Source organism: Triticum aestivum, chromosome 1B, assembly GCF_018294505.1.
Source record: "Triticum aestivum cultivar Chinese Spring chromosome 1B, IWGSC CS RefSeq v2.1, whole genome shotgun sequence".
Taxonomy (NCBI): domain Eukaryota; kingdom Viridiplantae; phylum Streptophyta; class Magnoliopsida; order Poales; family Poaceae; genus Triticum; species Triticum aestivum.
Window position 1 is genome coordinate 274,334,473 of NC_057795.1, and position 72,089 is coordinate 274,406,561.

A 72,089-nucleotide genomic window follows, 5' to 3' on the forward strand; every position below is an offset into this window, starting at 1 on the left:
ACGTAAGCGTACGTGTAAGGTTGGTCCGGGCCGCTTCATCCCACGATGCCGCCGAATCAAGATAAGACTAGTAACGGCAAGCATATTGAACAATATCGACGCCCACAACTACTTTGTGTTCTACTCGTGCAAAGAATCTACGCAATAGACCTAGCTCATGATGCCACTGTCGAGGAACGTAGCAGAAATTCAAAATTTTCCTACGTAACACCAAGATCTATCTATGGAGAGACCAGCAACGAGTAGAAAGGGGAGTGCATCTACATACCCTTGTAGATCGCTAAGCGGAAGCATTCAAGTGAACGGGGTTGATGGAGTCGTACTCGTCGTGATTCAGATCACCGATGATCCTAGTGCCGAACGCACGGCACCTCCGCGTTCAACACACGTACAGCCCGGTGACGTTGTCTCCCACGCCTTGATCCAGCAAGGAGAGAGGGAGAGGTTGAGGAAGACTCCATCCAGCAGCAGCACAACGGCGTGGTGGTGATGGAGGAGCGTGGCAATCCTGCAGGGCTTCGCCAAGCACCTACGGGAGAGGAGGAGGTGTCACGGGAGGGAGGGAGGCGCCAAGGGCTCAGGTATGGATGCCCTCCCTCCCCTCCACTATATATAGGGGCAGGGGAGAGGGGGGAGGCGCAGCCTTGCCCCCTCCTCCAAGGAAGGGGTGCGGCTAAGAGGGGGGGAGGAGTCCATCCTCCCCAAGGCACTTCGGAGGTGCCTTCCCCCTTTAGGACTCTCCCCTTTTTCCTATATCTTGGCGCATGGGCCTCTAGGGGCTGGTGCCCTTGGCCCATGTAGGCCAAGGCGCACCCCCTACAGCCCATGTGGCCCCCCGGGGCAGGTGGCCCCACCCGGTGGGCCCCCGGGACCCTTCCGGTGGTCCCGGTACAATAGCGATGACCCCGAAACTTGTCCCGATGGCCGAAACAGGACTTCCTATATATAAATCTTTACCTCCGGACCATTCCGGAACTCCTCGTGACGTCCGGGATCTCATCCGGGACTCCGAACAACATTCGGTAACCACATACAAACTTCCTTTATAACCCTAGCGTCATCGAACCTTAAGTGTGTAGACCCTACGGGTTCGGGAGACATGTAGTCATGACCGAGATGTTCTCCGGTCAATAACCAACAGCGGGATCTGGATACCCATGTTGGCTCCCACATGTTCCACGATGATCTCATCGGATGAACCACGATGTCAAGGACTCAATCGATCCCGTATACAATTCCCTTTGTCTAGCGGTATGGTACTTGCCCGAGATTCGATCGTCGGTATACCGATACCTTGTTCAATCTCGTTACCGGCAAGTCTCTTTACTCGTTCCGTAACACATCATCACGTGATCAACCCCTTGGTCACATTGTGCACATTATGATGATGTCCTACCGAGTGGGCCCAGAGATACCTCTCCGTTTACACGGAGTGACAAAATCCCAATCTCGATTCGTGCCAACCCAACAGACACTTTCAGAGATACCCGTAGTGTACCTTTATAGCCACCCAGTTACGTTGTGACGTTTGGCACACCCAAAGCACTCCTACGGTATCCGGGAGTTGCACAATCTCATGGTCTAAGGAAATGATACTTGACATTAGAAAAGCTTTAGCATACGAACTACATGATCTTGTGCTAGGCTTAGGATTGGGTCTTGTCCATCACATCATTCTCCTAATGTTGTGATCCCGTTATCAACGACATCCAATGTCCATGGTCAGGAAACCGTAACCATCTATTGATTAACGAGCTAGTCAACTAGAGGCTTACTAGGGACATGGTGTTGTCTATGTATCCACACATGTATCTGAGTTTCCTATCAATACAATTCTAGCATGGATAATAAACGATTATCATGAACAAGGAAATATAATAATAATCAATTTATTATTGCCTCTAGGGCATATTTCCAACAGTAAGGTTGCTTGCTAATAAGACATTTGTAATAGGTAGTTGAAGTTTTTGATATTCTCCCCTATTTGATCTATAGCAGTTTGCTCAGAGAGCAGAATACATCAACTTTTGTAGCTTTCATCGTAGCAATATTCCTGTGGGAAATGAAGAAACAAGTTAACTGCTATATCATGGGACCTTATCAGTATGTGTACATAAATTGATTCACACATATAATATACCTTAGTTTTCCAGCATAGTTGGAGATCGAACCGTTATCTTTGCCTGTCGCGTGTACAGCGGCATGTAATGACGTCCTGTATACATATAGTCTGATTCGCATCCACGTGGCGTTATGTAGATGGTAATATAATCTGGGATATCAATCACGCTGTCAACCCAGCCGAAACAGTCATATCTATGTGTATTTATGAAGCGCTGTCCAGGCAAACCATTCTCTTCAACCAAGACAAATGGGCTCAACAGCTGGCCTGCTATCTCGTGTTGGAGGATTCCAGCTGGAAGTTCACTTATACTTACACGAATAAACCGGGTAAGTTAATTTGCTGGCCACCATAAGAAGAACACCAAGGAATAGCCTTGAAGATGTGACCGCCTAGCTCATTGTGTCCCCTTGCCAGAACAGTTGATCTGAATGCTGCAAATGTAGCATACTGAACATCTCCTTGATAGTATACAAGGAAAGCATCAGAGCTAATCGGCTTCACCATGACGTATCTTGACGCTGGTATATACAGAATGACCGCAGAAAATATTTCCTTTGTGTCTATAGGTTCAACACCATCTTCTCGTTTGAGGATTATAGAATGTGATAGCTCCTGGAGTCTATCGGGGTCGACCTCCGTGTCGTGAAGAAAACAGTGTGGGGTAGAAGCATCGACAGTGATGTCCCGAGCATCTGGCACAGGTGGTAATGGCTCAATGGGCCTCATTATCTTGCTGAAAGAGTTGTTAAGCACACTAATAAGCACAGTGAACGTGTCCAGGTGGATTCCTACTGATGTGTTTGCTCGATCCCTAAACCTACGTCTGATCTTGATATTCATCTGCAACGACACATTTCTGGCGCGTCTGTCCAACAGATGCACCGGAATGTGAGAAGATCGTTGTAGGTGATTGTGTCAGGGTAAAGTTCAGAGACGACACAATATGGATGCAGCATAAAATCCACTGTCTTGAATGTCCAAAGGTGTAGTGGGAGGTTTGTTATTTCAACTAAAACCTGGGATCCGGCATGGTTATCATTGAAATCATAGGCTGGTGTGCCACAAAATGTTGAGTTTTCATCTGCACAGAGAGTCGTAAAGTATATATTACCCAGGTTAAGCCTCTATTCGGACTGAAGAAACTCGACTGCTTGTTTGTTCTCCTGCTTGTTTGGGATGCTAATTAAGAACTTCTGGTCAGGAGTATCAGTAGTAACAATTTCATCACATTCAAGCTGAAAAGCTTAAGCCAATGCATTATCAAAGTGCCTTCGTGCAGTTCTACTATCAGGAGAGAAAAAATCTAGAAATGGTAGTGTGTCCGGATCTCTGGGCATTTTGTTTCACCATAAGAAAGAAAAGCTCTTGTAATATTTCTTCTGGAACAGACAGATGAGGAAAAAATACCTAGCAAGATTATAAAATAGTTTAGGCTATCCGCTAGCTTAGGCACTAAGAAAGGACGACTAGATCTAAGAATACAGGGGCAGCGGCTCAGCTTAGAGGAACATGGAAAGAATGGAATCTACCTTGAACTGGAACGGTAGTATAGGATGTAGCTTCATCGGTTGAAGAAGACGCCATAAGCCCAGGGCACCAAGATGTAGCGTGGGAAGAAACCCTAGAAATGGATGCGCGGAGAGTGTGACGGCGGGATTGGTGGGGTGGAGTAAGAGAGCGTGCAGGTTATGTGGGACATCACATAGGCCAGTTCTCAGCCACACAACCTGTTTGGATATGAGGCATGGCCAAGAACGGGCCTACTGGGCCGAAGTAAAAACAGGAATGGGCCAGAGCCTTAAAGGCTATGAAAAAAGGAGGAGATGACCAGAGTCTAAAACAGAGGGGAGACAAAATCATCTATGAAAAGAAGAAATCATCTGCAGACTATGGGGCAGCATATCACGTATAAAAAGGCAAATCACAATCGAACAACACACACATAATAGGATAGAGTTCACTTGATTATATAGAGGAGTTTTTTGTTTTGCCGTGCTTTGACACTGCTACTTGAGCAGCCAAAGACTTTTTAGCACACAGATATATAAATAGAGGAGTTTTAGACATGCTTCATGAGAAGCATACAACTACACCAAGGTCTATGCAAGAAGCATACACGGCAACGGACTCTGCTTGTAGCTGGTCAAAGAGCATTATGATGGAGCGTTGTCGAGAGCAAAGCTAGATGCATAAACCGCCATCTTTCTCCTTCGATCTTGCCGAGGAGAAGCTAATGTACATAAGATAGATAACCTACAGCAGAATGCAAAGTTTCAGAAACCAGTTCCAAGTATGAGAATGGCAAAATAAGTCCAAGAATAGTAGTATATAGGGAAATTGTGTTGTACCTATAGATATTTTAAGGTTTGATAGACAAGGCAAAGGAGTCACTGCTTCTTTGTTTTCTTCCCTCCTGCAGCTGCTTTTCCAGCAACAGGGTTCCTTTATTTCAAGTTGTGTTAGTGAAAAATAAATAAGCGGAATGCTATATACAGGTTTGGAAACCAGCTATATTAGTGGAACGTAAGAAGCAGTACCTCTTGTTTTTCTGAAGTGGACTCCTATCATCTTTTGCATTAGTAGCACCAGAAGGATCTTCAGTCTTTTCATCATCATTCTCCTGGAGCACCCAACATATACATAAGCTTGATAATAGAGAGACATAGCATATTGATATTGGATGGTTGTTAGGCTATACAATAGTAAGATTTTGCGTTGACACCTGTGTATCAGAGCATGATTATGCTGCTCATTTACTAAACGTACATGCGTGCATTTATAGTATTATGCGTTAGTTAGCACATGTGTGTTAATAGGTATCTCAGGCGGAGCAGAGAAATATTTACCGCGGCTATTTCATCACACTGCTTTGGAGGATCCTCTGCCAGAGGGAGCTTCTTGTCATTGCCGATAAACAAAGCACGCCTGGTCCTGCTGGGTGGGCATGATGATTTGCTAGAAAATAAAATGCGATCATAAGAGCAAGCAAGCATTAGAAAATACTACAGTAGTCCTTTCTAAAGAAGCATACCCTGGAGCTACAGATGAAAGGAGACCAACACTGAGCTTTGAAGTTGGTGTCTGCGCCTGAGTGTAAAAAAAGGGATTGAGAAGAACTGAATTAGTTTTCGGGATCTTGATTGAATAAATCGAGTGAGAGATGGTAGACTAAGAAAACAACACACCACGCCTGTAGGTGATGGAAAAGTTATAGCAGGGCTCCCTGAGGAGCTGCCAGGCTGGGCTTGATTGATGCTTGGGGTACTGGGTGTAAACATCTCAGAAGGTACTGGACTGTAAGTCAGGGAAGCAAAGGATGATGCTCCAGATGATCCAGGGACACAGTCAAAGGTAGATGAGCTTAACTCAGGCTTGTAGGTTTCCATAATTTTCGCAACTTGAAATGATAATTGTGTGCTTGTGGTTGCAAAGCTTCTCTTTGCAATGGACACAAGAAGTTTATACTTCTACCCAATAATCTGGGTAACCTCTAGTGGAGCAATCCTATCAACCATTGGTACACGAGCTATATCTTTTATGGTTGGAAGTCCTGGGTTTCTAAACTTCAGTAAATTGAGGAGTGGTTTTCCAACAGCTGCTTTTCCAACTTTATCAAACATGGTGAACTCAGCCTCACCCACGTCATCACTCACAAATATCGAAATACAGTACCTGCGCATGGCACGAATAAAATGAGGATTGTAGTAAAGGACCAATAAAATATAGAAGAGGCATGTCTAAGTAAATCAGGCAGGAATCCTAAGGAAACAAACAAGACAAAACAAAAGAAACAGGAGACAAAGGTCTAGGAAGGCACATACGTCTCCTGTGCTGCTATGGATGAGCAGTTAGGATTGGCGCATCGGTAGTTCGATGCGACTATTGTAGAGGTCTTGTTGAAGGAGAAGCAAGAGAAGAACCACCAGCGCTGATCAGGATTGAGCCTCTGGACAGTAACGGTACATATGAATCGTTTTTCCTGTCGAAGTAACATAACTTGTAGTTGAGCATATGACCAGGAAAAGTAGGAACAACATATAGAGGAAAAGACAGCAATGATACCTCATTTTCATAAGGGTACATGCGGAGGAGCTCTGACACGGTCTTTTCAACTGGATCAGCGTAGATACGGCTAGTAAATGCACCCTCGATCAAAGCAGCATCATTATCAATGGGTTTGAAATTAGCCCCCAAACTATTTTAATACGCAACAGGGGAGATAGTTAGCAGTGTGACAAAGAAAACAACACTATCTTCATATTCATGGTTAAAGCAAGAGAAGCCAATTAGAAGGCATATAGAAATCACCTGTTGCGGAAGTCATTTATCACTGGGAGATCCTCGTCAATGTACCAACGGCAAGCAGAACTACCACTAAGTCCTTGAACACCTGCATAGTTATTGAACAATATAGAGGGGTAAGAGACTGCATTGAACATAGGACGAAAAGGTTGTACAATATAGAATGCATAGATGTATAAGATGCAACAGGTTGACCACCTTGATTTATTTTAGGTAGTGTTCCTACGAAAATTGCAATCATAGCTTCCTTTTCGTCTCTTGCCCTCACTGCTTCTTCTTCAAATTCAACCGCTCGATCACCCCAGAGGACCAACTTTAGCTCCTTTCCCCTATAGGTTTCATATGATGAATAGATCAGTAAAGAAACGAACGAGTAGGTGACCTAGAATTGGGGATGCATAACAATAAGCAAATGACACTTACTGTAAGTCAGTTAGGATTATTGTCCTTGTGTTTGATGGCTCTGGCTGATGCATTGATTGGATAGTGACCACATCAGAAACAGTAGTTATTCTTCCAATGACATCTTCAAAACCATAGAATTTGCAAGAGCATCAGACTCCAGATATTTAACAAGTGGTTTTTAGTGTACTTAGGCGTGCACTGACACAACTTACCAAGGAAACGAGGCGGTGGCCCACATGGCCTGGGGATGTCCTGAAATGGGATCAAATTGTAGGTGCAGAATGGGTAATCTGCTTCCAAGCCCGGGCGTAAAACAACATTGCTAAACCAGGTGAACTGAATCATGAAGTGACTCTCAACAGGTCTATAAGTTGTCTTTGCTTCAACTCAGTTGAAGGTGCTCATCATGTAGACCTTTCCTTCCTCCAGCTCATCCTTCAGTTCTTCTGCTCGCTGAGGAGGTATCTGCCCATACATATGGTTGCCCTGCCAACAAAAACAACAATCAGAAAGGTATGCTAGGATAAATATGGACAGTTGGCGTTGAGCTAGCTATGTAAAGACAAACCTGGCTATGAAGAACAACTAAGTCCATGTGCTGGATGGGGCCATTATCAGTCCCGCCACGATAAAACCACAGGCGCGAGACAAGGACAGAGACAACCCACTTCCTACTGTTGTGTATCTCAGAGAGCATCTGATGCGCCATTTGAAAACACAAAGATAGTTTTGCTTAGGAAGGTAAAAATACACAAAGAAGCAGCATATTAGGTTTTGCAATATGATAGCATACCTAATCGAAGTCAAGTGAACAGACATATTAAGCGAACTACCAAAAGACCTTTAACACGTACATAGATGCACAGAAAAGAACAGTAGATGCTATCTTAGGTAATGAGCAGCAATAGATAAAACAACACTTACAGCCTCAAATTTTATTGAAAAGGGAGCAGACAATCGAAATACTTTACCAAATTAGGAAGCATACAATAATATACGCTAAGAGGCAGCAAGTAGCAGTGAGACCAAAAGCAGCTCGCAAAATAAAGCACGACGTAAGTACTATTCCAAAGACTGAAAGATCTCAGAGAAAACTATGTTTCTAGTATGAGATCCAAGTGTGCCATCTTCGTTATCGATAAGTATTTTCAAGCTTTTCTTGGAAGTCACACGTGAAACCGCCACGTAAAGCTGGCCATGAGTGAAAACAGGGATTTTCAGGTATAATCCAACAGCTAAGAGAGTCTGTCCCTTGCTCTTATTGATAGTCATGGCATAACAAACCCTGACTGGAAACTGGCGTAGATGTAAAGTAAATGGCCATTTAGGATCCTTGGCAGTGAGGCAAATCCTTGGAATGTATACAACATCCCCATATTAGAACCAGTCATGATAATAGCCTCAATGACTTTCTCACCAAGTTTAGAGACAACAAGACGAGTACCATTACAAAGACCAGTTGCCTGACTCAAATTTCTAAGGAGCATAATCGGCACGCCTTTTTTCAATAGCAACTTGTGTTGTGGGAAATTGTTAATTTTAATTGTATTGAGGTACTCAATAGGATAAAACACATCCATATTACGCATTGAGTCAGCAGCATTTCCTATAGAATCATAGCTTAAGTACTCCCTCTCAGCAGAAGGCATTAAGGCTTACACATGGTCATTAACTTCTTGAGCTAGATCATTTGTTGTTGTTAGCCCTTTGGCACAAGTATTTTTTATTAGAACAATTTTTAGCAAAGTTTGTATATACAGCATTAACAATAGCGCCTATTCTATTATCCTCAGAATGGATCAACATATCATCAGGAATTGTTACCCAACTTGGCTCACACTCCCCTTGCCTAGTAACACAAGGCGTTGTACCATCACCAATACTCAAGATCCAACCAGCGAAAGAAGCTATTCAGCTTGTAAAACAGGATCTGTTGTTTGCACAGCCAAACGCATGTTCACATTAAGATGTAGAACTTCTATAAAACTCCATAGAGGTGAATTTGTTATAGCAGCATTTATAACCTGTGAACGAGTCCCACCCTCAATGACTGGTAAAATCTGTCTCAAATCGCCACCCAGAACCATAACTTTACCACCAAAAGGCATGTCATCTATAGAAGCATCGTCGGCAGACAGAATATCACGTAAGCTACGATACAAAGCCTCAAAACATCTACGATGCATCATTAAAGCCTCATCCCATATTATTAGGGAGGCTGATTCGATCATCTCTGCTAATTTGCTAGATCTTTTTATATCACATGTTCCATTGTCATCTAAACTGGTTGGTATTTTAAACCTAGAATGAGCAGTCCTACCTCCAGGCAAAAGAAGTGCTGCAACCCCAGAAGATGCAACTGTGAGAACAATCCTTTCTTTACCTCTAAGATAAGAAATTATGGAACTCCAAAGAAAAGTTTTCCCAGTTCCACCATATCCAGAAACAAAGAAAAAGCCAGGTTTTCCAGACACAACTCTGTCGATAATATTCTTATAAGCTAGGAGTTGATCTGGATTTAATTGGTTGTACATGGTTTCTGCCTTTAGTAGTTCACTTTTAGGATCAGCAGATAGTTCATCAGTTATCATGTCATTGTCATCAGAGTTATCATCATATGTGGTCTTTAATGGCAGCCTGTGGTCTAGAATATTAGAACCATTTTTACTAAATAAAAATGTCAACTTATCAAGCAAGATGTCTCTTAGCTCATTAGGAGGTACAACATGATTGTCATCATGAAAAGAGCGCTTGATATTGTACTTAATATCCTCAGCTAAGTGTGACCAATATTTTTCAAAGAAAGCATTTTCATCATTAACACCACAATGAACAACGATTGTAACAAAAATCCTGCGCAACTGATCTCCCATACCCCAGGTTAAAGCCTCATCAAACGCACTATACCATTCAAGATCCTCTCCAAGCAAGCCCCTAGCAGCACATGCCTCCTTAAAGGTTTCATACACAATCCCATTATAAGTTCTAACATCCATATAAGACATAGCACCTTTAACAACCATCAAGAGCATTCTAAGATAGAAAAGTTCTCCAGTTGTAGGGTGAACAGAATAAATTCTACCAATCCTATAACTCGAAGTCTTAGGAATCCATTGTTTTTTGCTTCCTAGCCAAGTCCATTTGGTTGGGAAGTCACAATAAGTAAGATACCTAGCATTTGCATGGCATCTATTAGCTACAAACCACTCGGTTAATATTGTTCTCTGTAGCCACTCATCGTCGGCAACTGACTTCAGGTTTGCTTTAACATTGAAACGCACCATGTGTTTATTTAACAAATGAATAGGCAATCTTTCAACAAAAGGCATCTTACTGTGTATATCAAAGCCATATATCCTCCAGCAACCATCTATATCACATATGTAACGGCATTGTCTATATTCCATGATCTCATCAATCTCAATATCATGCTTGTTTTTGATGCTTTCAAACAAAGTTTTTGAAAAAGCAGGACCCTTTGTAACATACTTATAAAGATACTTGATAACATGGGTTTTATTGCACCACTCAACGTCAATATGCGCTTGGTATTTTTTTAGTATGAGCAGATTATAAGGAACAACATGCCTGTTATCAAGCCTGACCTTTTTTTAAATATAAAACGGCCGTTGTCTGGGCGACTATACACAGGGAATCCACTATCATCTAGAGAGGTCTCGAGCTGAAATGACCTAGGAATTTTTTTCGAACACAATCCATTTTTCATGCAAGGACATTTAACACCATCTTCCCTGCAAGGTCCATGCATGATGTGTTCAGAAACAAGAACGTATCCAAGAGGATCCACAACAGGATCAGGGATGGAAGCCAATATAAAAGAGTCAATTAAAGCAGGACTAACCTCTCATTTTTTCCTATCAAGCCAGATCAGGATATGGGCATGAGGAAGCCCTCTTTTCTGGAACTCCACAGTGTGTAGTACTGTGAACAATGGGATAAAAAACAATCACGAGAAGAGGTGGAAAAGAATAGAAGAAAAGAGATGAGAGGAATCGCAAAGCACGTTTTACCTGCTACGACAGGACCAAAGGCCTCCCCACTCTTAATATCATGAATATAGTCATTGAGCTTCATGTGATAAACCCTGACCGGAAGATCCGCCCTGTCTGAAGGCCTCTGGCCAGGCTCAGAACACAGGGCTTCTGTTATTTCAGGCCACTTGGGATTACAGGTAAAGGTGGTGAAAAGGTCTGGTGGGCCAAAGACACGTGAAATAGCTACTGCGTCCTGGAAGTTCTCAATCATATAACGCCGGCCACCGAAAAAAGAGGATGGAAGTATATTTTTTTTGCCAACAGAACTTGCATCTATCTGCCCTTTTCCAACAGCATCAGTGACTCCTTGCAAGTTCTCTGCTCTAAGATCATTATTAGCCTTCATGATGAAATGCAGCCTCCACTCATCTATGCAAGCGCGTGCATCTACAATGGCCTGTGAGGAAAGCAAACCACAACAAAGGTATGGATTATGCTACTCTGGTCTATAGTGGAGACAATAGGAATAATAGTCCGGCATAGTGAGACTGGTTCTTTTGCTAGTATCTAAAGGATTTGAACCAATATATTTAAGCCCGAGCTGAAACCCACGTTCTGCATAGGGGAAGAGAAGATGATACTGCAAAGGCATATATGAAGTTTGCAAAGAAGATATTTGCTGCAGATTGTAATCTCTACCATGTATTATTATGTCATGACAAGAAGCCTCCACCGTGAACTCACCAAACATTAAAGATGCTAACTCATCGGTTGTAGGGAGGCTAAACTATGGGCCATCAGATTCTCCAGGGGCAACTAAACGAATGGCTATCTCGGCATGCTTATTGGCTGCTAGTATTTCTCTAGCTGATCTAAACGTTTTGACATAAGAATTGTGCGTATCAAGCATATGCATCAAGCCTTCAACAATAGATTCATCTAAACCACCATCATTCTTTTCACCCTTTTCTAAAGCCTGAATCCTGTTTTCCACCTCATTCTGGGTATCATATATAGAGAGTTCGGCATACTTAGGGGTATTTCCTTCCTTAGGCATAAGAGATCCCATTCGATGACAAACCTGCCCGTCTATTTTGTATATATTTGTACCATTACCAGCATTTACAGAATGATCAACAGTAGTTCCCATGGAAGTAAATGCAAAGAAGCAGTTGTACTGGCGAATTTTTTTATAAACTCTCTGCTACGCGAGGGACCATTGTATCTCAGCAACTCAGAGAGAAACAAGGGTGGCTTTTTAAAAGGTGTAATATACACCTTACCACCCTTACAACATTTGTTGTAAACCACCCGCCTTAGCGTAATAGCGGATTCCGATCTCACCCTCTCCTCGAACCAGAAGACTGCACCACAGTTGGTACATTTGTAGTCTGGTCCACCGTAGAAAGATCTCTTTCGGTACCCAGCTGCAAATTTGTCTTGGCTCAGTAACAATGGTAAATCAGCAATACATCATACAATAGTTTCTAGGCATATCGGCACTCAGCATACCTTTCAGCATCTCAGACTCCTCAGCCGTGAATCCAACCCAGTCAACACTTAAGGGTGATCCAATGGCAGTCCCCTTCCCCCTAAGTCTATCAACAACCACCCTGCATCTCTTTCTATTATGGGACGTAATTTCTGGACTAAGAACGGGGAAGAAACCATCATCTAAAAAAACAAAGGGCCTGTTACAGGTACGAAGAGGAATCGAGAGAGTGCAGGAGGCACACCTATAAAGGAAAAGGACTTATTTTAAAAGAACACCCCATACATTTTCTTTTAGGTAGGCCGGAGGATATGTAGGGCAACTTTGAGTCACAGAAAGACAGCCTTCGTCGAACAACACGGCGCGGAGGTGGCTGACTGGTGCTTGAACTGGCCTTACGATGAACAGAACGGCACTGAGGCATGACTCACAAGAACGACATGAAGAACAGAACAACCATAACACACTGCAACAGAAGCGTAACACAAAGAAAGGCAATCTAATCAGGCACATTAAACATCAGAAAGGCATACACCTAGACCTAGGAACAGGATTCAAAAGACAAGCCTCTATAAAGGGCATGGAACAATTTTTTTTAAATGAAAGGGAGAGGCATCCCAAAAGTAAACTGTAAGCCTTTTTTAAAATACATAAGCAGAAGTAAAAATCCATCAAACAAATCCGAGCGGATAAAAAAACAAGAGAGAGAGAGAGAGAGAGCAAGTCCATGAAACACCTTCCCAACAGCCAATGGGAAACTATAAGCCCAAACAAACAAGATTCTTTAAAGTTCGTGGCCCAAGAAACACCTTCCCAAAAGCCCATGAAGAACCAGAAGCCCAAAAGGAACAGGGTCCTCTAAAGCCCGTGCTAGTTTTTTCTCTATAAGAGAAGGGGGTGGTCCAAAGACCAGGGACCCAGCCGAGGAAGAATCAATAAACAAGTAACATATTTATTATTTGAGCACGTGGGAAGAACATTGAATTCGAAGAAGAAGGCTATTCTTTTCAGTCTTGCAAAACGCAGAAAGAAGACACTGTAAGAGCCATATAGAAAGCCCGAGGACTTTATTGCATCAGAGAAATAGACCAATTCAGTACAAAGCAGGCACGCAGGCCCAAATAGGAAGCCCAGAAAAGATAGCTAAAGAGAATGAAGAGAGGAAAGCATCTGAGAGCACAGCAGACCCCAGTCAAACTGGACCAGAACAGGGCCAACATCTGGATTTATCTCCGTCTCTGCAGATGTACGCCGCAAGCGCAACAGTTCTCTCTCCAAGTGACAAACACGCCAAATGGCAGAGACTGCAACCATTATGGAAGAACGAAGGGAGCTCCTATAGGCCATCATACAGTCATAATTATAGTCTCGAACCACAAACCCATACAGACGCTGCAAAAAACTTATGGCTTGGAGGGCAGCTTGTTCATAAGCATGGACAAAACCACACCAGGCTGAGCTCCAAAAAAATTCTCGTCGAGGAACCGGAGAAGAACTATCCCCTGGAAGCTCTAATTCTACCCCAGCAAGAACGGACCCATCCTCCGTGACCTCACACAGATACAAAAGCGCCGGCAAAGAACACCGAGCCACCACGGCTTCCAAAACGGGTATAACTGTTGAAATAAGAGTACACATCCTGCTCACACGCAACGAAATTATAAAAAAACTGAAAAATAACACGACCCCCGGAGCAGATCCGGAATAGCGAGATCATAAGTACATCAACAACCATGATAACATGCACAGACAAGTAAATACATCTGAACCCACCGGTAGCTGACATGCAATGGAAAAGGAGAGCAAACCTTGAGGAGGAGGAGCATGTCACAGATTCAGAAACAGATCAGCTTTTCCAACCTACAAAATAAGACAGAACCATTAGAACACATCAAGTCACAGAGCACATATATATTCCATCAAAGGCACCAAACAAGTGCAGAGCCACACAATGGCACCAGAACAATTCTTCTTTTAACCAAAGGAAACAACATCACTTAGCATGACAAAACACCATCTACTACATCTATAGCAGCATTTAATCACTGAGCAATCAAACTATAGACACGCAGGAAGCGAAGGAACATCAATCAACCTCAACCACCATGTTTTTTCAAGCAAAGTAAAATCACAAGAAGTATAAACCTTCAGGGCCACTGCAGAGGCAGCAGCCAAACAAGACGGACTAAGCACGACATCTTCTCAGACCTAGTCTTTCGGGCTATACAATCTAGAAATAGAGACAGATAGACAAAAGAGAAGCACATTACCAGAATGACGAAGCACAGCCGGAAGAGCAGCTAACAAGCGAATGTGGACGAACAGCCGACCAACCTGAAGACAACCTAAAACACAAACCATACGCATATTAGCCGCCGACGAACAGCATGAAGCATGCACATGCACAAATGACGGAACGCGAAAATGGTAAAGCAGAGCACACGGTAGCAGGCAACCATCGTATCGAGCAGCACTCAACCATTTCAACAAACACCTCAAAGGCATATGTCCATATAGAGGCAGAAGAGACAAGCACTAACCTGGACAGCAAGAACGTAATGGCGCACGCTCCCACGCAAGAGCCAACGGGAAAATCGGCAGCAAACTGCACACCAATGGAGCAAAGACAAGCAAAGTAGGTCAGCAAACAGGATAAAGAACGGCAGAAACGAACAGGGAAAGGATAAGAAGATGAACCTCAACCAACACCACCCATGGAGGAACGCACGGCCATGGCGAGAACCGCAACGTAAGCTGGCCGAACCGGATGAAGGCAGTCGAACAAGAGAGGACGCGGCGGCCTGGAATCATGGACGAAAGCGAGCGAACGAAGCGGCATGGAGGAAATGAGGGATAGAAGGAGGAAAGGGGAAAACCGGAGAGAAAAGCCCCCCCGGCCACCGCAATGGCAGGGGCAATTCTCACAGAGCCGCATGCGAACCCACCACACATGCATCAACACGCGGCCTGCCTGCCGGGCCCAGGGGTTCTAGAGCCCACTGTCATAGGCACCCGCCAGAATGCGCACCGCCGACGCACACGCCGGTCACGCGGGGCGTCACGCGAACCCACGCTGCACCGCACGCACGTCCATTGGCCCCGCCCATGCGTAGGAAACAGTAACATGCCACCAGCGAGGCCACGCTCAAGTATACGTAGTAATAAATCAACGAGCAACATACCAGTGGGCCCGTCCCACCGCCTGTCCCACAGTCAGCAGCACACGGCAGAGCGCACGAACGCCCGAGCGAGTCCAGCGGAACCACCAACCCGAGCAGAGCCACCACCCATCCCGCCCAGCCGCGCACAGATCGGAGACGGGTCAAAGGAAACGCACGGAAGCACCCAAGCCCAGTGACGCGCGGGACCAGCAAACGCGGGACCCAAGCAGCAGCGACCAAGGACAGCGCAGAAGATGGTGATCGATGACCTGGGGATTGAAAAAGCGCCAGTACAGCCCGGAAACGACGCGGCATGGCGCTGCCGTTCGACGGGGCGAGCGAGACGAGACCACTCGCCCACTCCGCTCGCCCACTCTCCATGCGCCGGGCCGGCCGAATAATGATGTCAGCAGGCGAAACGGGCAACGCGAACACGGGCAAAAGACACTAGGAAGCTGACGGGCGGGACCATGCGTCAGCGAGGCCCACCTGCAGCCGTAGCACCAGCCAGCGAGAAGGCAACAGAAGAGTACACAGCGCAGCGACATGGGTTTCTCGCGCGCACACGGCGCGGCACGAGCGGCTGCCTCGCGCCCCCGCACCACGAAAAGAAACACCCAGCCGTTTCGATCCAACTGGCCACAGTGCCGGCCCACACGTCATCCCTCGCCACGATCCACCGCTCGGTAAAAACGACTGCGCTGAATTCCAGCGACGATCGGACGGCCAAGGCGCGAAAAAAGACCTGGTCAACCCCGATCGAACGTCCAACGAAGGATGCCATCGGGGGTGCATTCTGGGAGCGAGTTGGCTAGCTTCTGTTTTGTTTTAAATATGTTTGGTTTGTTGCATCCGATCAGATTTGGATTTGAAGTCGGTAAAGACGTGGACTCGCAAATTAGAGCTCCCTTTAATGGTAAGTATAGATTTGTCTTGCTTGTCGGATCACACCAGCGCCGGATCACATGCCCGACCACAACAAAAAAAGCAAGTATGCTTAAGTTTTTACATATCCGATCACAAAAAAATATCAGTCCGGCAACAGTGCAAACAATTCTACCCTGCTGGACCGGTAAACTGGGCCTCCACGCTCATGCTCAAGGTGTCGTCGTCGCCGCGTATGAAGCCTCGGCCTCCGCCGCTTGCTCCTACTCCTTGTTCGCCCTGGCCGGAACCTCCACCACGTCCGCGACAAGCACGCCCTCCGCCGACCTTTCGCTTGAGCTTCTCCTTCTTTGTGGTCTTCGCTTTGATGCGGCGATTTTGCCGCGTCACCGAGTTGATATTCCGCGCGAGGGTGATGTTGGGATCTACCTGCACCTCCACCACCTCCAACTTGGGCATGCTATGGTACGGTTTCATACGTCAACGGCGGGGGAAAGGAAGAGTGGGAGAAAAGGGCAAAAATTGGGTGGAGAGTGGCTCTATGGAGGGAGAGTGGGAATTTGGCGCGGAAACAGGGCGAGCAGCTATAAAAGCACGGGTTCTGCCTTTCTTTTGGATGGGCCATGGGTATAAGAGTCTGACGTGTGACATGTCCGGACTCTCGCAAAACCGTCCCACATTTGGTTCCGGTTTATGAAAAAAACGTTGTTCAAACCGCTTGGCGGGCCGGTACAGACGCGCATTAAATGACACAACGTGTCCGGACCGCGGACGGTTTGATGGTTCGTGTGGGAGATGCCCTTATTTCTTGGCGTGTGAATCGGACGAGACTAGATACTCGAAAGTCGACCAATCCGGTCCTGTTTGCAGGATCATGTTCACCCCGACTCGCATTGCCGATGTCTGTCTGTCTGCATGGGGTACACCGACGTGGTCGAGGCCAGTCTAGGTGACAACGGACGCGAGCGAACGCCACGAGACAAGGACCCTGCAACGGACGAGCAAACAAGGCACGGCGCGAATCGAAACGCGCGGCGCGGTAGCTGGCTGCTACGCGGTCGCCGTCCGCCGGGCGCGGCTCCTGCAGGCACCAGGCGGACACAGCGCCGCGACGGCCGACGCCCCAACCACGCCGTAACAGCGAGATGCCATCCTCTCTGTGCGCAAACAGCCGACTCTTTTTCGTAAAGGTTTCTTGCTGCGTTGGGTGGGCGGGTGCCGCGCCGGTCTCAGTCCCACCGGATCCGATCATTCTTCTCTTGTCTGTCGGTGCGCAACTTCCTAGCAACAGACCGTCGCCATTCCTCTAGATGCTGGGTAAATCGTGATTGGCATATGCTAGTTGGCATGTCATTTTGGTTAAGACTTGAAAGATCCGGTTGTTGCATGCAGCAGGCGTTGTGTGAATGTATGTACGTATGTAGTATGATGGACTAGCTTGCAACATGTGCATCTCCTCCTGAAGATATACTCCTCCCCGGCCCGAATGAAATCGTATGTCTAGCTGGCTACACACAAAAGAAAACACCTGGGCGATCAAATGATGAGCGCAAAGATACAAAAGGAGGTGGATAGATTGCCGGGACACGCATGAGACGGAGAACATGGAGTCCGGAATCGTGCGTGTCGCTTTTGGCAAGAGCTAGACAGAAAATAATAATGTTTGAAGCTTCTTCTTTTCTGGGCCCTGCTTGGCTTTCCTTCTCAAATCATGGCCAGCCAGCATGGACCAGAGACGTTTGATGGCATGGCGACAACACTGCACACGGGTACGTAGGCGGCTGGCTACCTTTTTCTTTTGAAATGGAGGTATACCCCGGCCTCTGCATCATGATGATGCATGCGGCCCTTTTATTAAAAATTCAGAAAGTATCATCATAAAGGTCTTATAGCTCGCAAACAGAGCAAAGTCAAAGCACAAAGATCTGGGAAAAAAAGGGCCTAAAAGAAAACAACCGATACGGTGATAATAAGGACAAGCTCTCTAGCCCTCTATTCTGTTATGCGACCGCCATCCGAACCGGTTGAATATAGCCCGAGTTACCATCTTCCATTGGTTGCACCCAGTAACCAAAGGCTCCCTGGAGTCCATAGGAGTGAGTAAGGACCACGTACGGATCCAAGCTGTAGCTCTGAAGATAACCTGTAAAAAAGTTAAGTTGTGTTGTCTGTTAAAAATCATATCATTTCTGCAGTTCCATATAGCCTATAGTACCGCACATATTCCAATCCGAATACGAGCTGTCGTGATCTGTTCAACCCCAGCTAACCACGTCCCAAACAAAGGCGCAATATCTACGGGGGGGTTAATATTAAAAGCTATATGGATCGTTCTCCAAAGTAACTTGGCAAGTGGGCATTCAATGAATAAATGTTGTATTGTCTCATCTTGAGCACAAAAACAACACCGCGAGTTGCCTACCCATCGCCTCTTAAGAAGGTTATCCTTTGTGAGTATTACTTGCTTGTGGACAAACCACATGAAAATTTTAATCCGCAAAGGAACTTTAATCTTCCATATATGAAGTGACCTTGAGAGGGGGCCAGAATTAATCAAATCCGTATAAAAGGATTTCACCGTAAACATCCCATTTTTAGTTAACTTCCATTGTGTAGAGTCTGGCACGTCGGAGAGTTGAACTTCAATCAATCTCCGAACCAAGTGCATCCAGGCTGTCCATCTCGCACCCACTAACGCACGTCTAAACTGGATATTCAAGGGAATAGTTTGAAGGAGGATACCTACGTAATCTTCCTTATATTGCACAATATTGTAAAGGGTAGGATATTGTAAGGCCAAAGGTGTCTCTCCTAACCATGTATCCTCCCAAAATCGAGTTGACATCCCGTTGCCAACCAAGAATTTGACCCTACGAAAGAACAGATCCTTCGTTCTCATAAGTCCCTTCCAGAACGGTGAATCAGTTGGTCGGATGGTAGCCTGGGCTAGCGTTTTCGAGTGCAAATACTTATTGCGCAGGATTTGAGACCACATGTCCTCCGGCTCTGTCCCTAACCTGTACAACCATTTGCTCAGTAAACATTTATTCTTAGTTTCCAAGTTCTCAATACCGAGACCCCCTTGGTCTTTAGGTCGACAAAGGATATCCCATCGCGCGAGACGGTATTTCCTCTTGGCCTCATCAGACTGCCAAAAGAATCGAGATCTAAAGAAATCAAGTCGCTTTCGGACCCTTTTTGGAATTTCGAAGAACGAAAGTAAAAACATGGGCATACTAGTTAGTACTGAGTTGATCAGAACTAATCGACCCCCATATGACATCAACTTGCCCTTCCAGCAGCTGAGTTTTTTTCAATTCGTTCTTCAATACATTTCCATTCTTTGTTAGATAATTTACGGTGATGAATCGGAACACCCAAGTAACTGAATGGTAAAGCACCTAATTCGCATCCAAACAATTGTGTGTAAGTATGTTCCTCGTCTTTGGCCTTCCCAAAATAGAACACCTCGCTCTTATGGAAATTGATCTTTAAGCTAGATAATTGTTCGAATAGACAGAGGATGAGTTTCATATTACGTGCCTTAGCCATGTCATGTTCCATGAAAAGAATAGTGGCATCAGCATATTGTAGAATGGACACTCCTCCATCAACTAGATGAGGAACTAGACCCTCTACCTGACCATGTTGTTTGGCCCTGCCAATAATGACGGCCAACATATCTGCCACAATATTGAACAGCAGGGGTGACATGGAATCCCCTTGTCTCAGCCCCTTATGCGTCTGGAAATAGTGACCAATGTCATCGTTCACCTTAATTCCGACACTACCCTTCTGGACTTGAGTATCCACCTGGTGCCTCCAGGTTTCACTAAAACCCTTCATGCGCATTGCCTGCTGAAGAAAAGGCCATTTTACTTTATCATAAGCCTTCTCGAAATCCACTTTTAAGATAACCCCATCTAGTTTCTTCGAGTGAATCTCATGAAGAGTTTCATGTAAGACAACTACTCCTTCGAGTATGTGTCGTCCCGGCATGAATGCTGTCTGACAAGGTTGAACCACTGAATGAGCAATTTGTGTCAATCTATTGGTTCCAACCTTTGTGAAGATTTTAAAACTCACATTCAGCAGGCAAATGGGTCGAAATTGTTCTATCCGGACCGCCTCATTCTTCTTTGGTAATAACGTTATCGTACCAAAATTTAGGTGAAACAACTCCAAATGGCCATCGAAAAAATCATGAAACATAGGCATAAGATCATCTTTAATGATATGCCAACATTTCTTATAGAATTCAGCTGGAAACCCATCTGGTCCCGGTGCTTTATTCGGCTTCATTTGAGTTATGGCCAAATGAACTTCTTTTTCAGTAAACGGTGCAGAGAGAACATCGTTCTCCGCTGCCTGTAATTGAGGTATATCATCAATCACAGACTCATCAAGAGACACCGTGGAAGTATTAGGAGGTCCGAACAGACTTTTATAATAGTTGGAGATATACGTTTTCAAATTTTCATGCCCCACTATTGTTCCCTCGTCCTGTTCAAGCTGTATGATTTTCTTCTTCCTGTGTTTACCATTTGCAACCATATGGAAGAACTGTGTGTTGTCGTCCCCTTGGACAACCTTAAGCGTTTTCGCACGCAACGCCCACTTGAGCTCCTCCTCTCTCAGGAGAGCACGTAGGGCTTGCTCAGCCTCGGACTTGGTTCGATGTTCATTAACTGAAAGAAGAGTGGTTTCAGCCTTTACATCGAGTGCCTCAATTAGTTGTGTTAGACGTTCTTTTTTTTGCTTATAAATCCCACTCTCATTCCTGGCCCATCCTATCAGAAATTGTCGGAGATGTCTAATCTTGTTTTGCCATCTCTCAATATGTGTCCTTCCTGTAACCGGCCTGGCCCATTCACGTGCAATCATCTCCATAAATCCTTCTCGCTCAAACCAGCTTTGCTCGAAAGAGAAGGTATTTTTGTTTGCAACATGGGTAGCCTCTCCCGAATCTAGAAAGAGTGGTGTATGATCCGAGATCGCTTTTTGCATCGCATGAACCGTCACCAACGGATATTTTTGTTCCCACTCCACACTAGCAAGTACCCTGTCCAGCTTTTCATAAGTCGGAACAGGTAACGAGTTGGCCCATGTGAACTGTCTACCGGTGAGCTCAATTTCTCTCAAATTGAGGCTCTCGATAATCATGTTAAACATCATAGACCACCGTCCATCGAAATTGTCATTATTCTTTTCTTCTCTTCTCCGGATTACGTTAAAATCCCCCCCCCCCCCGACTAGTAGTGGCAGATTTTCATCTCCACAAATCCGCACTAAATCGGCAAGAAAATCATGTTTAAATTCAGGTTGTGCTGCCCCGTATACCGCAACTAGCGACCATCGGAACCCATCCAATTTTGATCTCACCCTGAATTTAACTGAAAAATCTCCCTGCACCACATTAAGCACCTCTAGCGTTTCACACCGTACTACTAGTAAAATCCCGCCCGATCTTCCTCTAGGTGGTAAAATGTGCCAATCAAAATCGATACCACTGGAAAGGGTTCGAAGGAATTGGGATGTGAAATTATCTCGTCCAGTTTCCAAAAGTGCAACAAAATCTAAGTGATGTTTTAATGTTGTCTCTGCTAAGAATCTTTGTTTAGCCAAGTCTGCTAGACCTCTGCTATTCCAAAAGAGTCCTTTCATAAGTCATCATGGAATTTTTTTTTCTTAAGTTTAACTCTAGCACTTCTGCGTACCGCCGAATTGGGATAAATTTTCTGCTTCCAGGGTCGTTTGGGCTTCTCCCCAACACCCTCCGGAACGATATTATTATCCATAACAGACACTGCCTCCTCTGTCAAGAAAGGCTCTACTGTATCTGTGTTCTCAACTTCCTCCTCATCTTCAGTCTCGACACTAGGCAAGAGATTATTGCAGATATTGGCAAGATCATTAATACCTAAATTATTCATGTCATTGTCATTCATAGGTTGGATAGAGGCAAGATTACGAATGATCTCAGAAGCTCTCTCCGCTTCCATGTCTAAAAGATCATTAACGGAATTGACGACCTCGGTTTCATTTGATCCCAAAGAAATGCCTAAGTCATTTGCCTTATCAACTAACTCTTTCTCAGAGAAGTGTAAAATTGAACAACTTATATCAAATGACGTACCTGCAGTAGTCTCGGCATGACGAAGCATGGCAGCCCTCTTTGCCCGCGCTAGCTGAAAGTCATCCGTATCCGGCTGTCCCTGGATCCGGTTGCTGACACGCCTGCCAGCCGTCACCGGATCTGTAATCCCACCAAAAGCGATGAGCTCCTCCGTGGTCCTCTCGCGCGGGGTGCGGTCAGGACTCCCACGCCCTTCCGGTGTCGTCGGTGAAGGAGGAAAGGGCGTGGTGGAGTGAACTGCCGGTGTGGGTGACGAGGGGAAAGAGGACAGTGGAGCCGCCTGCTCACAGATCCCGTCCCCCTTATCACCCGTGGAAGTCGTCGTACCTTGGCCACCCTGCTCGGTGCCAACCTGCAGAGGGGTTACAACACGGGGCTCCTACCCGCATCTCACCCCCAACTCGGCCGGAGGCGTAGAAGTGGAAAACGCGCCATAGATCTCCTACCCAGGCGCCCCTCCCGCCGGCGAAAGGTCAGGCAGTGGTGTCTGGGTGTGGTAGACCTCCTGTCCAGGGTCTCCCAAACCTGCGGCCATCCCAACAGCAGCCACCATCGCACCGGGAGTAGGCTCCGTGGTCGTCACATTGCCGACTAGACGCGGCACTGGTGGCAGCTCAAGCTCCGTCGGGTCGTCTATCTCGACCCTAGTGCTCCATAACCGGCTAGGAGCGGAGCTCGATACAAAAGAACCGAAGCGAAGCGTGTTCATCGGAGTGGTGGACGTAGGCGCCTCTTTGGTAGAACTGTCTACCTTATCAGACTGCGTAACAGGCCCCTTGTCCGACTTCGGCATAGTGTCATCGGGCCCCTTCTCCTGGTCCCCGGGTGCACCGCCCCCCTCAGTAGTATCCATGTCCTGCGTCTCATCTCCAGCCTCGGAAACTGCAGTATCCTCAATCTCAAGCTCTAAGAGATAAGTGACACCAGCATGTGTCCATCTGACAACATCTGGTATATGCTCAACGCTCACAACACTGACCAAAAGCCTTGCAGTGTTATGTGCGCGAGTGAAAGGCATGTCCACCTTTTCTGTCTTACCAATCAAACCACCCAAACTCCAAGCAATCAGAAAATGTTTTACATATTTAGGTGGCACGCCATAGAAACGAACCCACACCTTCTCCAAAGGTGTACCCTCAAGTCCTCCTGCTTCCACTCGTCGAAAGCGATAACAGTGTTTGTGCTCGTAACTCTGCATAGACCCCACTTAAGAACATGCATCTGATCCTCTTTAGTGGGAAAGTCAACCTTGTAAGACTGACCTTCTAACTGCTCCAGGTGCCACTGATAATTACCCGGCACTAGCTCACGTAGTTGTCTGACGATCTGCGCCTCGGTCAACTGACCATTAGTAACTCTGATAACTGCCGGGAAGGAACTCTCAATCATCTGTGGTAGAGGATCCACCTCCGGGGTCTCAAAGAACATCAATTCCTTACAGTAGACCCCAAAGATATTAATGCCAGGCTTAGGGCCGGAAAGTAGAGGGCATTCCCCGGTCACATGCTGGGAACGGAGGTAGTAATCACAAAGCTCATTCGTACACTCTGCCACAAAATGACCCGGTTCACCACATCTATAACAGGGCAACTTTTTCTTTTTAATTGCCCATTTAGAGAGCTTTTCGCCCTCCTCTTTCTCCGACCCTTTATCAAACGCACCATCCTTAGGCTTAATACCTCATGTAGTCACCGGAACTTTCACTGCTGCGAGAGCCTGAACCGTGTCTAGTGCCACCGCGGGTAACGTGGATGTGCCACCCACCCCCTCAGCTGCATGCTCAAGCTCCTCCTCGAAAGGCATCTCCGAAGTAGGCGGTGGTGGCAGTGGGTAATGACGAGGCGGTGGAGGTCGTCTCCCTCTCCCACCGCGACGATAGCCACCTCGGAATCAATCCTTGGGTGCGGCTACACCTTCCACAAAATTACCCGGTGGACCTTGAAAATGTCCCGTGTTATCAGGATTGTACCGGTTATACCCACGGCCGCCACCGGATGAAGATCCACGGTGCAGCCCCTCACCATAAGCATCATAGCCGTCATCTCCCCACTGACCGTATCGGCTGTAGTTCTGAGAATCCCTGCTGTAGCCAGTGTATCCATCACGTCCTTGCCCGCCACGACCCCTTCCTAGGGCCAGCGCCTTGGCTGCCGGTGGCTGCGCCACTTCGTCCGACTGGTGCATGTTGTTCTTGGGTACAACGACCCCCTGTCGCTCAGAAAGCTGGGTACCTCGAGCAGTCCCGGCGCGAGGCTGTACCTCTGCTGTCACCGGTCCCGTTGCCATCTGCCTTGGAGGAAGTGCAAGACCCCGTCCACCACCACCGCCCTGGGCTGGACGTCCGACGCAGTAGTGGTATTGGTTTGGCCAGACGTGGTGCCGCGGCCAACACCAGCAGCAACGGCGGCATTCGGTGTTGCACGGGCGGCCGCGCCCGGCGCGTTAGAACCGGTCGGCGGAGCGCCATGACCAGCTCCGCCAGAAGCCGGGGCGGCAGCGGTGGTAGGTGGCCAGCGCTTGGACGGCGGCAAACCGCGACCAGCCATGCCGGCGACAGATGAGATCCTCCTCGCCCGTCCTGTTCCCAACGAAGGAAATCCCGGACTCCAAGCCCTAGACACAATCGATGGATGGACTGTCAAGGATAATTCATGCACGTACGTCCGCACTGGGCTGCGCGAGGCTTGGGCCTCTGGTTGGGCCTCGCCCGCACCATGAGAACCCACGACCGTCGCCACACCCAAAACCATATCCAGCTCAGGCCCACAGCCCAATACTGCATTCAAACGAGCCCGTCTGGCCGCTCGAATAGTATTCGCCGATCTCACCACCGGCGATCTTAGCAGCGGCAGCGGACGGCAAAGGTTGCCTTTCTTCTTCTTCCGCGTGACAAGAGTCCAATTATCCGGCAAAAAATCAGACAAAGTTACAGGTTCTCTCATCACCTTAGGAATCGGGCCGATCCACGGCTTCATAACTGACTTCGAATTTGAAATTTTTGAACGACGCCGATCGCTTGCGCTCTTGGTTGCCGGCAATGGATGAACATCCGGTGAGGCCAAAGGCACTCCGGTGACCGTGGTGGCGGTGGGAATGTGGCAGTCTACCTGATCTTCGTTGTCACTCTCCAAGAGTGCCCAAAAACCTCCACCCGGTCGTGCATGTACCTCTGGTTCCGTCAGATCAATCATCGCCGGTGTCTTTGTTCGCAAATCCAGCTGCACACACTCGCCAACAACGACGTCATAAACATCAAGTTTGAAATTCAATCCTACCTCAATCATGTCGCCTGCCGGTAGATAGTCGCCGGCGAGGATATCGTTCTCCAGATCTAGAAGAACCAACCACCGCGAGTGCGGTGTGAATCGAAGCCTTCCGTCGATCCAGACGCCCGGATCCGTCTCGTCGGAGAAAAGCGCCTGCCATTGTGACCATCTTCCCTCTCCAAGCCCAATCGCGCCGTGCGGCTGATCTCTCCGCGCGCCGTCCGATCTTGTCGACCCTCCGTCTCCTCCCAAAGGCACCGCCGCTAGGATGCTTGGAGATCGCGGATAGGCCAGATGCGACTCCCCTGTGATTCCATCCGGCGAGGATGGAGGGAACGGCGGTGGTATTCCGGCCGCCTCGGGCGGCCTTGTCTCCGCCTCGCTCTCTCTCATTACAGCCTGTATAGAAGACTATGCTATATGCCTGTATAGGCTGGCTACCTATTGCCGCTCAGAACTTTGCAAGAAGGATGAGCCATCTATGGCATGCACGCCCCAAATGATTGGGGCACGTATTCTTCCATATGCAAACACGGATTACCAATTGCAGTAGTAGTGCTTTGCTTGATCCACTGAGCCAATCCTGTCATTATAGCGCCACGGCTCCCCTAAGAGCATCTACAGCCGGGCGCTCCAAACCGGCCTCAAACGGCTGGACGGCCCATCCGGTCACTGACCGATCACGAAAGTCTGACTCAGACGGGCGCTCCTCAAACGAACCTCAAATGCTCGGGCTGACCGGCACCCCTTATATCTGGCGTCAATATATGACACCCGGACGCGGCCAGGCGCGGCCGCCACGTCGGATTGACGGCGGGGTCTCACACAGAAAAATCGGGAAACCCGGCGGTCCGAAGCTCGCCTCCTCCAACAGACCGATATCACCATGTGGCGCCGCACCGGTGGGCCGCATAGTGTCTAGCCCGGCTATTTAAGTTGACCGGCGCCACCGAAACCTTGCCGTTCACATTTTCCTCCGCCTTTTCGCCGTCGCCGCCATTTTTCACTCCCCCGTCCGCCTAGTAGCCATGCCCCCACGTCGCCGGGTGAGGAGCCACCCATTTCTAACGCCGGAGCGCCGGCTCGAGCTCCTTGAGCAGATCCGAGCAATGCGTGAAGCCCGGTTCACCGCAGGGCTACCTTCGGATGTAGTGGATCCGGAGGACGAGTTGGAGGAGGAGGAGGACGAGGAGGAGGAGGATGACCCGGAGGAGGATGTGGGGGACACTGGCGACGCGGATCCGCAGGTGGAGCAGCAGGCCATCCTCGGTTCCCTCCGCTCGAAGTCGGCTGCGGATGCCACACGCCGTCGCCTGCAGGAGATGAAGGTCGCGGAGGAGGTGGAGATGCTTGCCTACATGGATGAGGTCGAGCAGGAAGAAGATGAGTCGAGTCCTCCTACCCGCCCGTCCAACCGGCGCCCGGCACCGTTGTCGTGGACATCTCCCACGACGAAGATTGATTAGGATAGTACGTAGGATTTCCTTTGCGTGCTTTGTATGGATATAGAAATAAAAATATGAATATTTAAAAATAAAGTGGTTAATTTAAGGTGTGATAGGTCATTATACGCGGACGATTTCGGTCGCGTCCGTGGCCGTTTGAATGGCCAGATTTGCAAAGTACGGCAGTGGATGCGCTAAGAAGGTGTATAACGCCCTACATGACCGTTGCCAAGTGCGCGCCGACGTGTAATCACGACGCTGTGCATGATTGCTTTGTCTTCGTGCCATGCATGTATCACAGTCTGAGTTAGTGTTTGTAATGATCCGATCCGATTATATATATCGTGTAGTACTAGTCGTAGCACTCTCCATAAGTATATGATTGGGGGATTTGAAAGCTATGGCTTAACCACGGCGACCATGGATAAAGTGCTTAGCTAGCTCGCATTACAAAATAGATTAGCAGGTGCTGCTATCCATACACGCGAGACGCCGCTCTCCAGACCATGATGTACCATCCATTGGTCCATTTCTCCCTCCTCTCATCAGGGAGATGATGCGATGCTCCATCTCTCTATCTTTTTCTTTTAGCTTCTTTTTTCCTTGATCACCGACATCGATCAGCTCCAATCACAACATGCGAAGAAAATTGTTTTTCTGTTAAAAAAATGCAGAATGTGGCAGTTTCATGTAAGGTACTTGTGGCGTTGGGAGGCCGAACCTCGTGTGTTAGAAGCCTTCCATGGAGCATGGTGTCCGTTCAACTACAGTTCCGAGGCAAATCCTAAGTGAAGAAAAATGTAGAGTTTCAAGTGTTAAGTGATAGAGCATCATAAAAGAATTTGACCAAAGCCTAATTTGGACTTATTGCTCTTGAGATTGTGCTCCTCTAGACGGTTAGGAAGAGTTTTCAAAGTATGAAACCGCCAGAAAACAGTTTGTACCCTTTATCGGAAAAAAAGAAAACAGTTTGTACCGGTCCAGAGATCACCACAAGATCTAACCCAAAGAAATATTCATCTCGATGCACAAGCTCATGAACTTATATGTGACTCCCTCACGAAAGACCAATTTGGTCGCATCAGTGTTTTGAAGACTGCAAAACAAATATGAGATATACTGGAGAAAGTCAATGAAGGAGTTTCTACACAAAAAGAGACTCCGCTTGGTATTCCTTGAAGATGACTCAATCGCTTCAAGAAAAATAAAGGTAAATGAATTCAAGCCACTTATTCAAGATTGATGACTATCACTAATGAGCTCCAAGGTCTCGGTGATGTTGATGTCACTAAGCCTGAAGTTGTAAAAAAATGTTAAGGTCTCTAGATGATTCCCTTGAGACTCTGAGAACGTTGGCACAGAGGACCGCCACTCATTCTGATGTTCTGGAGAGACTCCACACTCGCAAGTTGCAGAATGAGGAAAAGATAGATCTATATGGCTCTAGCTCTCACAGAAGTCATACTTCAAAAGATACTGATGATTCTTCATGTGAAGAAGAAGAAGAAGAAGCGTCCTCGGATGGATCGGTTGGCCCCAACTCGTTTGGCAAAGCCTCCCACTACTTGTGAAAAAGTTCAACGGATTCAAGAAAGGAGGCCGCTGTGAGAAGTAACCAAAGGATGATTCCAATAAATCCACATGCTTAAATTCTTCAAGTGACTACAATAAGCACACATGCTTCCAGAGCAAACAACCTGTTAATTACATCGCCAATTATTCTCTATTGGACAAAAGAGTGCAATAAGGAGAGCGAGGGGAAGAGCGAGAGCAGAGATGACAAAGCACCAAGTCCGATTCCTCATCTTACAAGAAGAAGAACTCATAGAGAGCTTGAACCAATTTGGGTAAGGAAATGGACTTGAACGTTGAGGAATCTCGATTTAATGAAGCCTTCGAAGCCATTGTCTGCCAAGGAATTAGATTCTGGCATGGCTATCATTGCGTGTGCTTCCTCGCCAAAACATCACTCTATCTTTAAGACTCGAGACAAGGATGATTATGACGCCCAGATGTGCTTCAATCCTTAGGCTTGTAAGGTATCCTCGAGGAATCCCTCTTTTGACTTTAGTGATGATGCTCTACTCACTGATGAATTAGAGGATCTGAAAAGGCCTACATATTATGAGCTTACCTCCCTTGCTAAGAAGCAACAGAAGACACTTGGATTTACTGATTGAGGAAATGGAGAAGAATCAATATTTGACTAATGAATATAAAGTTCTTTAGTCAAAGTTTGAGGAACTCAATGCTTGTCATGGGGCTCTTTCATCTTATCTCTAGAATCTTCTTTTGAATTCTTCAGGAAGCAAGATATCGAGTCTTTGAAAGTGGCTCATGATGACCTAAGGATAAAAAATTATTCCTTACTCGCTCAAAAAACTAGCGCGTCTCAAGAGGAACTTATTTCCCCTTGCCTTAAGTGCATTGAACACGTTACTACTATTTCATCACCTGAATCATCAAATGCTTCTAGTAATATCATCTCAAGTTCTTCAAATGAATTTGTGGTAACTAACCCTCATGTGAGCAAACCACTAACATTGTGAATGAGAATGCCATGTTGAAGACCATGCTTGAGACTGGGATGTTCAAAAGTCTCAAGATCCAACAGACCTTATATGATGTTCTCCAGAAGCAAATACTGAGTAAAAACCCTAGGGAAATAAGGGGTTGGATTTATGAGCAATATCAATGTTGATGGTTCCTATTGCAAACCTGAACAATATTTGAAGACAACATGGGTGCTTGGAAGATAGAAATTTGTTGATCCAACTCTTCTATCCGGCTGTGATTGCAAAGATTATTCTGTCATGCAAGACTAATTTGACTCTAACTATAAACTGTTCAAATATCAACATGGTGAAGTATTTGTCAAATATGTTTGAACTATCTATAGGAATGGACTTCCAATGAAGAAATGTGGGTAACAAAGAGTTCATAGATAACACTATTGTAAGTGTTGTTTTGACTCCATGAGATGACAAGCATTACCTGAGGAGGAATTCTTCACAGACATATGGGCAAAATTCTTCATATGGCCGCATGCTACTAATGGCAATTCCTCAAAGTCCTCTGAGAGTTATGATGAGAATAATTAATCTAATGCATACATATATGTTCATCATTCCTCGAATCTTTATGTTCATAAATCTTCAAAGAATGATGTTGCATATTTTTGCAATTACTGTAACATGCCTTGAAGCTTACTTTTAATGCTTCATCTTAAGTCTTCAAATGCTTCTAAAGAACCCATAAAGATGTGGGTGCTTAAGAAGAACTAATTTTTCTATAGGGTTGTCTCTATAGGAATCGAATGGGTGATGGGCAATGGATGTACCAATCATATGACCGGAGACAGAAGCATGTTTGTTGATTCCATGCTAAATGCTTCAACTCGATGAAGCATTACATTTGGTGTCAACAACAAAGGAAATCTAATTTCGTTAGGTTAAATCGCTATCTCACGGGATAAACATATTAATAATGTGATTCTTTCTCAATCTCTTGGATATAACGTTATGCATGTTTCTAAGCTAACCAACATGGATTTTCTTATTCTATTCTCTAATATTGGTTGCTTTGACGGTTCCTGTTATGTAAATTCTAGAAATGCAGGTGTCGGCATGGTACTTTGCAATCATGATGGAGAAATATTGTTCAGCTCTGAAGGGTATATTCGGGTCTGCTCAGCGTCCACTTAAGAAGAAGCAACAACTTAAATGTAAGGCATGGCGCTCTCCTTACAATGGTTTAACCCCCCCTCTACTTGTTGAATCAGGTTGCCTTGAATTGGTGATTATGATAAGCAACAATGAAAGAAATTGATCATCCTTAGGATCCTTAATTGACGATATTTTGCATCTCAAATCCAAGAGAGAATTTAGTATTACTCATGTTTATAGAAGCCAAAACACGTGTAGTGATTACATGGCCAAGTTTGCTCAAAATGAACGCCGCACAAATGTTTGGCTTCATTTGGGTCCAGCGATTTGGAATATAGTGTCATACAGATTGTAACAGAACTTATTGAATAATACAAATTCCTAATCGCAAAAATAGGCAAGTGGTGTGAAATGTAGGTCAGTCCTTCTCACATAAACTAGAGTTCTCACACAAATTGTTGATATGTATTGTTGCTCGAGGCAATTGCGCGTTGAGTGATGCATATTATTGGTATGTAATGTTGTACTATTGATATGTTTTTAGATCAATATATTATTTTTATCAAAAAATTGTGTGTTGAAAGTGTTCATACCCTACACACAACTAGATGAGATAACCACCCAAGTCACAACAACTCACATTGGGTTAATTTGAGGGTTGGTGTGCTCACGAGGCTAACTGTTTTTGTCAAAAAAAAACTTTAGTGTTATTTTATTATTATTTCTAAGTCCTTTTATCCCTCCTGCCCTTTGCAAGATGGTGTAGCTCAAAGATTATCCGAGAGCTTATTTTGACCAACCCACTAGGTCGAGGCAAGTATCCCAACTCTAACACAGACCACCCCTGCTTTCATCTTGAGTGTTCACATCATCATATTCCTCTCCACCGCATCATTGTGCTCTTTCCACTCGAAGCCAATGTTTTTGTCATTTCAAACCAACTCCCACTCATGTCTGCATGTCCCACACTCGCAATCACATCACCTCCCATGGTATCTCCTCTAGCCGCATCATGCATGTGACCTGTCTTCTTGAAATACTTGCATTTCCCTCACTAAACTCCACCGTCCATGAGTACCACACGAGGAGATACCACACGAGACGATGGTAGACGATTATGATGCCACCACACGATGCCACTCATGCACCACATGTTGTCGTCATGGTGCCCTTAGAAGAAACCATCAATCGCGGGTGCATTCCTGGTCCACACCTCAAGCTGCAAACTCAATGGCAGGCAAGTCATCATAACATTACGATGACGCTAGTATAGTGTCACCGCACCATCGACGGAGAGGACAAGATGCATTCACCTAGGCGGGGGATGCCGACAACAACTGTGGCCATCTAGCTCAAGTCTGCTCTCCATCAAACACCATGTCGAGACCAGATTTACTAAATCAGGTTACCTTTGTGGATCTTTTGCACCGCTCCTATGATCAGCGGATAGTGCATCATGCTCAGCCTTAAGATCCGATACTTACATTTGAGATTCCTCATTCCCGAATAAATTTGAAAACATCAATAATAGAAAACAACGATGAAGGTGTAGACACACTTGATATGCCAAAGCACAGGCAACCATCTGGGTCGATTCCTCTCTTTACTACCATCATCGTTGTTCCTAGGAAGTCATCCGTATCGAATCCTCGATCTGGCTCATGTGAGAAGCCCGACCAGTACTTTACTTGTAAGCATATCCCCACTAACCTGGAATCTATTCCTATAGTAGTGGAGGTTGTCTGACTATACTACACTATGTTGAGGTTGTGTTGGAAGTTAAGTTTTTATGGAAAGTAAAAAATTATTATAAATGTACTAACAGCAAATCAATCACATTCAAACGGAGTATAAGTTTTAAAATTGGTTTAGCTAGCCACAAAAATCACTAACCAAGGGTTTTATCAACAAGTAAAACAATAGCTACGCATGTCAAGGTCATAACTCACACTCGACTAGTGAGCAGTCCCAACGACCACTGGTGGTTTCATAAAATTAGTGCGACATGGATATCACTCGTTTTTAGTATTACACAAATTTCTGCACTATGGATAGCACATATTCTCTTTATGATTTTCTACAAGAGGTTTTCTTTAAATTATGGTTTACAAGATAGTCTTGATTTAAGTGTGACTTTATATAAGTAATGTCCATTATCGAGGGCACGATTATCCATACATACACTTACGTCGTGTGCTAGTAGTGCTATCAAGACAAAGTTTTCCCCTTGTCATCACTAACCGAGAACAAAATGGTGAAGTGCCTTCCTACAACTTGAAGTAGAATCCAACTTACTCCATATATAGTCTCGTACTATTTCAAGAGGCTAGGGACAAGAAAACTAGTTGGTGAAGTATTCTACATAAAGAGACATGTGGTCGTACATGTTGTACTGAGTTAAGTGGCACAAGAAGCCAACCAGTTCATTCATCTGCGAGACTTCATAAGAGAAACCCAAAACACACATTTAGAAGGCATCACATGACAACATAAATCATTTCTCCCTCTTACCTTGGGAAATACATGTCTCTTGAGAGTTTCAACATTTTTACATTCATTTGTGTGATATCTATATAGTGTTATCGTTATATATGACACTACATGAATACCGTGATAAGAGCATCTGATATAGCTAAGCATATCCTGATGCATAGAGATACTAGTATATGGTACTACGACTAAGCATAGCTACCGGTGCATCATGTTATGTTGTTTAGTAGGGCTAAAAATATCGACGTGAAGCAGTTTATGATCTTAACCTTGTCTGAACACGGGTTTTTCTTACAACAAGAGTTATCTTGAGCTCCCTCCCCACCGCCTTTTCATCCAGCCATTGGATAGATGGAGGGGCATGCGGCTGAGCGACCAAGATATACCAGGAATGTATCTGCCGGGAGCCATGGTTGTGGAGGCTTGACTAAGGGAGGAGCAAGTGAGAGGAGAGAGACAGAGAAAGAAGGGGTAGGTTATGTGATTTAATTCACTCCGCAGACATGTGGCAAATAGTAAGAAAGGAGGGAGTGTTTGTAAGGGTGTAACGCCCCGGATGTAGCTTTCCATATTCGTAACTCCAACTCCTGCCTTTTTCGGAGATGCGATATTTTATTTTCTCCGTGGTTGGGTTTTGTCTTCCGTTTTGCATTTTGTTCATGTCATGCATTTCATCATCACATCATTCGCATTGCATCGGCATCGTTTTTCATAAAACTCGCACCCATTCGTAGTTGCCGCGTCCCCCCCCCTTTCTTTTGTTGACCGCCCCGAGACCAACTGTGATTTTGTTTCCCTTTTGTCCGACCACCTAACCTCTCTTGCCAGCTCGCAGCCCCCTCGCGCGCGTCCGAAACTTGCCCCGAACCCGACCCGGGTTTTCATTACCGTTGGGTCCGGATCATCCCCTAACGTCTACAAAACATCTCCGTTTTCGTTTTTGGACTCCCTAACCTATCTTTTCTCGACCGTCGGATTTTGATCGGATGATCCAACTCCTCTCTTTTTCCATATATATATAGTCTATCCCTAGTCCATTTTGGAAAAAACCCTATTTCCTAGGGATCCTCCTAGCCGCCGCCGCCACTCTCTCCCGTATCTTCATCGGGATCCTCCCAGATCCACCCAACCGGATCGCTCCCACCACCTCCCTCGATTTGCGCCGCTGCCTGTGTCCTCTGCTTCCAGGATGAGGCGCCCGCTCGCCGTGGCCATTGACCCGTCGCGCGCCTGGTTCCGCTCGCCGTCGTCCTTCATCCCGCAGCGCCCGAGCCCCGTGCCATGCTCCTCCTCCTCGCCCCGTCATCCGGCGCTGCCGCGGGCGACCGAACCAGCCAGCAGATGAGCCCCGCGCCCTCTCCCTCGGTCCCTCCTTCTCTTCCTTCTTTCTCTGAATCTCTCTCGCCCTCCCTTCTTCAGGTTACAGCAACAGCGCCATGGATGCCGCCCCAAGCTTCGTCGCCGGTCGCCTCCGTCCCGCCTCCAGTCAGACCCGGCGCCCCCGTGGCCGGATCCGCCTGTCCCCGTCTGTTCCTGGCCGTTGGAGCCCTGCTCCGCGCCAAGTCTGCCGCCGTCGACCGCTTCCTCTGCTTCGAGGATGAGGCCGCGCCAAGTCCCCTGCCACGCCGGAGCCAGATGCAGCTCCGTCCCCGTCGCCGTTTGCCTCGCCGCCCTTTCGCCTCGCTCGGCGGAGCTCTGCAGTAGGCGCCGCCCGCAGCTCTGCTTCGAGCAGAGGACGAGCAGCTCGCCCGCCCGCCCCGTTGACCGCGCCAGTCCCGCGACCGCACGCGCCTGGGCCTCCTCTGCTTCGGCCCAGCCGCTCCCCTGCACCGCGCAAGGCCCAGCGCCTCACCACCGAGCCGGCCCATGAGGCCTGGTGAGCTTCAGAGCCAGCGCCCTCGCCCTGTGCACTGTTGGGCCAAACAGATTCGGCCCGTAGCCTTTTTTTTCCAGTTCTGCGAATTTAGTTATTTATCCAGAGACTGCCAGTTTTGCAGAAAACCCCCTTAATGTTCATGCATCAATAATTAATTAACCATGCATCGGATTAAAACAAATTATATATGTAAAATGCTTAGAATTTCATCTAGTTTCATATTTTGTCATTTAGATCCATGTTTAAATTGCTTAAAATGATGTTTGTTTAAATTTGATCAAATGCCTTGCTAAAATGATTTATTTCATAACTAAATAACCGTAGCTCGGTTTTAAATGTTCTTTATATGTAAATGGGGTGGAAAATGCCTAGATTAACATGGTGGACTCTATTTTCCTGTTTAACAACATTAAAATATGTTTTAGGGCAGAACAGTACCGAATTCAAAATATGGACATGAGGATTTTCCGGAATTGTTGTTTGTGTTTCCGGCCTCATTTAAACTTGCCTAAATAGTTAGTTTAATTATGCTTCACCCCTTGCCATGTTTAACAACATTTAATATTGATGAGTAGCATAACCAAGAGCTAACTAAATAATTGATGTGGAGTTTTGTCAATATGCAACTCGTTGCATATTGAGCTCCACTTAATTTGTATTGTTGTTTGTTGCACTTTGCCATGCCATGCCATGCCTCATTAAACCGGACATGCATCATACTTGATTGTGCATCATGCCATATTTATGCTTGTGTGTTTACCATGTTGTTTGTTTCTTTCCGGTGTTGCTTCTTAGTCCCGGTAATGTTGCGATTGTGAGGATTCGTTCGACTGCGTCCGTTTGTCTTCTTCATGGACTCGTTCTTCTTCCTAGCGGGATTTCAGGCAAGATGACCGCTACCCTGGATCTCACTACTATCATTGCTATGCTAGTTGCTTCGTTCTATCACTATGCTGTGCTACCTATCACTTGTTCATCAAGCCTCCCAAATTGCCATGAACCTCTAACTTTTGACACCATTCCTAGCAAACCGCTGTTTGGCTATGTTACCGCTGTGCTCAGCCCCTCTTATAGCGTTGCTAGTTGCAGGTGAAGTTGAAGATTGCTCCATGGTGGATAGGGTTTATGTTGGGATATCACAATATCTCTTATATTATTAATGCATCTATATATTTGGTAAAGGGTGGAAGGCTTGGCCTTATGCCTGGTGTTTTGTTCCACTCTTGCCGCCCTAGTTTCCGTCATACCGGTGTTATGTTCCCGGATTTTGCGTTCCTAACGCGGTCGGGTGATTTATGGGACCCCCCTGACAGTTCGCTTTGAATAAAACTTGTCCAGCAAGGCCCAACCTTGGTTTTACCATTTGCCTCACCACCACCTATCCCTTTCCCTTGGGTCGGCCAACCCGAGGGTCATCTTTATTTTAGCCCCCCCGGGCCAGTGCTTGTCTAAGTGCTGGTCCAAACCGAGCGATGTCCGGCGCCCCCTGGGCAACCAGGGTCTATGCCAACCCGACGTCTTGCTCATCCGGTGTGCCCTGAGAACGAGATATGTGCAGCTCCTATCGGGATTTGTCGGCACAGCGGGAGGCTTTGCTGGTCTTGTTTTACCATTGTCGAAATGTCTTGATGTACCGGGATACCGAGTCTGATCGGAGTGTCTTGGGAGAAGGTCTATTCCTTCGTTGATCGCGAGAGCTTGTCATGGGCTAAGTTGGGACACCCCTGCAGGGTATAAACTTTCGAGAGCCGTGCCCGCGGTTATGTGGCAGATGGGAATTTGTTAATGTTCGGTTGTAGATAACTTGACACCAGATCCGAATTAAAATGCATCAACCGCGTGTGTAGCCGTGATGGTCTCTTCTCGGCGGAGTCCGGGAAGTGAACACGGTTTCTGTGTTATGATTGACGTAAGTAGGTGTTCAGGATCACCTCTTGATCATTGCTAGCTTCACGACCGTTCCTTTGTTTCTCTTCTCGCTCTCATTTGCGTATGTTAGCCACCATATCATGCTTAGCCGCTGCTGCAACCTCACCACTTTACCCCTTCTTTTCCCATTAAGCTTTGCTAGTCTTGATACCCATGGTAATGGGATTGCTGAGTCCTCGTGACTCACCAGATACTTCCAAAACCAGTTTGCAGGTGCCTATGTTACCGAGCAGGTGACTCAACCAAGCTCAAGGAGGAGCTCGATGAAGATCTTGCCGTTTGTGTTGTTTCGTTCTAGTTGATCAGTAGTGGAGCCCAGTTGGGGTCGATCGGGGACCGTTGTCGCATTTGGGGTTCTTCTTTTATTTTGGTTCCGTAGTCGGACTTTGATTGTATCTGGATGATGTAATGCTTTATTCATGTAATTGTGTGAAGTGGCGATTGTAAGCCAACTATGTATCTCTTTCCCTTATGTATTACATGGGTTGTGTGAAGATTACCTCACTTGCGACATTGCTTTCAATGCGGTTATGCCTCTAAGTCGTGCTTCGACACGTGGGAGATATAGCCGCATCGAGGGCGTTGCAAGTTGGTAATCAGAGCCTTCCCCGACCTTAGGAGCCCCACTGCTTGATCGTTTTTAGCGGCCGAGTTGTGTATAGAAAAATGTTTTGAGTCATTTAGGATTATATATATCGGAGAGTAGGATTCTTTTTACTCCTCAGCCCCCTTCGTCGCTCTGGTGAGGACTCCTGACGTAGATGTTTTGTCTTTCCTCTCCTCAAATTTCACTAATTTTTTTTTAGGATCACGCGGGTATCTTGGAATCGTTCCGATGGTTTTATGATGAGAACATTGTCTTGGTGCCTCCTGTCAGGGGTTTAGTGGAAGTGTCCCGGGGAGTTGAGCTCCGAGGTGTTGTCGTCATAATTTTATCGTTGCAGTTCTGGAATACCTGAGTTTAGTACGCCGACATCGAAAATCTCTTTTATGCAGTTGTTGGTGAGATAACCCCGATAACCCAGTACTGAGGTGAGTATGGGAGTATTGCCATGACTTGTATAATGGATTTTTTTCGAAGGTTGAGGTACACGATTTCCGAAGGTTTCTTGGTTATGTGTTGACGGATGGATACAGCTTGGATGTAGGTATTGTTAGTTTGGGTGAGATATATTGCTTCCCCTGTATCCCCAACACCAGATTGCATAACCAGAAAGTTTCGGGAGTTTTATGGTTGGGAATTCAAGTAGCTCCTAGAATATCTTTCCGACAGATGCATGATATGGGATTGGGTAAATCTCTATCATATGTATTTGTTCCGGCTTATTCTGCAAGCCAAATCATTTGTTTTGTTTTATTTGTGGTATTCGAGTTGCTTCGAAGTCAAACGTTGAATCCATACCTTTCCTAAACGGTGTTCTCATATTGCTATGTGAATACTAATCCTTTTTGATCATTGAGGTTGTCATGTTAATTCTTTTCCAACCGGTGCGCTTCTCTTCGAGATGATCCCATCATTCTCCCCATCCGCAAGATCAATTCTAAGTTTTCTCAACGGTGTTTGTTTCGTTCATCTCAAGTTGTCTTTGTTTTCCCCACCCTCCCACCCCTTTTCTTCAAGGACTCATTTATTTTAATCAAGTATCCATTTATTCATGTGAAGTCACTTCACTCTTTTCAATCAATGTTCTGATCCGGTGATCCCTCGTGAAGATGCTCACGAGCTTCAAGTTCATCATCCTTCATTGTTGTTTCTTCTCCGGTGGATCCAATTCAAGCTTTCGATATTCATCATCTTCCTTTCCTCGTTTCTAATGCTTTCTCATGCCGATGCACCTCTTAATCATTCACTTCTTCCTATTCATTTGTTCTGGAGTGCTGAAGATATCTCATAAGATTCATGTTTTCCATTCTTAATCCGTTCAAGCTATTTGGAGATTATTACCCCATTCAAGTCATTTAATTCAACCGGTGCAATCCCCTCTTTCAATCAATCATTCAACGGTGTTTCCTTTTGAGTGGGCCCTAACCCACAGGTCTTTTCCCAGGATCTTACCTGACTCTTCTATTTATCAGGAGCGATTCTCAAATTCATTTCCAACTTTGACGTAAGAATGATTTTTCATCAGTCAAATGCTTTTCTCCAAGATCTTTCAAATTCTTTTCATAGTTGGCTCAACCTCTTCGCATTTGATTCTTCCGGTGTGCCTCAATAATTCTTGGTGGTGTTTCTCGTTGTCATTCTCATCATTTGAAGACCGAAGAAGAGTTTCTCTCTAATCTTGCTCTATTCTCTTCAAGATTCATGGTGCTAGCTTGTTGCCATCCTCTCATAATTGTTTTCGATTGTGAGAATCTTTTTCACCCATCAGGAGATATTCAAGAGTCTTCTCAGTTTGTCATCCGGAGTCCATCAATTCAGGTTTATTCACTCTCAGCTGTCAGTTATCATTCTCCTATCTTGTCGGTGCATCAATCGAATATCCTCTAAACAGTTCTTGATCTCTTTGTTCTCATGTATCTAGTTTGTCTCAAGCACCTTCGTTCATTTGCTAATTCTTACCGGTGATGCACCCCTACTTCGATCATTTTCAATTCTTTCGGTGGTTCCTTCAGATTCTTTTTTCTTTGTTATCATATCAATTCATTCGTTCTTTCCTATCCTACCGGTGGTTCATGAAGACTTCCTCAAGTTTATGCTATATCTCTCTTTATCCTTTTTCAATGGGAATAAGTAGTATGCCAAATCCGTTGCTTGTCATCAATTAAATTTGATGAAGGATAAGCATACAATAGATCTTATTCTTATTTCCTCAAGGTGATTCAATTCTTTTCTTCCGGAGATTGTTCATGATGAAGTAATTCTCGGTTCTAGTGTTTCATCTATTCTTTTTCCGGAGTTCCAAGTTTTTCGCATTATCTCGTCGCAAAGCTCCATCTAAATCATCACAAGGCTTCACCTTGTGTTTTCAAGTTCTCTTTCTTTTTATCATCCTTTTATTACCGGAGTTCTTCATGGAGGCTCTACATGGTGCTTCGTCAAGGATTCTTTTCATTCTTCAATTGTTCATCAAGATTTCTCTCGAAGTTAAGATCCGCCAAGCTATACTCAAAATTAACATGGTGCCCAACACTTGTTTTGTTTTGAGAAGCTAAAGTATTCTCCGTCTTGCAGTCCAAAGTGCAATTCCTTCTATCTTATCTTTTGAGATGGTGTTATGTCACTCTTGACAATTTCCTTCATGTTTCATGATTCATATGTTGTCAAGAATGAGGTATTTTAAATCCATCAATCCCTTTGTTGGAGTTATCTTGGGTTATATTTCACCTAAAGCTTTCCCTAAGGATTGTTGCTATTTATGGTGCTTATAAATGACCCAAGTTCTTCTTTATCCTCCCGGTGATATAGCTTTCTCGTCTCCTTGTTCGTATCAATGAAATTCTTTTCCCATGCTTGGCAGGTTGTCACCTCATAATTTGGGATGCATTCCTTAAGACCATATCAAGCTTATTCTTTTCGTTGTTGGTTTTTCCAACAACTCCGTTCTAATCTTCTTGAAAGGGTGCTTTCCAAGCTCATTCGTGGCAGAAGTTGGCATTTCCTTCTCCGTTCTCTTATTCCGATGATCTATCTTCTATTCATCCATCCCGGAGGCATTGTGAAGTTGCTCCCTTCGTCCAATAGTCTCGTTTTGCCAAGATCATGTTCCTTTTTCCTTGGTTATCTATTTAACCGGAGTGTTGTGTCTATCGTTCCTCTTTTAACCGGAGTCTCATCCAAGTGCATTCATTTTGCCAAGTTCAAATTCTATTCCTCCATTTCCAACCGGAGTGTGGTATCATCTCCTCAATATCAACTCATCCTATCAAGTTTTCCTTCTTCTTTCAGTCGGAGTGCTGCCCAAATTATATCAATCTTATTCCTCCTCTATCTAGTTTTAACCGGAGTGGTTTCAATATCTATCTTATCACTAAACCTCTTGGTTCTCATCATATTCCTTGTTCCTCTTGTCCAATGAATTGTTTGCAATCTTGGTCATCTCCGTTGTTTTGTTTCTTTCAATTTGTTCAACCTCTCAAGGTTCTTTGGTTTCACTCATTGGTCAAAGAAGCAACTTAGTTTTACCTCTTCTCTTCCTCTTCCGTTTTCCCTCCGGTGCCATCCTAGATCTCGGGACGAGATCCTCTCGTAGTGGTGGAGTGTTGTAACGCCCCGGATGTAGCTTTCCATATTCATAACTCCAACTCCTGCCTTTTCTGGAGATGCGATATTTTATTTTCTCCGTGGTTGGGTTTTGTCTTTCGTTTTGCATTTTGTTCATGTCATGCATTTCATCATCGCATCATTCGCATTGCATTGGCATCGTTTTTCATAAAACTCGCACCCGTTCGTAGTTGCCGCGTCCCCCCCTTTCTTTTGTTGACCGCCCCGAGACCAACTGTGTTTTCGTTTCCCTTTTGTCCGACCACCTAACCTCTCTTGCCAGCTCGCAGCCCCCTCGCGCGCGTCCGAAACTTGCCCTGAACCCGACCCGGGTTTTCATTACCGTTGGGTCCGGATCATCCCCTAACGTCTACAAAACATCTCTGTTTTCGTTTTTGGACTCCCTAACCTATCTTTTCTCGATCGTCGGATTTTGATCGGATGATCCAACTCCTCTCTTTTTCCATATATATATAGTCTATCCCTAGTCCATTTTGGAAAAAACCCTATTTCCTAGGGATCCTCCTAGCCGCCGCCGCCACTCTCTCCCGTATCTTCATCGGGATCCTCCCAGATCCACCCAACCGGATCGCTCCCACCACCTCCCTCGATTTGCGCCGCTGCCTGTGTCCTCTGCTTCCAGGACGAGGTGCCCGCTCGCCGTGGCCGTTGACCCGTCGCGCGCCTGGTTCCGCTCGCCGTCATCCTTCATCCCGCAGCGCCCGAGCCCCGTGCCATGCTCCTCCTCCTCGCCCCGTCATCCGGCGCCGCCGCGGGCGACCGAACCAGCCAGCAGATGAGCCCGCCGCCCTCTCCCTCGGTCCCTCCTTCTCTTCCTTCTTTCTCTGAATCTCTCTCGCCCTCCCTTCTTCAGGTTACAGCAACAGCGCCATGGATGCCGCCCCAAGCTTCGTCGCCGGTCGCCTCCGTCCCGCCTCCAGTCAGACCCGGCGCCCCCGTGGCCGGATCCGCCTGTCCCCGTCTGTTCCTGGCCGTTGGAGCCCTGCTCCGCGCCAAGTCTGCCGCCGTCGACCGCTTCCTCTGCTTCGAGGATGAGGCCGCGCCAAGTCCCCTGCCACGCCGGAGCCAGATGCAGCTCCGTCCCCGTCGCCGTTTTCCTCGCCGCCCTTTCGCCTCGCTCGCCGGAGCTCTGCACCAGGCGCCGCCCGCAGCTCTGCTTCGAGTAGAGGACGAGCAGCTCGCCCGCTCGCCCCGTTGACCGCGCCAGTCCCGCGACCGCACGCGCCTGGGCCTCCTCTGCTTCGGCCCAGCCGCTCCCCTGCACCGCGCAAGGCCCAGCGCCTCACCACCGAGCCGGCCCATGAGGCCTGGTGAGCTTCAAAGCCAGCGCCCTCGCCCTGTGCACTGTTGGGCCAAACAGATTCGGCCCGTAGCCTTTTTTTTCCAGTTCTGCGAATTTAGTTATTTATCCAGAGACTGCCAGTTTTGCAGAAAACCCCCTTAATGTTCATGCATCAATAATTAATTAACCATGCATCGGATTAAAACAAATTATATATGTAAAATGCTTACAATTTCATCTAGTTTCATATTTTGTCATTTGCATCCATGTTTAAATTGCTTAAAATGATGTTTGTTTAAATTTGATCAAATGCCTTGCTAAAATGATTTATTTCATAACTAAATAACCGTAGCTCGGTTTTAAATGTTCTTTATATGTAAATGGGGTGGAAAAATGCCTAGATTAACATGGTGGACTTTATTTTCCTGTTTAACAACATTAAAATATGTTTTAGGGCAGAACAGTACCGAATTCAAAATATGGACATGAGGATTTTCCGGAATTGTTGTTTGTGTTTCCGGCCTCATTTAAACTTGCCTAAATAGTTAGTTTAATTATGCTTCACCCCTTGCCATGTTTAACAACATTTAATATTGATGAGTAGCATAACCGAGAGCTAACTAAATAATTGATGTGGAGTTTTGTCAATATGCAACTCGTTGCATATTGAGCTCCACTTAATTTGTATTGTTGTTTGTTGCACTTTGCCATGCCATGCCATGCCTCATTAAACCGGACATGCATCATACTTGATTGTGCATCATGCCATATTTATGCTTGTGTGTTTACCATGTTGTTTGTTTCTTTCCGGTGTTGCTTCTTAGTCCCGGTAATGTTGCGATTGTGAGGATTCGTTCGACTGCGTCCGTTTGTCTTCTTCATGGACTCGTTCTTCTTCCTAGCGGGATTTCAGGCAAGATGACCACTACCCTGGATCTCACTACTATCATTGCTATGCTAGTTGCTTTGTTCTATCACTATGCTGCGCTACCTATCACTTGTTCATCAAGCCTCCCAAATTGCCATGAACCTCTAACTTTTGACACCATTCCTAGCAAACCGTTGTTTGTCTATGTTACCGCTTTGCTCAGCCCCTCTTATAGCGTTGCTAGTTGCAGGTGAAGTTGAAGATTGCTCCATGGTGGACAGGGTTTATGTTGGGATATCACAATATCTCTTATATTATTAATGCATCTATATATTTGGTAAAGGGTGGAAGGCTCGGCCTTATGCCTGGTGTTTTGTTCCACTCTTGCCGCCCTAGTTTCCGTCATACCGGTGTTATGTTCCCGGATTTTGCGTTCCTAACGCGGTCGGGTGATTTATGGGACCCCCCTGACAGTTCACTTTGAATAAAACTTGTCCAGCAAGGCCCAACCTTGGTTTTACCATTTGCCTCACCACCACCTATCCCTTTCCCTTGGGTCGGCCAACCCGAGGGTCATCTTTATTTTAGCCCCCCCGGGCCAGTGCTTGTCTAAGTGCTGGTCCAAACCGAGCGATGTCCGGCGCCCCCTGGGCAACCAGGGTCTATGCCAACCCGACGTCTTGCTCATCCGGTGTGCCCTGAGAACGAGATATGTGTAGCTCCTATCGGGATTTGTCGGCACAGCGGGAGGCTTTGCTGGTCTTGTTTTACCATTGTCGAAATGTCTTGATGTACCGGGATACCGAGTCTGATCGGAGTGTCTTGGGAGAAGGTCTATTCCTTCGTTGATCGCGAGAGCTTGTCATGGGCTAAGTTGGGACACCCCTGCAGGGTATAAACTTTCGAGAGCCGTGCCCGCGGTTATGTGGCAGATGGGAATTTGTTAATGTCCGGTTGTAGATAACTTGACACCAGATCCGAATTAAAATGCATCAACCGCGTGTGTAGCCGTGATGGTCTCTTCTCGGCGGAGTCCGGGAAGTGAACACGGTTTCTGTGTTATGATTGACGTAAGTAGGTGTTCAGGATCACCTCTTGATCATTGCTAGCTTCACGACCGTTCCTTTGTTTCTCTTCTCGCTCTCATTTGCGTATGTTAGCCACCATATCATGCTTAGCTGCTGCTGCAACCTCACCACTTTACCCCTTCTTTTCCCATTAAGCTTTGCTAGTCTTGATACCCATGGTAATGGGATTGCTGAGTCCTCGTGACTCACTAGATACTTCCAAAACCAGTTTGCAGGTGCCTATGTTACCGAGCAGGTGACTCAACCAAGCTCAAGGAGGAGCTCGATGAAGATCTTGCCTTTTGTGTTGTTTCGTTCTAGTTGATCAGTAGTGGAGCCCAGTTGGGGTCGATCGGGGACCGTTGTCGCATTTGGGGTTCTTCTTTTATTTTGGTTCCGTAGTCGGACTTTGATTGTATCTGGATGATGTAATGCTTTATTCATGTAATTGTGTGAAGTGGCGATTGTAAGCCAACTATGTATCTCTTTCCCTTATGTATTACATGGGTTGTGTGAAGATTACCTCACTTGCGACATTGCTTTCAATGCGGTTATGCCTCTAAGTCGTGCTTCGACACGTGGGAGATATAGCCGCATCGAGGGCGTTGCAAAGGGCATCTACAAAGGAGACCCGCAAAGCTCCGGTATATGTCCGACCGGACACATTTGTTCAATTTTGCAATCCAATGGGGACTTGTATCGGTCCGCGCAGTGGTCTAGACGTCCGTTTTCTGCCAAAGTGGAGATAAAGTGGGGGAGATATACCAGAGTTTGGACATCCACTTGACCAACCAAAAGCCTCTTCATGGTCCTCCTCTTTTTTCTCTCTCTTCACATGCACGGTCGCCCCTCCTCTCTCTCCTCAGAACCGGACACCGCACCATAAATAGCCACCACATGCATGGTCCCCACATACTTTTCTCCTCCTGTTGTCGAGGTTATAATCCTGGCAATGAGTACTAGGGGTACGAAAGATGGGACAGAGAATAGCTACAACGTAGATGTAACACTCGGTGTTTATGAGTTCAGGCCCCTCTCGGAGGAGGTAACAACCTTACGTCTTGTGCCCCGAGGCTTGTTTTCTCTTGGGGGTATGATTACAAAGAGTGCTTAACCCTCGCTTAGGAGGAGGAGGGCGGCTTATATAGAGTGTGTCACATCCCCTGATATGTCTCCAGCGTATCTACAATTTTTGATTGTTCCATTCTATTATATTATCATTTTTGGATGTTTTATATTCATCTACTAGCAATGTTTTGTCATTTTTTGGGACTAACCTACTGACATAGTGCCCAGTGCCAGTTGCTGATTCTTGCTTGTTTTTTACTTCGCAGAATATCCAAATCAAATGAGGTCCAAATGCAGCAAAACTTTTTGGAGATGTTTCTGCCCAGAAGAGACCCAGGGAGCCCAGGAGTTGTACCAGAGGAGGCCTGCAGTCCCACAAGACACCAGGGCGCGCCAGAGGCCCCTGGCATGCCCTGATGCCTTGTGGGGCTCACGGTGATCTTTTCCACGGCCTCTCAGCTCTATAAATACCCAAATATTCCAGAAACCCTAGGGGAGTCGACGAAACACAATTCCAGCCACCGCAAGTTCCAGAACCATGAGATCCGATCTAGAGCCCTATTCCGACACCATTGCGGAGGGGGAAATGATCACAGAGGGGTTCATCATCCTCATTGGTGCTCCTCCGATGATCCGTGAGTCGTTTACCATAGACCTACGGGTCCATAGGCAGTAGCTAGATGGCTTCTTCTCTCTTTTTAATTCTCAATACAATGTTCTCCTCGATGTTCTTGGAGATCTACTTGATGTAATGACTTTTTTGTGGTGTGTATGTTGGGATCTGATGAATTGTGAGTTTATGATCAGATATATCTATGAATATTGTTTGTGTCTTCTTTGAACTCTTATATGTGTGATCTTTATAGCCTCGTATTTGTTCTCTGAAACTTTGGTTTGGTTTGGCCAACTAGATTGATTTTTCTTGCAATGGGAAGAGGTGCTTTGTGATGGGTTCGATCTTGCGGTGCTTATTATCAATGACAAGGAAACATGACACGCATGTATCGTTGCCATTAAGGATAAAAAGATGGGGTCCATTCCTACATGAATAGATCTTGTCTACATCATGTCATCATTCTTATAGCATTACTCCGTTTTTCCATGAACTTAATACACTAGATGCATGCTGGATAGCGGTCGATGTGTGGAGTAATAGTAGTAGATGCAGGCAGGAGTCGGTCTACTAATCTTAGACATGATGCCTATATACATGATCATTGCCTTGGATATCGTCATAATTATTTGCTCTTCTATCAATTGCCCAACAGTAATTTTTTAACCCACTGTATGCTATTTTCTCGAGAGAAGCCACTAGTGAAATCTACGGCCCCCTGATGTCTACTACGCAACCTTTTTCTTGTAGACGTTGTTGGGCCTCCAAGTGCAGAGGTTTGTAGGACAGTAGCAAATTTCCCTCAAGTGGATGACCTAAGGTTTATCAATCCGTGGGAGGCGTACGATGAAGATGGTCTCTCTCAAACAACCCAACAACAAAATAACAAAGAGTCTCTTGTGTCCCCAACACACCCAATACAATGGTAAATTGTATAGGTGCAATAGTTCGGTGAAGAGATGGTGATACAAGTGCAATATGGATGGTAGATATAGGTTTTTGTAATCTGAAATTATAAAAACAGCAAGGTAACTAATGATAAAAGTGAGCACAAACGGTATTGCAATGCTAGTAAACAAGGCCTAAGGTTCATACTTTCACTAGTGCAAGTTCTCTCAACAATAATAATATAATTAGATCATATAACAATCCCTCAACATGCAACAAAGAGTCACTCCAAAGTCACTAATAGTAGAGAACAAACGAAGAGATTGTTGTAGGGTACGAAACCACCTCAAAGTTATCCTTTCTGATCGATCTATTCAAGAGTCCGTAGTAAAATAACACGAAGCTATTCTTTCCGTTCGATCTATCATAGAGTTTGTACTAGAATAACACCTTAAGACACAAATCAACCAAAACCCTAATGTCACCTAGATACTCCAATGTCACCTCAAGTATCCATGGGCATGATTATATGATATGCATCACACAATCTCAGATTCATCTATTCAACCAACACAAAGTACTTCAAAGAGTGCCCCAAAGTTTCTACCGAAGAGTCAAGATGAAAACGTGTGCCAACCCCTATGCATAAGTTCACAAGGTCACTGAACCCGCAAGTTGATCACCAAAACGTACATCAAGTAGATCACGTGAATATCCCATTGTCACCACAGATAAGCACATGCAAGACATACATCAAGTGTTCGCAAATCCTTAAAGACTCAATCCGATAAGATAACTTCAAAGGGAAAACTCAATCCATTACAAGAGAGTAGAGGGGGAGAAACATCATAAGATCCAACTATAATAGCAAACCTCGCGATACATCAAGATCGTGCCAAATAAAGAACACGAGAGAGAGAGAGAGAGAGAGAGAGAGATCAAACACATAGCTACTAGTACATACCCTCAGCCCCGAGGGTGAACTACTCCCTCCTCGTCATGGAGAGTGCCGGGATGATGAAGATGGCCACCGGTGATGGATCCCCCCTCCGACAGGGTGCCGGAACAGGGTCCCGATTGGTTTTTGGTGGCTACAGAGGCTTGCGGCGGCAGAATTCCCGATCTATTGTGCTCCTGGATGTTTTGGGGGTATATGGGTATATATAGGAGGATGAAGTATGTCGGTGGAGCTGCGAGGGGCCCACGAGGGTGGGGGGCACGCCCAGGGGGCAGGTCCGCCTCCCAGCCTCATGGCCTCCTCGCTTCTTTCTTGATGTCCACTCCAAGTCCGCTGGATCATGTTTCTTCCAAAAATCACTCTCCCGAAGGTTTCATTCCGTTTGGATTCCATTTGATATTCCTTTTCTGCGAAGCACTAAAATAGGCAAAAAAACAACAATTTGGATTGGGCCTCCGGTTAATAGGTTAGTCCCAAAAATAATATAAAAGTGCATAATAAAGCCCATTAAACATCCAAAACAGACAATATAATAGCATGGAACAATAAAAAATTCCAGATACGTTGGAGACGTATCAAGCATCCCCAAGCTTAATTCCTGCTCGTCCTCGGGTAGGTAAATGATAAAAACATAATCTTTGATGTGGAATGCTACCTAACATATTTATCAATGTAATCTCTTTATTGTGGCATGAATGTGCAGATCCGAAATATTCAAGACAAAAGTTTAATATTGGCATAAGAGTAATAATACTTCAAGCATGCTAACCAAACAGTTTATGTCTTATCAAAATAACCTAGCCAAAGAAAGCTTATCCCTATGATACGTCCATTTTGCATCATGCTTTTATATAGATATTTATTGCATTATGGGCTGTTATTTCACGTTATGTCACAATACTTATGGCTATTCTCTCTTATTTTACAAGGTTTACATGAAGAGGGAGAATGCCGGCAGCTGGAATTCTGGGCTGGAAAAGGAGCAAATATTGAAGGCCTATTCTGCGCAACTCCAAAGTCCTGAAACTCCACGGAACACCTTAAAATAAATAAAGAAAAATCGTCGCCAAAGATGAAGGTCAGGGGACCCACACCCTGCTCACAAGGGTGCCCCCCCCCCCGAGCGTGCCCCCTATCTCGTGGGCCCCCTGGTGGCTCTCCGACGCCCATCTTCTCCCATATGAAGTCTTTCGATGAGAAAAAAATAGAGGAGAACCTTTAGGGACGAGACTCTGCCGCCACGAGGCGGAACCTTGGCGGAACCAATCTAGGGCTCCGACAGAGCTGTTCTGCCGGGGACACTTCCCTCTGGGAGGGGGAAATCATCACCATCGTCATCACCAACGCTCCTCTCATCGGAAGAGGGAAATCTCCATCAACATCTTCACCAGCACCATCTCATCTCCAAACCCTAGTTCATCTCTTGTATCCAATTCTTGTCTCCAAGTTCGGGATTGGTGCTAGTAGGTTGCTAGTAGTGTTGATTACTCCTTGTAGTTGATGCTAGTTGGTTTATTTGGTGGAAGATCATATGTTCAGATCCTTTATGCACATTATTACCTCTCTGATTATGAACATGAATATGCTTTGTGAGTAGTTACGTTTGTTCCTGAGGACAAGGGAGAAGTCTTCTATTAGTAGTCATGTGAATTTGGTATTCGTTCGATATTTTGATAAGATGTATGTTGTCTAACCTCTAGTGGTGTTATGTGAACGTCGACTACATAACACTTCAATATTATTTGGGCCTAGAGGAAGGCATTGGGAAGTAATAAGTAGATGATGGGTTGCTAGAGTGACAGAAGCTTAAACCCTAGTTTATGCGTTGCTTCATAAGGGGCTGATTTGGATCCATATGTTTCATGCTATGGTTAGGTTTACCTTAATACTTTTGTTGTAGTTGCGGATGCTTGCAATAGAGGTTAATCATAAGTGGGGTGCTTGTCCAAGTAAGGGCAGTACCCAAGCACCGGTCCACCCACATATCAAATTATCAAAGTACCGAACGCGAATCATATGAGCGTGATGAAAACTAGCTTGACGATATTCCCATGTGTCCTCGGGAGCGCTTTTCCTATTATAAGAGTTTGTCCAGGCTTGTCCTTTGCTACAAAAAGGATTGGGCCACCTTGCTGCACTTTATTTACTTTTGTTACTTGTTACTCGTTACAATTTATCCTATCACAAAACTATCTGTTACTACTTATTTCAGTACTTGCAGAGAATACCTTGCTGAAAACCGCTTATCATTTCCTTCTGCTCCTCATTGGGTTCGACACTCTTACTTATCAAAAGGACTAGATAGATCCCCTATACTTGTGGGTCATCAGGACTCTTTTCTGGCGCCGTTGCCGGGGAGTGAAGCGCCTTTGGTAGGTGGAATTTGGTAAGGAAAAATTTATTTAGTGTGCTGACATTTTTTTGTCACTTGTTACCATGGAAAGTAATTGTTTGAGGGGCTTGTTCGGGGTATCTTCACCCCGTCCGGTTGAGCCTAGAGTTGCTCCTCAACCTACTGAACCTACTGAATCTATTGAAAATGAAACTGCTTTTCAGATTCCTTCGGGTATGATGGAAAAACTGCTAGCTAACACTTTTGCAGGAGATGGAACAAAGCATCCTGGCGAACATCTACACTTTGTGGATGATATTTGTGGACTATATAAGCTTGCAGGTATACCCGATGATGTTGTTAAGAGGAAGGCTTTCCCTTTATCTTTGGAGGGAGACGCATTGACATGGTATAGGCTATGTGATGACACGAGATCATGGAACTATAAAAGATTGAAATTGGAATTTCATCAAAAGTATTACCCTATGCATCTTGTTCATCGTGATCGTAATTATATATATAATTTTTGGCCTCGTGAAGGAGAAAGCATCTCTCAAGCTTGGGGGAGGCTTAAATCAATGTTATATTCATGCCCCAATCATGATCTCTCAAAATTGACAATTCTCCAGAATTTTTATGCTCGGCTTTCTGATAATAATCACACCATGCTCGATACTTCTTGTGCTGGCTCTTTTATGATGAAGTCTATTGAATTTGGATGGAATTTATTGGATAGAATTAAACGCAACTCTGACGATTGGGACCTCGACGAAGGTAAGGAGTCAGGTACGGCACCTAAGTTTGATTGTCTTAAATATTTTATGGATACCGATATTTTCCGTAAGTTTAGCACTAAATATGGACTTGACTCTGAGATAGTAGCTTCTTTCTGTGAATCTTTTGCTACTTATGTAGATCTCCCCAAGGAGAAGAGATTTAAATATCATCCTCCCATAGAAGTAAAAGTAGCTGCACCTATTAAAGTTGAAGAAAAGATTGTCACTTATAATGATCCTATTGTTCCTACTTCTTATGTTGAGAAACCCCCTTTCCCTGTTAGAATGAAGGATCATGCTAAAGCTTCAACTGTTGTTCGTAAAAGCAATACTAGGACTTATACACCTCCTGAGCAAGTCAAAGTAGAACCCAATATTGCTATTGTTAAAGATCTCTTGTCTGATAATATTGATGGGCATGTTATTCAATTCACTGGTGAAACTGCCAGAATTGCTAAACCCTGTGATAGAGATAAACATAGACCTGTGGTAGGCGCGCCTGTTATTTCTGTTAAAATAGGAGATCATTGTTCTCATGGCTTATGTGATATGGGTGCTAGTGCTAGTGTTATACCCATTGGCTTATACAAAGAAATTATGCATGAGATTGCACCTGCTGAGTTAGAGGAAAATGATGTACAATTAAACTTGCCAATAGAGATACTATATCTCCAATGGGAATTTTTAGAGATGTTGAAGTCTTGTGTGGGAAAACCAAATATCCCGCTGATTTTCTTGTTCTTGGTTCTCCACAGGATAGCTTTTGTCCCATTATAATTGGTAGACCCTTCTTGCGTACTGTTAATGCTATGATAGATTGCAAAAAGAATGTTGTTACTGTTGACTTGGATGATACGGTTCATGAGTTTAACTTCTATAAATTTAGTAAACAACATCGTGAGGAAGAATTGCCTAGTAAGGATGAAATTATTGGTCTTGCTTCTATTGTTGTAACTCCTAGTGATCCTTGAGAACACTATTTACTAGACCATGAAAATGATATGTTCATGAATGAAAGAAGGGAAATAGATGAAGTATTCTTTAAGCAGGAACCTATTCTGCAACACAATTTGCCTGTTCAAATCCTAGGGGATCCTCCTCCACCCAAGGGTGATCCTGTGTTTGAGCTTAAACCGTTGCCTGACAATCTTAAATATGCTTATCTTGATGAAAAGAAAATATATACTGTCATTATTAGTGCTAAACTTTCAGAGCATGAAGAAGAAAGATTATTGAAAACTCTGAAGAAGCATCGTGCCGCTATTGGATATACTCTGGATGATCTTAAGGGCATTAGTCCCACTCTATGTCAACATAAAATAAATTTGGAAGCGGATGCCAAACCGGTTCGTGATCCTCAATGTCGTTTGAATCCTAAAATGAAAGAAGTAGTAAGAAAAGAAATACTCAAGCTTCTGGAGGCAGGTATAATTTATCCCATTGCTGATAGTCAGTGGGTAAGTCCTGTGCATTGTGTCCCTAAGAAGGGAGGTATTACTGTTGTCCCTAATGATAAAGATGAATTGATTCCGCAAAGAATTATCACAGGTTATAGGATGGTAATTGATTTCCGCAAATTAAATAAGGCTACTAAGAAAGATCATTGCCCCTTACCTTTTATTGATCAAATGCTGGAAAGATTATGCAAACATACACATTATTGCTTTCTAGATGGTTATTCTGGTTTTTCTCAAATACCTGTGTCGGCTAAAGATCAATCAAAGACTACTTTTACATGCCCTTTTGGTACTTTTGCTTATCAACGTATGCCTTTTGGTTTATGTAATGCACCTGCTACCTTTCAAAGATGCATGATGGCTATATTCTCTGACTTTTGCGAGAAAATTTGTGAGGTTTTCATGGATGACTTTTCCGTCTATGGTTCCTCTTTTGATGATTGATTGAGAAATCTTGCTCGAGTTTTGCAAAGATGTGAAGAAACTAATCTTGTCTTGAACTAGGAAAAGTGCCACTTTATGGTGAATGAAGGTATTGTCTTGGGGCACAAAGTTTATGAAAGAGGTATTAAAGTTGATAAAGACAAGGTTGATGCTATTGAAAAGATGCCATGTCCCAAGGACATCAAAGGTATAAGAAGTTTCCTTGGTCACGCCGGATTTTATAGGAGGTTCATTAAGGGCTTCTCAAAAATCTCTCAGCCTCTGACTAATTTATTACAAAAAGATGTACCATTTGTCTTTGATGATGATTGTGTAGAAGCATTTGAAATACTTAAGAAAGCATTAGTCTCTGCACCTGTTGTTCAGCCACCTAATTGGAATTTACCTTTTGAAATTATGTGTGATGCTAGTGATTACACTGTAGGTGCTGTTCTAGGACAAAGAGTTGATAAGAAATTAAATGTTATCCATTATGCTAGTAAGACTCTAGACAATGCTCAAATAAATTATGCTACTACCGAAAAGGAACTTTTAGCGGTTGTATTTGCTTGTGATAAATTCAGACCCTATATTGTTGATTCTAGAGTAACTATTCATAAAGATCATGCTGCTATTAAATATCTTATGGAAAAGAAAGATGCAAAACCTAGACTTATTAGATGGGTTCTCCTGCTGCAAGAATTTGATTTACATATAGTTGATAGAAAAGGAGCTGAGAACCCCGTTGCAGACAATTTATCTAGGTTAGAGAATGTTCTTGATGACCCACTACCTATTGATGATAGCTTTCCTGATGAACAATTAAATGTCATAAGTACTTCTCGTAGCACTCCATGGTATGCTGATTATGCTAATTATATTGTTGCTAAATTTATACCACCTAGCTTCACATACCAACAAAAGAAAAGGTTTTTCTATGACTTGCGTCATTACTTTTGGGATGACCCACATCTTTATAAAGAAGGAGTAGATGGTGTTATTAGACGTTGTGTACCCGAGCATGAACAAGAACAGATCCTACGCAAGTGTCACTCCGAGGCTTATGGAGGACACCACACTGGAGATAGAACTGCACATAAGGTATTGCAATCCGGTTTTTATTGGCCTACTCTCTTCAAGGATGCCCGTAAGTTTGTTTTATCTTGCGATGAATGTCAAAGAATTGGTAATATCAGTAGACGTTAAGAAATGCCTATGAATTATTCACTTGTTATTGAACCATTTGATGTTTGGGGCTTTGATTATATGGGACCTTTTCCTGCCTTTAATGGATACACACATATTTTAGTTGCTGTTGATTATGTTACTAAGTGGGTAGAAGCTATTCCAACTAGTAGTGCTGATCATAACACTTCTATTAAAATGCTTAAGGAAGTTATTTTTCTGAGGTTTGGAGTCCCTAGATACTTAATGACTGATGGTGGTTCACACTTTATTCATGGTGCTTTCCGTAAGATGCTTGCTAAATACGACGTTAATCATAGAATTGCATCTCCATATCACCCGCAGTCTAGTGGTCAGGTAGAATTGAGCAATAGAGATCTCAAATTAATTTTGCAGAAGACTGTCAATAGGTCTAGAAAGAATTGGTCCAAGAAATTGAATGACGCATTGTGGGCCTATAGAACTGCATATAAGAATCCTATGGGTATGTCTCCGTACAAAATGGTTTATGGAAAAGCATGTCACTTACCTCTTGAACTAGAACATAAGGCATATTGGGCTATTAAAGAGCTCAACTATGACTTCAAACTTGCCGGTGAGAAGAGGTTATTTGATATTAGCTCACTTGATGAATGGAGAACCCAGGCTTATGAAAATGCCAAGTTGTTTAAAGAAAAAGTTAAAAGATGGCATGACAAAAGGATACAAAAGCGTGAGTTTAATGTAGGTGATTATGTATTACTATACAACTCTCGTTTAAGATTTTTTGCAGGAAAACTTCTCTCCAAATGGGAAGGTCCCTACGTTATCGAGGAGGTCTATCGCTCCGGTGCCATAAAAATCAACAACTTCGCAGGCACAAATCCGAAGGTGGTAAACGGTCAAAGGATCAAACACTATATCTCAGGTAACCCTATAAATGTTGAAACTAATGAATCCTGGAGGAATACATAAGGGACACTTTCCAGAATGTTCCAGACTCCGAAAAGGAATAGGTATGTGGTACGGTAAGTAAATCGACTCCAAAACAATTTTTAAGGCAATATTTCTCCGTTTTGGAATATTTAGAAAAATAGAAAAATAAGTAGCAGTCCGGGGAGGACACGAGGCCTCCACGAGGGTGGAGGGTGCGCCCTACCCCCCTGGGTGCGCCCCCTACCCTCGTGAGCACCTCGTGTGCCCTCCGGACTCCGTTTCCTTGCACAGTACGTATTTTGGTCGGTAAAAATTCATTATATATACTCCCGAAGGTTTTGACTCTCGTATCATGCAAATCTCCCATGTTCTTGTTTTGAGCTGTTTTTCTGATAGGTCTAGATCATCATGACGACCCCAAGTTCTTCCAAGGACAAGTTCTTCGAGAAGGTGTTGCGACACCCTCAAACCATTGAGATGCGTGATGGGTTGCTGCACATCCGCGATGTTGAGGGACCAAAGGGAACCAGAAGCGTGGAGTTGAGGCTCGAAGCAATGGAGCAACAAGTTTTCAAGTGCCAGGGGATGGTGGAGCATGGAATCAATGCTACCCACAAGATGCTCGCGGAGTTCACCAACAACTATGAGTCGGATGCTAAGAAGACCGAGGATGCCATCTATAAGCTACATGAGAAGATCGAGCACCTCCAAGCCCAAATCTATGATCTGCAAAACCAAAACTGTGGGTATGAATATAGATTCAAAAGGATGAGTTTGGCTGCAGATTTGAGGATTCTGGAGACTCGATCATCCTTCTATGATGGTGAGCCTATGCCATGGAAGGTGGACAACAAGCTTGCATCATCATCAACACCTCCACTGCCAACAAGGAAGGAGACATAATCACCTGGGTATGGGCACTCCCCTTGGCAACTGCCAAGCTTGGGGGAGGTGCCCTGGTATCGTATCACCATCACAACTCCTATCTTTACCATTTTTCTTAGTTCGATCCTATTAGTAGTATCCTGATTTAGTAGAAAAATATCATGGCATGATCTAGTTTTGAGTTTTGCTTTATGATCCTTCTTTGTAATCGAGTCCGTGAGCTATATAATAAATATAAGCGTTGAGTCAAGGGCTTGAGTATTTTGCCATGATCTTGGGTGATTAGAAGAAAAAAAATAAAAAGAATCAAAGAGTTTGTATTGATCTTAGTGAAAGTAATGACTTCACATAGAAAAAGTATGATGATTAAAAGTTGTTGGGAGTTAGCAAATATAGCTTTGGTCATCGTTGCAATTAATAGGAAGTAATAAGGAAAGAGAGGTTTCACATATAGATATATTATCATTTACATCTTTTATGATTGGGAGCACTCTTTAAAATATGACATGCTAAAGAGTTGAGGTTGGACAAGGAAGACAACATAATGAGTTATGTTTTCTTACATCTGAGATAAAGTATGTTGTCATGGTTCCTCTACCGTGTTGAGTTTGCCTTTCCCCCTCATGCTAGCCAATTCTCGGCACTAAGTAGAAATACTACTTGTGCTTCCAAATACCCTTAAACCAGTTTTGCCATGAGAGTCCACCATATCTACCTATGGATTGAGTAAGATCCTTCAAGTAAGTTGTCATCGGTGCAAGCAATAAAAATTGCTCTCTAAATATGCATGACTTATTAGTGCAGAGAAATAAGCTCTGTACGAACTTGTTGTGGACGCAATAAAAGCGACGGACTGCATAATAAAGGTTCACATACAAGGGGCAATATAAAGTGACGTTCTTTTGCATTAAGATTTTGTGCATCAACCCTAAACGCGCATGACAACTTCTGCTTCCCTCTGCGAAGGGCCTATCTTTTATTATTATCCTCTACCGTATGCAAGAGTCACGGTGATCTTCACCCTTCCTTTTTCATTTTATCCTTTGGCAAGCTCAGCATGTTGGAAAGAACATGATATATATATCTAATTGGAAGTGGGGGAGCATGAATTATTATTGTTGACATTACCCTTGAGGTAAAAAGTTGTGGGGCAAAATTATAAGCCCCTATATTTCTCTGTGTCTGATTAAAACTCCGTAACCACAAGTATTGCGTGAGTGTTAGCAATTGTGAAGGACTAAGTGATAACTGAGTATGTGAACTTGCTTTTAAGCTCTGACATAGACTCTTTCTGATGTTATGATAAATTGCAATTGCTTCAGTGACTAAGATTATAATTGTTGGTGCCCAATAAGGTTTCTGATTCATATTTTGGCTTTGTGAAAAGATCATCACTTGAACATAAGTAATCATATGACAAAATCTATATATGTTGCTATTATGAAATAATCATGATGCCTTCATGTCTTTATTTTATTTTTATCGACGCCTCTACCTCTAAACATGAGGACATATTTATTGTTATCGGCTTTTCGCTTGAGGACAAGCGAGCTCTAAGCTTGGGGGAGTTGATACGTCCATTTTGCATCAAGCTTTTATATCTATATTTATTGCATTATGGGCTGTTATTTCACGTTATGTCACAATACTTATGTCTATTCTCTCTTATTTTACAAGGTTTACATGAAGAGGGAGAATGCCGACAGCTGGAATTCTGGCTGGAAAAGGAGCAAATATTGAAGGCCTATTCTGTGCAACTCCAAAAGTCCTGAAACTCCATGGAACACCTTAAAATAAATAAAGAAAAATCGTCGCCAAAGATGAAGGCCAGGGGGCCCACACCCTGCTCACGAGGGTGGGGGCGCCCCCCTGGGCATGCCCCCCTACCTCGTGGGCCCCCTGGTGGCTCTCCGACGCCCATCTTCTCCCATATGAAGTCTTTCGATGAGAAAAAAATAGAAGAGAACCTTTCGGGACGAGACTCCGCCGCCATGAGGCGGAACCTTGGCGGAACCAATCTAGGGCTCCGGCAGAGCTGTTCTGCCGGGAACACTTCCCTCCGGGAGGGGGAAATCATCACCATCGTCATCACCAACGCTCCTCTCATCAGGAGAGGGCAATCTCCATCAACATCTTCACCAGCACCATCTCATCTCCAAACCCTAGTTCATCTCTTGTATCCAATTCTTGTCTCCAAGTCCGGGATTGGTGCTAGTAGGTTGCTAGTAGTGTTGATTACTCCTTGTAGTTGATGCTAGTTGGTTTATTTGGTGGAAGATCATATGTCCAGATCCTTTATGCACATTATTACCTCTCTGATTATGAACATGAATATGCTTTGTGAGTAGTTACGTTTGTTCCTGAGGACAAGGGAGAAGTCTTGCTATTAGTAGTCGTGTGAATTTGGTATTCGTTCGATATTTTGATAAGATGTATGTTGTCTAACATCTAGTGGTGTTATGTGAACATCGACTACATAACACTTCACCATTATTTGGGCATAGAGGAAGGCATTGGGAAGTAATAAGTAGATGATGGGTTGCTAGAGTGACAGAAGCTTAAACCCTAGTTTATGCGTTGCTTCGTAAGGGGCTGATTTGGATCCATATGTTTCATGCTATGGTTAGGTTTACCTTAATACTTTTGTTGTAGTTGCGGATGCTTGCAATAGAGGTTAATCATAAGTGGGATGCTTGTCCAAGTAAGGGCAGTACCCAAGCACCGGTCCACCCACATATCAAATTATCAAAGTACCGAACGTGAATCATATGAGCGTGATGAAAACTAGCTTGACGATATTCCCATGTGTCCTCGGGAGCGCTTTTCCTATTATAAGAGTTTGTCCAGGCTTGTCCTTTGCTACAAAAAGGATTGGGCCACCTTGCTACACTTTATTTACTTTTGTTACTTGTTACTCGTTACAATTTATCCTATCACAAAACTATCTGTTACTACTTATTTCAGCACTTGCAGAGAATACCTTGCTGAAAACCGCTTATCATTTCCTTCTGCTCCTCGTTGGGTTCGACACTCTTACTTATCGAAAGAACAACGATAGATCCCCTATACTTGTGGGTCATCACCCTACAAAACCATATAATTTGGCCATGCTTCATTTTTTTCACACAAAATGCTCCCATCATGCACAACACTGGTTTCAGCCAAGCAATTGGTTCATACTTTTTAACGTGCTTCAGCCTTTTCAACCCTCACGCAATACATGAGCATAAGCCATAGACATAGCACTATGGGTGGAATAGAGTATGATGATAGGGATTATGTGAGAAAACAAAAAAGGAGAAAGTCTCACATTGACACGGCTAATCAACGGGCTATGGAGATGCCCATTAATTGATGTCAATACGAGGAGTAGGGATTGCCATGCAACGGATGCACTAGAGCTATAAATGTATGAAAGCTCATCAAAAGAAACTAAGTGGGTGTGCATCCAACTTGCTTGCTCATGAAGACCTAGGGCAATTTGAGGAAGCCCATCATTGGAATATACAAGCCAAGTTTATAATGAAAACTTCCCACGTATATGAAAGTGACAAAATAAGAAACTCTCTATAATGAAGATCATGGTGCTACTTTGAAGCACAAGTGTGGGAAAAGGATAGTAACATTGTCCCTTCTCTCTTTTTCTCTCATTTTTTCTTGTTTTTATTTGGGCTTCTTTGGCCTGTTTTTTTATTTGGGCTTCTTTGGCCTCTTTTATTTTTCATAAAGTCCGGAGTCTCATCCCGACTTGTGCGGGAATCATAGTCTCCATCATCCTTTCCTCACATGGGACAATGCTCTAATAATGAAGATCATCACACTTTTATTTATTTACAACTCAAAAATTACAACTCAATACTTTGGACAAAATATGACTCTATGTGAATGCCTCGACGGTGTACCAGGATATGCAATGAATCAAGAGCGACATGTATGAAAGAATTATAAAGGTGGCTTTGCCACAAATACTATGTCAACTACATGATCATGCAAAAGCAATATGACAATGATGGAGCGTGTCATAATAAACGGAACCGTGGAAAGTTGCATGGCAATATATCTCAGAATGGCTATGGAAATGCCATAATAGGTAGGTATGGTGGCTGTTTTCAGGAAGATATAAGGAGGTTTATGTGTGATAGAGCATATCGTATCACGGGGTTTGGATGCACCGGAAAAGTTTGCACCAACTCTCAAGGTGAGAAAGGGCAATGCACGGTACCGTAGAGGCTAGCAAATTGCGGAAGGGTAAGAGTGTGTATAATCCATGGACTCACATTAGTCATAAAGAACTCATATACTTATGGCAAAAGTTTATTAGCCCTCGAAGCAAAGTACTACTACGCATGCTCCTAGGGGAAGGGTTGGTAGGAGTTAACCATCACGCGATCCCGACCTCCACTCATAAGGAAGGCAATCAAAGAACACCCCATGCTTCAAATTTGTCACACAACGTTCATCATATGTGCATGCTACGGGACTTGCCAACTTTAACACAAGTATTTCTCAATTTCATAAATACCCAACTAGCATGACTCTAACATTACCGCCTTTATATCTCAAAACTATTATATAGTATCAAATTTATCATAGTGTTTAATACACTCTATATGAAAGTTTTTATTATATCCCTCTTGGATGCCTATCATATTAGGACTGAATTCATAACCAAAGCATATTACCATGCTGTTCTAAAGACTCTCAAAATAATATAAGTGAAGCATCGGAGTTCATCTATTTCTTCAAAATAAAACCACCGTCGTGCTCTAAAAGATATAAATGAAGCACTAGAGCAAGATTGTCTAGCTCAAAAGATATAAGTGCAGCACATAGAGTATTCTAATAAATTCTGATTCATGTGTGTCTCTCCAAAAGGTGTGTACAGCAAGGATGATTGTGAAAAACTAAAAAGCAAAGACTCAAATCATACAATGCGCTCCAAGCAAAACACATATCATGTGGTGAATAAAAATATAGCTCCAAGTAAAGTTACCGATGAACGAAGACGAAAGAGGGGATGCCATCCGGGGAATCCCCAAGCTTAGGCTCTTGGTTGTCCTTGAATATTACCTTGAGGTGCCTTGGTCATCCCCAAGCTTAGGCTCTTGCCACTCCTTATTCCATAGTCCATCGATTTTGACCCAAAACTTGAAAACTTCACAACACAAAACTTAACAAAAAACTCGTAAGCTCCGTTAGTATAAGAAAATAAATCACTACTTAGGTACTGTTATGAACTCATTCTAAATTCATATTTGTGTAATATATACTTTATTCCAACTTCTCTTTGGTTCATACCCTCCGATACTACTCATAGATTCATCAAAATAAGCAAACAACACATGAAAAACAGAATCTGTCAAAAACAGAACAGTCTGTAGTAATCTGTAACTCTCAAATACTTATGTAACTACAAAAATCCTACCAAATTAGGAAAACCTGAGAAACTTGTGTACCAATCCGTATAAAAAGGAATCATATCAAAATCACGTTTCTGGGAATTATCAAAACTAATTTACTGAGCGCAAAAGTTTCTGATTTTCAGCAGGATCAACACAACTATCACCGTAAGCTATCCTGAAGGTATTACTTGGCACTTTATTGAAACAAAAGCTATAAAACATGATTAATACAGTATCTCAATCATGTGAACACACAAAAACAATAGGGGCAAATATTGGGTTGTCTCCCAACAAGCGCTTTTCTTTAATGCCTTTTTAGCTAGGCATGGTGATTTCAATGATGCTCACATAAAAGATAAGAATTGAAACATAAAGAGAGCATCGTGAAGAATATGACTAGCACATTTAAGTCTAACCCACTTCCTATGCATAGGGATTTTTTAAGCAAACAATTTATGGGAACAAGAATCAACTTGCATAGGAAGGCAAAACAATGCAACTTCAAAAATTTCAACACATAGAGAGGAAACTTGATATTATTGCAATATGTAAGAACACATGTTCCTCTCTCATAATAATTTTCAGTAGCATCATGAATTAATTCAACAATATAACCATCACATAAAGCATTATTTTCATGATGCACAAGCATAGAAATTTTACTACTCTCCACATAAGCAAATTTGTTCTCATGAATAGTAGTGGGAGCAAACTCAACAAAATAACTATCATGTGAAGCATAATCCAATTGAAAATTAAAATCATGATGACAAGTTTCATGGTTATGTTTATTCTTTATGGCATACGTATCATCACAATAATCATCATAAATAGGAGGCATGCTTCCATCGTAATAAATTTGCTCATCAAAACTTGGGGGACAAAAAATATCATCTTCATCAAACATAGCATCCCCAAGCTTGTGGCTTTGCATATCATTAGCATCATAGGTATTCAAATAATTCATACTAACAACATTGCAATCATGCTCATCATTCACATATTTTATGCCAAGCATTCAATGTAATTCTTCTTCTAGCACTTGAGCACAATTATCGGAATCCTTATTTTCACGGAAGACATTTAAAAGATGAAGCATATGAGGCACCCTCAATTCCATTTTTTTTGTAATTTTATTTTATAGACTAAACTAGTGATAAAACAAGAAACTAAAAGATTCGATTGCAAGATCTAAAGATATACCTTCAGGCACTAACCTCCCCGGCAACGGCGCCAGAAATTAGCTTGATGTCTACTACGCAACCTTCTTCTTGTAGACGTTGTTGGGCCTCCAAGTGCAGAGGTTTGTAGGACAGTAGCAAATTTCCCTCAAGTGGATGACCTAAGGTTTATCAATCCGTGGGAGGCGTAGAATGAAGATGGTCTCTCTCAAACAACCCTACAACCAAATAACAAAGATCCTCTTGTGTCCCCAACACACCCAATACAATGGTAAATTGTATAGGTGCACTAGTTCGGCGAAGAGATGGTGATACAAGTGCAATATGCATGGTAGGTATAGGTTATAGTAATCTGACATTATAAAAACAGCAAGGTAACTAATGATAAAAGTGAGCACAGACGGTATTGCAATGCTAGGAAACAAGGCCTGAGGTTCATACTTTCACTAGTGGAAGTTCTCTCAACAATAATAACATAATTAGATCATATAACAATCCCTCAACATCCAACAAAGAGTCACTCCAAAGTCACTAATAGCAGAGAACAAACGAAGAGATGATTGTAGGGTACGAAACCACCTCAAAGTTATATTTTCTGATCGATCTATTCAAGAGTCTGTAGTAAAATAACACGAAGCTATTCTTTCCGTTCGATCTATCATAGAGTTCGTACTAGAATAACACCTTAAGACACAAATCAACCAAAACCCTAATGTCACCTAGATACTCTAATGTCACCTCAAGTATCCGTGGGCATGATTATACGATATGCATCACACAATCTCAGATTCATCTATTCAACCAACACAAAGTACTTCAAAGAGTGCCCCAAAGTTTCTGCCAAAGAGTCAAGACGAAAACATGTGCCAACCCCTATGCATAAGTTCACAAGGTCACTGAACCCGTAAGTTGATCACCAAAATGTACATCAAGTAGATCACATGAATATCCCATTGTCACCACAGATAAGCACATGCAAGACATACATCAAGTGTTCTCAAATCCTTAAAGACTCAATCCATAAGATAACTTCAAAGGGAAAACTCAATCCATTACAAGAGAGTAGAGAGGGAGAAACATCATAAGATCCAACGATAATAGCAAAGCTCGCGATACATAAAGATCGTGCCAAATCAAGAACACGAGAGAGAGAGAGAGATAGAGATAGAGAGAGAGAGAGAGAGAGAGAGAGAGATCAAACACATATCTACTGGTACATACCCTCAGCCCCGAGGGTGAACTACTCCCTCCTCGTCATGGAGAGCATCGGGATGATGAAGATGGCCACCGGTGATGGATCCCCCTCCGGCAGGGGGCCGGAACAGGGTCTCGATTAGTTTTTGGTGGCTACAGAGGCTTGCGGCAGCGGAACTCCCGATCTATTGTGCTCCTGGATGTTTTCGGGGTATATGGGTATATATAGGAGGAAGAAGTAGGTCGGTGGAGCTAGGAGGGTCCCACGAGGGTGGGGGCGCGCCCAGAGGGGGCAGGCACGTCTTCCTACCTCGTGGCCTCCTTGCTTCTTTCTTGACGTCCACTCCAAGTCCTCTGGATCATGTTTGTTCCAAAAATTACTCTCCCAAAGGTTTCATTCCGTTTGGATTCCGTTTGATATTCCTTTCTGCGAAACACTGAAATAGGCAAAAAACAACAATTTGGAATGGGCCTTCGGTTAATAGGTTAGTCCCAAAAATAATATAAAAGTGCATAATAAAGCCCATTAAACATCCAAAACAGATAATATAATAGCATGGAACAATAAAAAATTATAGATACGTTGGAGACGTATCACCCCCAGGTCTATTTCCTGTCATAATGTTTTCAGATCTATTATTCCAGAAACCCAAAAATACCTTGTTGCACTTTTTCTTTCTTTATTTTATTTCATGTTTTGCTAGATGTACTTACCCAATCTCATACAATTTAATCTATCTCAATACCGAGGAGGGATTGGCAACCCCTCTTACGCGTTGGGTTGCAAGTATTTGTTATTTGTGTGCAGGTGTTGTTTACATTGTGTTGCTTGGTTCTCCTACTGGATTGATAACCTTGATTTCATATCTGAGCAAAATACTTACCATTGTTGTGCTGCATCATTATCTCCTCTTCGGGGAAATACCAACGCAGATACAAGCAAAAAGGAAGAATTTCTGGCATCGTTGCCGGGGAGACATCATCAACATCTACCATGTTTGTACGCACAAACTCTCATATCCTTGCACTTACTTTATTTGGCATTTGCCTCTCGTTTTCATCTCCCGCATTTCTAAAATGTATTTACAAAAACACAAAAATATTTGCCTTTTTATTTGTCTTTTCCCCGTTCGATCTTTTGCTTGCTTTGAACCTATCATCATGAGTGATTTTGGTATGGCAGAAACGGATGATGGCAGAACTCCTAAGATTGGACGTGTTGATAATCTGGATGCCAAAACTTTTGTTTTAGGACAAGGGAATGTTATAGGAAAAAGCACATCAAGAATTCTTTAGTTGTGTTGGATCTTTGACTTGTGATGATGCCCCTATACTTTAAAGAACTAAAACTTATGTGGAAGCTATCTCGGCACTAGTTCTGAAACTTAAAAATAGATTTATTTGTACTCATCCTACCTTGAAAAGATTGTTTCATGATCTACCCGTTATAAAGGATTCTAGAGCTAAAAAGATAGCCACACTTGTTCTTATGAATGAATTTGATCATATAGTGCGGGAAGTTAGGGAGATCTTTGTTTTTTATGGTATGAACCATGAAAAACCAGTGATAGATGAGATTGTTTACAATAGTGACTATGTTTTAAGATATTTACTTGGTAATAATCAGATTTTTTATGGGAACCTTAAAAAAGGAAATTCCCATCTTGGATATGATCCAACAAGTTTTTAATGATGTTAATCAACAATATTCTGGATTGTAGCCAGGAATCATAGAGGATACAAAGATGGGCAACTTGATAATGCTAAAATCTCTATGGACAATGTGTTTCAAGTTATATTTGAGAAATCTCCCAAAAAACAGATCTATAGACGATGAAAAGAAAGATGGCAATACTTGAATTCTATGCATTATGCCTAGCTAGGGGCATAAAACGATAGCGCTTGTTGGGAGGCAACCCAATGAATAAAATATATGTTTTCTCTTTTTTATTTCTATTTTTGTGTGTTCACACAATTATGCTATTGTTATGATTGTGTTTTTATGTTTTAACTAGTTTTTGCGCCAAGTAAAGCCTTTAGGATCATGTTGGGTGATAGTTGATTTGATCTCGTTGGAAAACATAAACTGTTGTGCCCACTAGCAGAACTGTTAAAAATCACAGAAGCATGATAAAATCCTGAATGTTTTACACAAGATTTATATACAAATTGCCTATGTTTTCCTAATTTTTCAGAATTTTTGGAGTTACAGAAGTATGGTCAAAGTCCAGATTACTACAGATTGTTCTGTTTTTGACAGATTCTGCTTTCGTTGCATTGTGTGCTTATTTTGATGAATCCATGGATTGTATCGGGGGCGTATAAGCCATGGTAAAGTTAGAATATAGTATGTATAATGCAATAATAAAATATGAATGGATTTGCAACAGTACTTAAAGTGGTGATTTGCTTTATTATACTAACAGATCTCATGAATATTTTGTTGAGTTTTGTGTGATTGAACTTTTCAAGTTTTGGGTGAGATCGGGATGGATGAAGGAATAAGGAGTGAAAAGAGCCTAAGCTTGGGGATGCCCATGGCACCCCAAGGTAATATTCAAGGAGAACCAAGCAACTAAGCTTGGGGATGCCCCGGATTGCATCCCCTCTTTCTTCTAACCACCATCAGTAATTTTGCTTGGAGCTATATTTTTATTCGTCACATATCATGAGTTTTGCTTGGAGCGTCTTGTATTATATGAGTCTTTGCTTGTTTTACTTTTTAGTTTGTCACAATCATCCTTGTTGGACACACCTATTTGAGAGAGCCATAATGATGCTATGATTTGTTATAATTGCTCTATGTGCTTCACTTAAAAAAAATTGAGCTATGGAATTGCAATAGTGCTTCACTTATATCTTTTTGAGCACGGTGGTGCTTTAATTTTTGAAGAAATACTTTCATGCTTCACTTAGATCAATTTGAGAGTTAATAAATTTTTGAAAAAATTCTCTCATGCTTCACTTATATTATTTTGAGAGATGAAAAAATTATGTATGCTCATGTTCTCCACTTAAATTTATTTGAGAGCTTGTTATAAGCAATGGTAATGTATGAAATTAGTTCCAAAGTGATAGATATCCAAGGGGGTTATAATAGAAACTTTCATGAAGATCATTGGATATTATAAACTTGATTCATTGCAGTAGTTTTGAGATATGGAGACAGTAATATGTGAGTCATGTCGGTGAGTAATTATGCTTTAGTAAGAATATTGGTGTTATGGCTTGTGATTCGCTATGCAAGAACGAAAGTCAATAGTTATGCAATGAAATTAAATCCTACTTGTGGTGCATTATTCGGTGTTAGTTATGTTTAATTCTCGTTTATGATTGTTTTCGTTGCTTGGTTGGTTTCTTCCCAATCTATTTTCTAGTCTTTCCTTGTACTAAGTGGGAATACTGCTTGTGCATCCAAAATCCTAAAACAAAGTTGTGCCAAATGAGTCCATCATACCTACCTATATGCGGTGTTTCAATGCCGTTCCAAGTAAATTTGTATGTGCCAACTATAATTTTCAAAATGAATTTGCTTTTTGTGTGTCCGTACCGCTCATGAAGCGGCAAGGGGTTGGCGATATTTTCCATGCTAGATATGTTATTCTCAAGATGAGTGTTTATTCACTTGTCATTGGACGAGAGTGTGGCAAGGTAATAGGGATGCCCAATCTCGAAATGATATTTTATTTATGTTGTCAAATAATAAATTCCTTGGAAAGTGTAGGCATGGAAGACACCCGTGGATACGACTAGCCATGGATTGTGAAAGAATGGTGAAAAAAGGAATAAACTTTATTTTATGTTTGGGAACCGCCTATGATGTATCTAGCATGGAAAGTATTGGGAATTCTTGGTCGTTTTCATTGATGAAAAAGCATGCCTCTCAAAATATTTTCATCTCTCAATTTAAGCTTTGAGCTCTGGCACCTCTACAAATCTCCGCTTCTCTCTGCGAAGGGCCTATCTATTTACTTTATGCAATTTTTATTTTTATTTGAGTCTCCATCTTCTTTTATGAAGCACCAACTAGGCAGCACTATGATCATGCTTGGGCATTGGATGTAGCTAATATTTGAGTGTGTTTCATGAATGGATCAATGATTGAGCATAATGGGCTAGGGATAGCTTTCTTTAGTGTTGATATTTTGAAAGAGATGGTTGCTTGTTGATATGCTTGAGTATTGATCTCTTCATGTCAATTATAGACTATTGCGTTGAATCATCTAAAAGTCCAAATGTCCATGCTACAAAAGAAAAGAATATGTGATGAACATGTTAGGCAGCATTCCACATCAAAAATTCTGTTTTTATCATTTACCTACTCGAGGACGAGCAGAAATTAAGCTTGTGGATGCTGATACGTCTCCAACGTATCTATAATTTTTGATTGTTCCATTTTGTTATATTATCATTCTTGGATGTTTTATATTCATTTACTAGCAATTTTATATCATTTTTTGGGACTAACCTATCGATATAGTGCCCAGTGCAAGTTGCTGTTTTTGCTTGTTTTTTACTTCGCGGAATCGAGGCCCAAATACAGCAAAACTTTTTGGAGATTTTTTTCTACCCAGAAGACACCCAGGAGGTGTACTGGAGGAGGCCCATGGGGCCCACAAGACACCAGGGCGCACCAGAGGCCCCTGGCATGCCCTGATGCCTTGTGGGGCCCATAGTGATCTTTCCACCACCTTTTAGCTCTATAAATATCCAAATATTTCAAAAACCCTAGGGAAGTCGAAGAAACACAATTCCAGCCGCCGCAAGTTTCAGAACCACGAGATCTAATCTAGAGCCCTATTTCGACACCTTGCCGGACGGCGAAACAATCACGAAGGGGTTCATCATCCTCATTGGTGCTCCTCCGATGATGCGTGAGTAGTTTACCACAGACCTACGGGGTCCATAGGCAGTATCTAGATGGCTTCCTCTCTCTTTTTGATCTTCAATACAATGTTCTCCTTGATTTTCTTGGAGATCTATTTGATGTAATGACTTTTTCCGGTGCGTTTGTTGGGATCTGATGAATTGTGAGTTTATGATCAGATCTATCTATGAATATTATTTGAGTCTTCTATGAGCTCTTATATGCATGATCTTTATAGCCTCGTATTTCTTCTCTAAAACTTTGGTTTGGTTTGGCCAACTATATTGATTTTTCTTGCAATGGGAAGAGGAGCTTTGTGATGGGTTCGATCTTGCGGTGCTTATTCTCAGTGACAAGGAGCACATGACACACATGTATCGTTGCCATTAAGGATAAAAAGATGGGGTCTATTCCTACATGAATAGATCTTGTCTACATCATGCCATCGTTCTTATTGCATTACTCTATTTTTCCATGAACTTTATACATTAGATGCATGCTAGATAGCGGTCGATGTGTGAAGTAATAGTACTAGATGCAGGCATGTGTCGGTCTACTAATCTTGGACATGATGCCTATATACATGATCATTGCCTTGGATACCGTCATAATTATTTGCTTTTCTATCAATTGCCCAACAGTAATTTGTTTACCCACCGCATGCTATTTTCTTGAGAGAAGGCACTAGTGAAATCTATGGCCCCCAGTCTATTTCTTATCTTATTGTTTTTAGATCTATTATTTCAAAAACCCAAAAATAGCTTGTTGCACTTTTTCTTTATTTATTTTATTTCATGTTTTGCTAGATCTATTTACCCAATCTCATACAATTTAATCTATCTCAATACCGAGGAGGGATCGACAACCCCTCTCACGCGTTGGGTTGCAATTATTTGTTATTTGTGTGCAAGTGATGTTTACATAGTGTTGCTTGGTTCTCCTACTAGATTGATAACCTTGGTTTCATAACCGAGGAAAATATTTACCATTGCTGTGCTGCACCATGTGTCGGTGTCAAAATCGGCGGATCTCGGGTAGGGGGTCCCGAACTGTGCGTTTAAGGCTAATGGTAACAGGAGGTAGGGGACACAATGTTTTACCCAGGTTCAGGCCCTCTCGATGGAGGTAATACCCTACTTCCTGCTTGATTGATCTTGATGATATGAGTATTACAAGAGTTGATATACCACGAGATCATAGAGGCTAAACCCTAGAAGCTAGCCTATGATTATGATTGTTGTTGTCCTACGGACTAAACCCTCCGGTTTATATAGACACAGGAGGGGGCTAGGGTTACACAGAGTCGGTTACAGAGAAGGAAATCTACATATCTGAATATCCAAGCTTGCCTTCCACGCAAAGGAGAGTGCCATCTGGACACGGGACAAAGTCTTCAATCTTGTATCTTCATAGTCCAACAATCCAGCTAAAGTATATAGTCCGGCTGTCCGAGGACCCCTTAATCTAGGACTCCCTCAGTAGCCCCTGAACCAGGCTTCAATGACAATGAGTCCGGCGCGCAGATTGTCTTAGGCATTGCAAGGCGGGTTCCTTCTCTGAATACTCCATAGAAGATTTAGGACACAAGGATCATGTCCGGCTCTGTAAAACAAATTCCACATTCCACCATAGAGAGTATAATATTCCACAAATCTAATCTGCTGACAGCTTTTTGTAGTATGACATCACGCCACAGTCCGGTCATTATTCGAACCGTTTTTCACAACCAGCTATTGCACGTAATGCAAGGTGGTTTCCTTGACACGTCTTGTCGAAGCAGAGATCGTGTCCCCTTATCACGGGATTCTCATCAATACGGGTATGGGTAACCCAACCGCGCCATCAATCGTGGCGCTTGGGAAGTAAGCGATTTTAACGGGCAAGTGGGGAGGCGCACAGTTTCTACTGCCTTTATAAAGAGATAAGGATTCTCCTCTTTCACCCACGCCTCCTTCCTTCTTCGCTCATCCATTCTCGCACGCTCGAGCTCCAGCGCCCCAGTTCTCACCTTCTTCGCAAGTCAAACATGTCCGGAGCGGGAGGCAAGTAGATGGCCTCCTCCGTCAAGGAGGAGGACATTACAAAGCTCCGGGCAGCCGGATACTTGGCCGCAGACATCGCGCACCGGCTTCCGGATGCAGGGCAGATCATTCCAACTCCGGGACCCCACGAGAGGGTCGTGTTCCTCGCCCACTTCATCCGCGGACTGGGATTCCCCCTCCACCCATTTGTCCGCGGGCTTATGTTCTATTACGGGCTAGATTTTCATGATCTGGCCCCTAATTTCATCCTCAACATCTCGGCGTTTATCGTCGTGTGCGAGGCTTTTCTCCACATCAGGCCCCACTTCGGCCTGTGGCTGAAGATCTTCAACGTGAAGCCGAAGATAGTGGTCGGCCAGCAGGCGGAGTGTGGTGGCGCCATGGTGGGCAAGATTCCTAGCGTCACCTGGCTCGAAGGCTCCTTTGTGGAGACCGTGAAGGGGTGGCAGTTGGGGTGGTTCTACATCACCGAGCCGCGCGACGCCAACTGGGTGGCGGCCCCCGAATTCCGATCCGACATCCCAGTGCGGCTCACTTCCTGGAAGAAGGAGGGCCTAGCCTGGGGCGCATCCGCGGAGCTGACCGGACTCCAGAACTGCGTCAAAAACATGATAACCAAGAATATCAAGCTAGTCAATGTGGTCTAGGTCATGCTATTTCACCGGATTCTCCCGTGTCAGAGACAGGCATTCAACCTGTGGGAATTCAACGCGGCCCAACACTAGACACTTCAAGAGCTCTTCGACACGACGCACAAAGACGTTTGGAAGGTGTTGTTCAAGGCCAGCGAAGTCCCTCCTCCCACCTTCGAGGACCACGGACTCAGCGCCAAGCGCCACGCCAATGTGGTAAGCATTCTACATTTCGCAAGATGGGCCTTTCCTCAGTATATTCATGGGAGGAACTTAAGCCATCGTACTAATCTAACAGGAATCTATGGCGACGGCGAAGCAGATCGACTGTCTGGCTCCACTGCCTGAAGATCCAGCAACCGCTCTCCTGGCGGAGATGCTGGTTCCGGCGCCCTATGAGGTGTCGGAGAAGAAGGCCAAGAAGAAGGCCACAGGGACCAGGAAAAGTCTCCGGCGCAAGGTGGTGCCGGACTCATCGTCCGAATACACCGAGGCGCACTCCTCCAACGACAATGAGGAGGAGGAAGAGGAAAACCCTCTCCCCCAAAATGAGGGGGAGAAGAAAAGGAAGGCCGCCCCTTCCGGGATGCCAAAGAGTCCAAGAAGGGAAGGACCCTCCCTCCGGACCACTCCACAACCGCCGCCTACAGCGAGGAG

The 72,089-nt window shown here is 44.0% G+C and overlaps 1 protein-coding gene and 1 long non-coding RNA gene across 2 annotated transcripts; one reads left to right on the forward strand and one right to left on the reverse strand.

Annotated features, from left to right (window-relative positions):
• Nucleotides 1-18,167: 18,167 nt before the first annotated feature.
• On the reverse strand, nucleotides 18,168-26,277 carry LOC123090106 (uncharacterized). The gene is made up of 2 exons (XM_044511562.1): nucleotides 25,777-26,277; nucleotides 18,168-18,508 (listed from the first exon to the last, which is right to left on the reverse strand). The coding sequence occupies exons 1-2, from the start codon at nucleotides 26,158-26,160 to the stop codon at nucleotides 18,350-18,352; spliced, it is 543 nt and encodes a 180-aa protein (XP_044367497.1). The 5' UTR covers nucleotides 26,161-26,277; the 3' UTR covers nucleotides 18,168-18,349.
• Nucleotides 26,278-45,560: 19,283 nt separating this feature from the next.
• Nucleotides 45,561-46,502, forward strand: LOC123090117 (uncharacterized). Its single transcript, XR_006442427.1, has 2 exons — nucleotides 45,561-45,659; nucleotides 45,949-46,502. It is a non-coding gene; the product is annotated as an uncharacterized lncRNA (long non-coding RNA).
• Nucleotides 46,503-72,089: the final 25,587 nt, after the last annotated feature.

What these genes read in the sequence shown, in the direction of transcription:
- LOC123090106 (XM_044511562.1), bottom strand. Translation starts at nt 26,160, where the DNA reads ATGAGAGAGAGCGAGGCGGAGACAAGGCCGCCCGAGGCGGCCGGAATA. An exon ending in CGGCAGGCGACATGATTGAG is followed by an intron (nt 18,509 to 25,776) that starts GTAGGATTGAAT and finishes ACTTTTTTACAG; the next exon opens with GTTATCTTCAGAGCTACAGC.